At 41.9% G+C, this 72089-nt stretch overlaps 1 protein-coding gene across 1 annotated transcript; it reads right to left on the bottom strand.

Annotated features, from left to right (window-relative positions):
• Positions 1-22775: 22775 nt before the first annotated feature.
• Positions 22776-56943, bottom strand: LOC147604906 (GDT1-like protein 4). The gene is made up of 9 exons (XM_086794448.1): positions 56757-56943; positions 56522-56593; positions 56280-56432; positions 55927-56025; positions 55655-55727; positions 55288-55373; positions 31421-31507; positions 25172-25231; positions 22776-23427 (listed from the first exon to the last, which is right to left on the bottom strand). The coding sequence occupies exons 1-9, from the start codon at positions 56868-56870 to the stop codon at positions 23239-23241; spliced, it is 933 nt and encodes a 310-aa protein (XP_086650574.1). The 5' UTR covers positions 56871-56943; the 3' UTR covers positions 22776-23238.
• Positions 56944-72089: the final 15146 nt, after the last annotated feature.

The raw sequence follows: 72089 nt of genomic DNA, 5'->3' as shown, positions 1-72089 counted from the left end.
TGGCCGTGACTTCAAGGTTCTCTTCGAAGGCAAGTGCAACATCATAGAAGCTAGGCTAGCAGAACGTCATTGGGAAAGGAATCTAGCATAACAACTTTTATGAGCTATTAGCTCGAGCCGATGGGACAAGCAAGCTATGGCATGAGAGATTTGGGCATCTCAGCTTTCTAGTCTTGAAAGAGATACAAAGGTCTGTGATTGTGGCAAATTTACCAACATTTTTAGAGATGGCGAATGTGTGTGAAGCGTGTATGATGTGGGAAATTGAATAGGAAAGCAACAAGAATCGTGCAAAGGTTCCTCTAGATCTTGTACATGTAGATCTATGTGGTAAAATGCCAACCCTATATTGGGTGGTTCTTCCTGCTTTCTTGTTACTGATCAATGACTTTAGTAGGAACGTGTGGGTGTATTTTCTTAGAGATTAGGTTGAAGCTTTTGGAAAGTTCAAAATATGGCATAACTTGGTAGAGAATAAAACAAGAAAGAGGTTGAAGAAGTGTGCGCTTTTGCCGCACAGGTCGTAGCTAGGGACTTGCCAAACACCGTATGCGAGCCACGAATGGCTGCAAGCATACAACCAGGAAGGCAAGCTCAAAACAGAATGCAAAAGGTGTGTCACTCACCGCTTAACTGCCGCCTTGAAGGATTCCCGCGTCGCAGCCGTGAAGAAGGAGCCGCCGTCGCCGCTCTACCGCCTCTCCGCCGCCGTGCCGCTACACAGTGCTCGATCGCTCTCTCACTCTCTCTCTCTCTCTCTCTCTCTCTCTCTCTCACACACACACGCAGGAGAAGGAACCAAAGAGATAAGGCAAGAGCACTCTTGTATTCACAACACATGAGAATGAGGATTTTAGGGTTACATTTGACTCTTATAGGTGACTTGGCCGTTCACACTTGGGCGCCCATACATGGCCGGCTCATCCTAACCCTTACCCTGCTGATATTCAAGGTGCGCCTCTCATCGGCGATCACCCAATCCCTTTATCCTTAGCATATGGTGCCGACAAGCCCGGCCCATGACTCAGAATATTTAAATTAATGACGTAAAACATAGTACGTCTCAATGTCCGCCATGGGTTAACATGTCCCCCTTCCTGATGTAGATTCCGTCCTCGGAAGCTATGGTATGGTAAGCTCGAGAGGGTTGTTGTGGTAGACCGTCTGCAAAATAGGGAAGTAGAGTGAAGGTATGCTGGAATTCAAAAGATATAAAGTGTATAAATTCAAGCATGTTAGACCACAATGGATGTTGCTATGAGAACTTAGTTTAAGGGTCACATGAGTGAGCTAGTGTAGCAAATTAACAGGAGTTTAAAATTATTGAAAGTAAATCAAGAGTTAGCAAGGTGTCAAAGGTTAATCAAGGTTTATAACTGGCCTAAGTCAAGGAAAATAACCAAGCTTAATAAATAAACAGATGACCACACTGTGTCTACTCTAAGAACAAGTTAATACCACGAGCCTAGGGACACAAGAAACATCAGAGTTATAGGAGCTTTTTACCTTCTTCTTTTTTTGGTGCTAGACAATTTTTACACACAATGGCGACCTTCCTAAGGCAAAACTAACATCGATCCTGGTACCATGTTTAACACAAAGCATTCTCCAAGAATCTATTAGTTCACCTTAGGCAAGGCTACCCCCTACCAACCAAGGCATCGGTCTGGAGTAGAATACTCCTCGCCTACCAAGTATCAATAAGGCGATAGGCCAACATTAAAGCACATCATAGACTTGCATTGCCATTTATTGTAGGTTTTTTTTTTTAATTTAAATTTCTTTTGATCTTCGCTCCTCCTGAACTAAAATGTGTTCTTACATCCTTTCGACAAGGGGTAAAAGCTATGTCCTAGAGGTCAACACACACACAGCCAGGTGTCAAACATTAAGATGGTTTGATCCTAGACCTAAGACAATCGTATTCCAAGGTTAACTAAAGACGTCATGCATTCTCAGGAATATATCCAATAAGGTTAAGCTCATTAATGATTTACACTAGCACGTCAAGCAACTTCACAAACTAAGTATTACATTGACAATTTCCATGTGGTCATGCATTATAGTTCATGTAATTAATTGAACAGAAAAAACGGAAGAGAGTGGGTATGGAAGAATTACACCTGTATTTTGGAGATCTCCTTGATTTGACGAGACAGCTTGCAATTTGATGTAGATATATTTTGATGAACGTTGCGGCAGTCTCAAGACTTGAAAGCGAACCCACCTCAAACTTTTTAACCTGTACAATCAACTAACAAGCACTATACCTCGAGAGGCACATCAGTGTGAAAATTTCAAGACTCGTTTAAGGAATCTAAACTAGAAAAAACTTGAAAACACTAACCTACCTACCAGTCACCACACTACTACTGAGGATACAGTAAGAGGATGTTGTAGAGTCCTGGCTCTAGCCCTAAGGCTAAGCCTCTATCCGCATCATCCAAACAAATAAAGTCAACCTCAGTAGTGCCATGAGTTTCATCCGTCCATTCATCATTGTCAGATATTTCCGTTTCATTTTCCCATCCACATAAACTCATCAAGAATGTAACCATGCGAGGATAGTCATCTTGTGGAAAAGGAAAGCATTGGGCTATCGGGGATATGTCCTCTACGGAATAGGGGTCAGTCATGGTCAATAGGCGAATTAGCCATTCTAATTCCTCAACATTTTCCTCTCTGGCTAGTACATCTATATGATCCCATTCAGTTTCAATTACAGGATAGCACATGTGGAATATCTGAGAAAGGTACAGATGATACCTCTCACCAAAGGTAGGAGTGGATGAAGTGTATGATGATCGTGCATCTGCCATATCTGCAAACACAGATATAGCATCAGTAGGTTTGTGACAGGTCAATCTAGTTCTTGATTATATACGGATATTTATCCTCTTTTTGTGCTCTTGCTCTTTTTACTATTTTTTTATTTTCTTTTCTTTGTTTTGTTTTTTGTTTTTTGTTTTTAAATGTATGAAGCTATATATGTATTTTCTTTTCTTTGTTTTGTTTTTACTATTTTTTTATTTTCTTTTCTTTGTTTTGTTTTTTGTTTTTTGTTTTTAAATGTATGAAGCTATATATATACATCCCCTTGAATTTGGCAATTACATGGTCAGGGGAGAAGGTTAAGGAGAAAGCATTAGAATGTCGAGCGTGAGTACATGCTCCCCCTTTCCTTGGGTAGATCATATTATTTGCAATGATGTTGCAGCCTCTTGGAACCAATTTGTCCAGCGGGTCATCGGTTGTGATGTGGGCAGATAGCTTTTTATGACCCTTGTGGCCACATCCAATTGCAGAGGTGGTAGTGTACGCTCCCATTGACGAATGGAGAAAATGGTTTTCGACGATACTATTACAAGGGGAGACGTAGACTCATCGGTTTTTTGTTGGGTGTTGACAAGAGTAGGTGTAGAGCATGAAGAAACTTCTATATCAATGTGTGTTTGGCATGAAGAGCTAGAAGCTTCATGTGACTCCTCCCTTCCTGAGCTAGGTGATATTGATCGATATCGTTTGGGAATCCAAACTAGCTCTGGAAGAAGTGGTGCGGAGCACTCTGTTACCTTTTCCTTACCATGGTCTTGAATTGTCATTGGGGTGGCAACAATTGGTTTGCAAGGTTTTATAGGTGATGTAGAGGGATTCAACTTATGTTTAGGGACCCAAATCTGGTCATTCCCCTCGTAGTACCCTTGGGCTACTAATAATTTTTTAGGGATCCATCGCGATGTTACATTGCCCTTTCTCGAGTAGGTAGCTGCTTTCCTTTTACGAGGCTTCTTGGTGGCTGAACGAGATTGAGCAGGGGAAGTAGCTATTTAACGAAGCCTTTGGGACCCATTTGTATGTGTTTTTTGGCATAGTAAGCGGAGCTTTAGAGACCACCTTGCCTGTTTCCACTCTTGGCGTTGAAGCGTTAGAGGGGTGGAAAACAATCAAAGATGGTTTTGCCACTGGGCTTTGTGATTTTTCATTATCTAATATTTGAGTGGATGACTTAGGTGCGGGATTTTGAGCGGTCAGACCTAGTGTTGGTTCTTGCGTTGTGACTCGTCTAGTTGCCCAATCGATATTGCACTTGGTGGCCCATCATCCATTTGCGCCCTAAGTTTACAGTCCCTTCCATTGTACCCACAGGCATAACCAAAAAGCTTTGAATTATGGTTCCCTTGTCATAAGCAACCGGAGTGTGCAGAATTCCTGAGACAGGGGTTTTCTTCTTGTTGATTCCTTGAACTTGGATAGAACTCTTGGATATAGGTGGTTTTCCCAGTTGACACCACACGCCATATGATAGCAAATTGTGTTGAGCTCCTGTATCCAATAATGCATTATACAGCACCTCCCCGTAAGGACTCTGTAACTCAATTGGGTATCTTAGAGGCGGGTCGGATTCCAGTGAATCCTCCTCTGCCTCCTCGAAAAATACTTGCGTAATTCCCAAGTTGGCTTCTCGTTGTCGCCTAGCACGCTGTTGACGTTCTTTGGCTTCGACTCTCGCTTGTATCTTTTTAAGCTCAGCTTGTTCTTTAGCTACCTTCTTTTGATGGATTGCATGTAACTCCTCTTGGCTCAGGGGGTCATAGTATCTTTTGAATTTACTCTCATTAAGGAATCCAATGGTTTCAACTCCGTCGAGAGTCTCCACTCTGATGGTACCTTGCGGGGTAATTTCACATACTCTATACGATCCCTTACCAGCATATTTGAGCTTCTTCTTTTCATTTCGCACTCCATACATCAGGACTTTATCCCCAACCTTGATGTCCTTGTCCTTTAGGTGGCGATCAAACCATTTTTTCCTTCTATCCTTCTCCACAAGGGCATTGTACACAGCCAATTGTCTTTCTTCGTTTAGCCGCTCAAGGATATACAGACGCTCTGCTAAGGGATTACCATCCCAACCCTCTTGAGTAGCAACACGAAGACTAGGAATGACAAATTCCCACGGCATGACTGCTTCTTGGCCATATACCATTTTGAATGGTGTACAATTAATAGCCACTTTGTACGTAGTACGATAGGCCCATAAAGCTGTCGTGAGCTTTAGATCCCAATCCGTGCGATGAGCTTCAACTGTCTTTGTCAAAATAGAGATTAAAGTCTTGTTGGTACTCTCGGCTTGGCCATTCGCTTGCGGATAGTAAGGAGTAGACTTATGATGGGATATCATGAAATTTGTTGTGAGCTCCTTAATCACTTCGTTTATAAAATGCGTACCATTGTCGCTCACAAGTTCAAAAGGACAACTGAATCGTGTGATTATATTTTCAAAGAGGAACTTGGCTGTTGTCCTCGCATCTGCCTTACGTGTCGCTTTCGCTTCAGCCCATTTGGTCATATAGTCAGTGGCCACAATAATATAGCGAGATTGTGTGTTTCGGGCCACTGGGCTAATCGGACCTACAAAGTCTAAACCCCACTTTTCAAATGGTTGGTTTACTTTGATTGGATGTAGGGGCATCTGATCTTTCCTCTGGGGTTTCTTGTATCGTTGGCATTCATCGCAACCCTTCACAAAGAGTGATGCATCTTGGAACATAGTGGGCCACCAATACCCTGATTGTAAGATCTTTCGCGCAGTTAAGTCGCTTGAGAAGTGACCACCGGCTACGCCCATATGTGCCTCTTGCAAAATGTATAGATACTCATCCTCTCGGGCACAACGCCTAAGAACGTCATCCTTTCCTCGTTTATAAAGAGTCCCAGCTATCAGGCAATAGGGTTCGCATTCTTTGATTAGCTTTCGAGCTAGATCTTTACGAAGCTCCTTGGGTGGAAAGCCATTAACCAAAAAGTTAACAATCTTCTCACTCCATTCAGGCATTGTCTCTACCATGAATAGGGAAGTGTCCGGTAAGTCATCATCAACCCCCGTAGGAGCCTCACCATTAGGTATGCGAGACAAATGATCAGCCATAACATGTTTTTTGCCAGGTCTCACAACAACCGTGAAATCAAACTCAAGAAGAATCAATAGCCATCGTGTGATTCTTCCTGTGGAGCATGGTTTGTTTACCAGATACAACAATGCTTGATGATCCACAAAGAAAACAAACTTGGTGGCAAGGAGATAATAACGAAATTTCCTTACTGCATATATCATTGCCAACCCTTCTCGCTCCGTAGTGGTGTAGTTCATCTCAGCATCGTTCAACTGGCGACTGGCAAAGCTAATGGGGTAGTCTAGCTTGTGTTCTCCAGGTTGAGTTAACACACACCCAATAGCAAAGTTTGATGCATCAATATGCACATGGAAGAGTAAATCCCAGTTAGGCATTCTCAAGATTAGAGCACTCACCAAGGCCTTCTTTAATAGCTCATAGGGACGGTCACATTCTTCAGTCCAAATAAACTCGATAAGAAGCTTATACAATGGTCGAGCTATCTCGGCGAAGAATAGAATAAATCTTCGATAATAACCAACGTGGCCCATAAAGTGTTGGACTCCCTTATAGTTGGTGGGTGGTGGCAATTCCAGAATGACCTTGATTTTACTCTCGTCCGTGGAAATCCCATTTTTGGACACTATATGCCCTAAGATAACTCCGTGTTTAACCCAGAATTGGCATTTGAAAGGATTCAAGGAGATGCGATATAATCTACACCTTTCAAATATTTTTCGTAAACACATCAAGTGCTCGTCCCAAGAGGAATGAACACAAAGATCATCTAAGAAAGCTTCACAGAAGTCCCTTAGATATTCCTTAAAGGCCGTGTTTATCAATCGTTGGAATGTTGCAGGTGCATTGATCAAGCCAAAAGCCATGACGCGAAAGGCAAACACACCAAACTCCCTGATAAATGCTGTTTTAGCTTGGTCCTCGACTGCAATTGTGATCTGATTGTAACCCGAGTACCCATCTAAAAAGCTATATGCCTCCTTGCCTGCCACTCTTTCAAGCACATGTTCAGAATATGGCAGGTAATGATCTCTTCTGGTGGCTGCATTGACCTTTTTGAGATCAACGCACACTCTGAGTTTCCCATTCTTCTTTGGTACGATGACTATCGGAGAAACCCATTCTGAGTGCTCAATAGGGTATATGAATCCACATTTTACAAGCTTTTCAATTTCCTCTTGTACAATCTTTGCGTACTTAGGATTCATTGGGTAGGGACGTTGCTGGACTGGTTTAGCAGTGCTAATCATTGGGATCGTGTGTTGCACCACCGAGGGTGGAACACCCTTCATATCATGATATGTCCAAGCAAATATGTCCTTGAATACTTTAAGAAGCTTCGTAAGTGCAGCTTCTTCCGCCTTGGTGAGGTCTTGAGCAATAAAAACTGGTTTAGACTCCTCACCCGGATCTGCTAAGTCTATCTCCGCAGGGCCATCGTAGACACCGCTACTCCCATTGGTAGGCGTTCGTTGGGCTTTTGTGTAGACCACTTTACGTTCCCCTATGGTAAATGATTTGAAATGCTCGGGTGCGGGGTGTAAGTCTACTGGTTCTTGTTGTGCCATGCTTTTTTCTTTCAATTCCGCTTCCTTTTGTTGTTGAGCCAACTCTCAGTTTTGCCGCCTTCTTGCAGTACGACTTAGTTTCGGCTTCTCTTCGATTTCTAATTGGGCGACGTCATGAGGTTGCGGAATACACCACATGACACTTTGGAGGTATTGTCCCCGCTATCTTCCGATGAGCGTCAATGGCTCCTACATAACTAAGTCATTCTGCAGTGGATCTCTCCTTATTTATTGTAGTTCGTACATTAGCTCGATAGCGTTGGCGCTTATGTCTCGTTTTCTTCTTACCAAGTTTTTGATTTTTGTTTCTATCAGATTCGGACTCACTTGGTCGATCTTCACTTTCGGATGAGCTGCATGAGGTCACTGTCCTAGGCCTTGAGCACCTTGCTTCCACATTTGGGTGAATATTTGATTCATTCTCCCCATCAGGCTCAGAGTCAGTTTGTTCTTGAGATTCATAGTCAGAGTTACATTGGTCCGAGTCTTCGCTACTGTCAGTTGAGTTTACCACTTTCTTGCCATCAGGAGTCAAGTGCATAACACCTATCATGTTTATTGGCACTAACGGTGGCATATCTTGCCCCTCAGGTGTTACCCAACTTGTGCCTCTATTTCCCCATGTGTCTGGTTGCCGCTAGGTGTACCCAATCCACGTTATCCGACTCAGTCATACCCGGTAGGACATCCATATAAGGAGAATCTTTCCCATCATCAGTCTCTTTTTTGCATGTATAGCAATACCTTAATGGGGCAGAGTGAACAGTGGTATCCGATCGATTATCAATGATAACCTTGCTTCCTAAAGGATGTGCACGACCATTCTCAAGATCAACTCGAATGACAGAGTCCTGGAATTGTAGGTAGACATGGTTTTTCGACCAGTCATGCACCATTTGTGCTTCCCTCATGAAAGGATGTCCTAAGATCATTTGATATGACATAGGATGCTTGGAGAAATCCATTACAATGAAGGTATGTCTTACCTTATACCCCAAAACCTTGATCTTAAGGTCCCTTAACATTCCAATAGGTTTAGCAATAGTTCCGTTTGCCATCTTAACCACTATGTTTGTGACTTCGAGGTGAGGTCTTCCCATAGATTCCCAACAGTTTTTAGTCACAATGCTCACGCCAGCACCACCATCAAGGATTCCCTTTAGAGTTAATCCCTTGGTAGTAATAGGGAGGGTTGCATTAGATTCGTCCCCTTCAAAGTACTGTCCCGACTTGTTCATAGGTATTTCAACGACCGAGTCTTCATCTAGGTTGGGTTGTAGATCCCAATGTCCCCCTTCATCTTGAAGCGTGTCGGGTCTATCCATATTTGCAAATTGTGGTAGCCCCGCCTTTAGTTCTCCATTGAGAAATGCCCGAAGAGCTAAGAATAGCTCAGGATCTCCGTATAATTTGGATATGATCGTGGTTCTGATTTCAGAGGACATGAAATCCATTAGCTTGGACACATTCAACGGTACTTTTCGAGACATTGCCCCTTGACTAGGGACTGGTGAAGATGGAATCACTTCCTCTTCGATGGGGTCAGGCATTCTCTCACTAAACATTCTTTCAAGCAAAAAGGGTGTTTGCCCACTTCCTGATGTCCTATCCTCACTTTCTTCCCGAATGATACTAGGTATCGCTAACGGTTTATGGTTCCTGTGAGGCTGAACTTGTGTAGGAAACACTGTGTTTGGAATTTTGATTTTTCTCGGGTTTGGCTCCAGCTCTCTTTGTGTTTCTTCCACCAAACCCCTTAAGTGTTGCACTTGTTCAAACTCCTCAACTGGGTTTGGGTAAGTTCCAATCTTTTTCTTAAGGGTTTTTGGCCCACGTGGCTTGTCTTGGGGAGTCTCAGTCAGTTTGGGTGGTCGAGAGGGCATTAACTGACTTGGTTGTGGGGCCGAGGAAGTTTCCTTCTGTTTCCCCTTATTTATGTACTCGCTTGATTCTCCTTCATTGAGCTCCCGAGTGGGTTCCTCCCTTAAGGTAGTGGCTTTGGTCCCCATGGTTTCTATTGAATCAGAATCATCTTCAGGATCATTCATATACACGGGGTCGTCTCCTGTCCCTATGTTAGTCTTTGAACTGGGCTTGGAGCTCGTGGCATTAAGCGATCTCTTTCGTCGTGTTTTCTTTTTCTTTGCCTGAGCGATTGATGCAGTATCCCTCTCTTCAAGAATGTAGTTTTGATTTTGAAGCATTGACCGTGTAACTACATTCGCGGGTACAACAGGTGTGGTTCCTCGTGCTTGGTTGGTGACCTCAACCAAATTCAATGGCGTAATCTTGGGTGCATTAAGATTATGTGGACATTGAGCGATAAAATGATCTATGCCACAACGATTACATGTAAGTACCGGCATTCCCGATGTGCTCCCTTGATTTGGTTGCATATGAGTAGCGATCTTCTGTAGCCTATTAGGGCACTCCGCTACACGATGCGGTCCACCACACTCGTAGCATTGAAGAGGTGGTCTCCTCGCCAAAGTATTAAGGTTTTGCCCTCTTGTGGTGAGAGCAGCCGCTTGATAAACAGGCTTGACTTGCCCGAAATGATCCTCCATGTAGTACTGGGGAATCATTTCAAACGTATCAATCCCATATGGAGCAGTGGGGTCTATCTCCTCTTCATAATCCCCACCTGCACTATGTGACTCACAACCCATCTGGTTTATTGGGGTAATCCTTGGATGTGGAGGTTGTGGTCCTAGCACTGGCGGTGGTAACGGCACAGACTGGACTACATTCGGATTCCTTGGAACTATATGCTGTGACGGTTGCTCGACAGGTTGTGCAGGCATCAGCGGGGGTACTTGAGGTGCGTTTGACCAGGCTAGTAGTGCCTGATTTGCCAACATTCGCTTAAGTACTAGGCAATCCTTAGATTGATGGCCGTACTTACCACATGCATTGCAATTTCCATTGAATTTGACTCTGAATGTGGGACATTCACTCGTGCTATGTGGTCCTAAGCAAACCGAACACCATTGTTGCTCTCTCCTTGGGTACATATGGCTATTCTGAGGAGCTCAATTACCCCTAAAGTATTCTTGGAGAGCCTTAGTAAGGTCGGTCATCACAGACATTTCAGATATCTTGGGCTCCTTGGCAATAGGTTTCATCGTCATTGGCTCGTGCCCAGATACTTGCGAACTAACGGATTTTGTTTCCAAAGACACCTTTTTACCTGCAATCATCAAGTTGTCTTCTAACTGGATTGCATTGGCAGTGATGACTGCTTCCCACGTTGTAAGACCTCTAATGACTAGGCCATTGTAAATGTCCTCGTGGCGTAATCCGCGGATGAATCTATCGAGGAGTTGGTTGTTATTGAAGCGTTCATCGGGAGTGCAGCGAGAATTTAGATGCTTCAATCGACTTATAAAGTCTCTCACTGACTCCCCTTCCTCACGTTCAGCTTTTTGGAGTTGAGATGCTACTCCCCAAAGCACACCCTCACGTATGTATTCTTTCAAGAACAATCTCTTGAGAGTGGGGTAGTGAGTGCGCTCTTCAACCCTTAAGGTTCGATACCAATCTCCGGCCTTCCCACTCAAGGTTAAGCCTAAGGCTTTACACTTATGCAGCTCATTGTGCTCTTCCAAGGAATCACACACGTGTTCAAAGACTTCAATGTGCTTCCTAACGTCCTCGTTACCACTGAAGTTTTGAGTGAGCTTAGCCACTTGTAGTGCCTTGCTTCTAGGTTCTCTCTCAGGCATACCCCGCATGTTTTCCATAATAGATCGTCCGATCGTCTGAGCAAACGCTGCGAGATCACCTAGGTGAGCAGGCATAGCTGGTGGAGGCACTTCTGGGATAGCCTGGCTGATAGGAGTTGGCGTTGGTCTGAGTATGTTGGCAAATGACGTAGGATATGATATGTAGCTAGGCCTAGCTCCTCTTGGATAAGGGTGGTGATAAGGCGGTCATGGAGCATACGCCATTGGCATACTAAGAGGCGTAGGAGCTACATGAGCATGAGTAGAGATAGGTACATAGGGTCGATAGGCACTGGCATGCACTGTTGTAGGTACTGTTCCACTAGGTAGCGACGTCGTACTAACTACAGTGGTAACAGGTGCGCTTTCTGGCATGCTCATCATTGGGGTAGGCATTGTGGATTCCCTAATGGAAAGTTGAGCCAAGGTTGGAAAGCTAAAGTTACTGCTCGTGGGCTCAACCTGCATTGAGACTCCAGGCGAAACAACATACGAAGGGTCTATGGGACTCACCGAGGGAGTCTCCAATTGTGATAGGGTTGGTTGTTTGGCCTTGCCCGTATTCAAAAACCTCATAGGGCCAGTGGAAACTAGGTTCACTCTCCTATTTTGCCTCTCAATTTGGATAATTCTATGAATAACCTCACATATCATTTGCTGTTGCTCTTCTAGATTAGTGGCACTAGATGTAGATCGTAGGACTTCTAACCAACCTACATGGTATGTGTAGCCCGTGTATAGGTCAGTTAGAGTCTCTGTGTGTAGATCATATTCCCAATTTTCATTGAGAAATATCCCATCTAGACTTGGTGTGCCAAACGGTTCTCTTGAAGTGGACGCAATGTCACTTCTTATGGATTGGCTTCTAGGGACCTCTACTTTAGGAAGAGCATCGGAAGTTGGTAGCTCAGTAGGGCCCTCATTAAACGAAGTGGGTAGAATATCCACATGGACACTCTTTGGGAGGGTAGGGTCTACATAAGATGTGAATGGCGAATCTATTACCCCTCCTTCCTCATTTACTTCGCTTGTCGCATGTTCAGAGCGTGTAGCTCTACTAAAGGTCTCTATTAGACGACTAAACATGCTAGATCCGGGTTGTGGGACCCACACTGGCATGTTTTGGCTTATCTCCTCAGGGTTCTTGGTAGGGTGCCCTTCCATGGCTTCTGAGTCAGAGGACGAGTCACTATCCACTATTTGTGGATCTTGGGTTGCACTCCCTTGGGTTCCAGCCGAAGGCCAAGATGCTAACGTGGAGGGATGGTGCGAGCCTGCGTAAACTGAAATGCTTTCTAGTGGTTCAGGCTCTAGCACCCGACCAGAACATAGATGCATGTGACGTGGGTACCCTATGTGCGTTGGTAACTACCCTTGAAACTCACACAAGTGGTTTCTTAGGTGTTTCGCACCCCGTTTTTACTTGTTTTTAGATTGTTTTGAGATTGTTTTTAACTCGTTTTTGACCCCCCTTACTTACGGTCGAACTTGGACTAGGGCATGTGATAGCTCGAAACGAGCGTATCGTTTAAAGGGTCCTAGTGTGCTTTACAGCACCGTGTTCGCCTATCTAGAGCTCCTGTAGTCCTCAAAACAGTCCGTTTCCTTTGGGGGGAAGGGGCAAAAGCCTATTTGCTTGTGGAGGAAAGGGTGAGGGCTTTATCCCACATGCTCACTTTACTCCTTGGGGAGTGGGCTACATATAGGGCACGACTTCCCATAAGCTCTCACTTGAAAGAAAGCTATGGAGGCTCACTCTCCTATATATATATATATAAAAAGACCGAGACCGAGACCGAGGCCGGGGCCGGGGTCGTGGGTCGATTGGGATTCTTTCTTTTCAAAAAAAAATTCTCCAATTAGAAAATCTTTCCTCTCCACACGTTTGGTTCTTTCTTTAAAAATAAAATTTAATTTTTTATTTTTTATTTTTTATATTTTTTTTTAAAAAAATTAACATAAGTTTTCTAGGGTTTCTTTAGGATTCAGCCTTGGCCGCGGCGCAGTTCGCACACAGCACAGATCTGGGGATTCAGAAATCTCCCCTCACACGCAGAAAACCAGATAACAGAATGCACGCCCACACACGGAGCGGAAAAATAACAAAAGAAACAGAAATGCAGAAGACAAATTGCAGAAACAGAGATTGAAAACCACATAAACACCTCAACAGCAACACAGACGCCTTTCCTACAGTGTAAATTAAACTTCACGCAGCAGCCCGAGCTGCAAACTGGAGCTTGGTGCAGGGCAACTCACCGGCAGCGGCGCCAAAAATGTGCGCTTTTGCCGCACAGGTCGTAGCTGGGGACTTGCCAAACACCGTATGCGAGCCACGAATGGCTGCAAGCATACAACCAAGAAGGCAAGCTCAAAACAGAATGCAAAAGGTGTGTCACTCACCGCTTAACTGCCGCCTTGAAGGATTCCCGCGTCGCAGCCGTGAAGAAGGAGCCGCCGTCGCCGCTCTACCGCCTCTCCGCCGCCGCCGGGCCGCTACACAGTGCTTGATCGCTCTCTCACCCTCTCTCTCTCTCTCTCTCTCTCTCTCTCTCTCTCACACGCAGGAGAAGGAAACCAAAGAGATAAGGCAAGAGCACTCTTGTATTCACAACACATGAGAATGAGGATTTTAGGGTTACATTTGACTCTTATAGGTGACTTGGCCGTTCACACTTGGGCGCCCATACATGGCCGGCCGATCCTAACCCTTACCCTGCTGATATTCAAGGTGCGCCTCTCATCGGCGATCACCCAATCCCTTTATCCTTAACATATGGTGCCGACAAGCCCGGCCCATGACTCAGAATATTTAAATTAATGACGTAAAACATAGTACGTCTCAATGTCCGCCATGGGTTAACAAGAAGATTCGAACAGATCAAGGAGGAGAATTCACATTATGTGAGTTTAATGCTATTGTAGGATCAAAAGAGATTTGACAATTTCTCATACTTTGATAGAATGGTGTTACATAGTGCAAGAATTATATAGTGGTGGAGATGGTGCGGAGTATGCTCAAAGGAAAAGGATTACAGACATCTTTTTGGACCGAGGTAGTTAACATTGTAGTGCATATTCTCAACAGGTGTTACACAAAGGCAGTGAAGGGCATAACACCTCAAGAAGCTTATTCAGGTAAGAAACCCTCAGTTGGATATTTTAAGACATTTAGTTGTGACTATTTTGTGCATGTCCTAGACTTAAGGGTCCCCCACTCATTGGATGGAGCTTCCAAGTGTGCAAATGTTCACATTTAGCATTTGATCTTTTTTTCCAATGTACATGTGATCCATATTCCAATCATGGATCATTCTGGTTTCCCTCATGAAGGGCCATCCTAGGATGCAATCGTAGGAAAATGGCGACTGGCCAAAGTTCATCGTCATGACAAAGGTGTGTCAGAAATTGGTTTCGATAATTTTAATTTTCAAATTGAGCAGAAGACCCATGGGCTTCATGGTAGTATGGTGACCATCCGTAGCTTGATGGGTAGGTAGAGAGGGTCATTCAATTGCTAGAGGATATGCTTCGTACATCAAACAGGCAACCCAATTGGAAGTTCTTGCCATTTTTAGAATTTTCTTAGCGTGATTTGAAACAATCACAGCGACTCAATTTACTCCATTTATTTTGATGTATGGATTTTAGTCTAGATCTATTATAGTCGTAGAGCTATAGATGGTAGCGTAGCCTACAAACTTGAGTTTCCGAAGAGCTCTCTAGTGCATCCAGTTTTTCATGACAATGCAAAAAACAATGATCCATCAAGACAATGTATTTTGTCCTAAATTTTGGTTGAGCTCTTAGATTCATATTCAATTCCACATGAGCCACAGATGATTCTTGGATTTAGAGACCAGAACATGAAATATATTGCGTATCGATAAGCACTTGTTAAGTGGAAGGATAGGCTAGAGGAAGCCTCAACATGGAAGCAACTAAGAATGCTTACCAAATCTTTTCTCAGGTTTGTTTTGCAGACAAAAACTATTCTTAAGGGGGATTAATGACACGTAGCCTATAATGGCATGTGAGAGCTCGACCAGATGTGGAGCCCAAAAACCAGAGTGCAGACGACAAGTGCATCCAAGGTCTAGGGGTAAGGGCACCCAAGTCGGAGCACTTGGGCACTCAAGCAGGCATATGGGCGGGCAGGCCCCTATAAGTGCCCGAGAGTGTGGTGTTATCTACACTCCCCTCTATGGCTTGGTGGTGACGAGCTCCTGGCCCTTCTCAATTATGGTGGAGGCTATGGCGATGTGACACCACTCTTCATCCTTATTTAATGTGATAACAGGACCTCAAGTCAAGCTTTGTGAAGAACATTGTCTCTTTTAACTCATCCAAGAGATGTTCTATCCTTGGAATTGGATAACAATTATTGATAGAGATCGTATTCAAGTTTCTATATCCAAAAGAAACTTTCCTTCTTCTTCACCAAAAGCACGAGAGATGTAAAAAGACATAGACTTGGCTCCACCCAACCCATGCCCATTAATTCTTGGACTTGCTTTGCCACCTCATCTTTCTCCACCTTTGACAATCTATATGGAGGCTTGTTAATGGGCCTTTTTAGGTGGCAAACACTTGGGCATTTGAAATATATCCTCGTATTCCTTCAACAACTTATCCATTCCCTTGTGTCACTTTTCTCTCTTTTACATTGTTCTCATCCTTGCAAAGCTATAATACAGACATACCCCATTTTCTAGAGTTCTCTATTGAGTGCCATTGATCAAACTCCATTTTGACACAGGGTTTCCTTGTAATGTTACCACCTTTTTACCATGCATAAAATCCATATAACCTTGGTCAAAATCCATGGTAATAGCACCAAGTGTAGAGAGCCAATCGCACCCCATAATGATGTCAATAGGGCCCATGTTAAGTATAATAAATCAAATTTGCATGTGTACTCTTGTGAGAGCTCCAAGTCACATCATTGTGCAATTTATTCTAACCCCATTTACCTCTTGAACCTCATGCAAATTTGCCAAAGAAATTGCCCGGGGGGGGCTGTAATTTGAAACTGCACAGATTTCTAATTAAAAAAACTATTTGTACTCCCACTATCAACCAATACATGAACCGCTCTTCCATTAATGAATGTCTGAAGTGCACCCTTGCCCACCAGCATACAAATCATGAGATAAGCTAAATAAAGTGAGCTCTATGTATGGATCATCCAAAGTACACAGGTGTGGGTAAACCATCGTCGTAATCACATAGCCTAACCAAGTTACCACTAGGATCAAATAGAAACTCCTTATCCGGCTCATGATCATGATCATCTTCCACAAAGTCTTGGAAATCATCAAAGAGCTCCCCTTCCTTTTCAACGTCCTCCTCAATGACTTTGGAAAGCACCATATTAAGAGTTGCATTCCATGCCTTACAATACGTGGCATGATCTTTGTGCCATTTTTCACCATAGTTATAGCATAGTTTAATGTGGTCCTCTTTAACAAATTTTCTCTTGTTAGCACCATTAAGAGGCTCATCATCACTACTAGAAGGCTTATGAGAAGCACTACCATATCTGAAATTCGATTTCCCACCACTGCCATAGACCATAGGAAACTTGGGTATGGTAGGAGTAGAGATTGCATTGCTTATAGAGTTCCCATTATAAGTATTAGAGGGCAAATCACTATGCTAAGTACCCAATGGTCAATCTGAGCCCTTTTATGTACTTAACAATCTTGAAATTCTCACTAAACCCATCCACATGTAGCATGAGTTTCAAAAATTCATGTGTGTAATCCTTGACACTACTTTGTTCCAAATCATCCCAATCACACACCAACTTGTCCTTATGCAATTGAGATATAAAAGCTTCTCTCATTTCATTCTTGAAAGCATTCCAAGTTGTAATGTCATAACCTTGATTTAATCTTTGAAATCATTCCAAGTTGTAATGTTATAACCTTGAGATTGTAGCTTCCTCCAGAGCAAGCATGGGCATATCCTTCCAAATGCAAGGTGGCAAAGCAAATCTTTGCTTTCTCACTTCTTGGATTCATTTCAAAATAGAAGTCCAATTTATTCACCCACACTTCAAATTCCTCATTTGAGGTGGTTTCTCCTTTGAACTTTCCCCCAAAACAACTTTGTCCTTTACTCCTTTGAACTCATCCCTCCTATTATGTGCATTACCCTCATGCAATAATATATCGTTATGTACACCATCCTCATGCAACCTTGTGAAACACCTTTCGTGATTCCAATTGCTATCATACTTACATAGCCTAGAGATGAAAAATGCATTTGTTGGTGATGCGAATTTCCCTTGGATGACAATCCATGTAACTTTCCTTGTTACCATAATCAACCTCGTTCGTGCCTCCAAACACAGCTTTTTTTGATGGCCTAGCATAATCTCCCATGTTTTACTTGGGTAGGTGCATCCTAGATTCATGAGAAACTCTCTCCTTATATGAGCCTCACAAAGGAGTAGCAACTTGGTGTGTTAGCAACCTAGGGTCTTGACTTGGTTGTGGCATACCTTCATTCTTGAATTTACTCCCCAAAGCCGACATCTCACTCTTGATGCTAAGAAGTTGCACTTGAAGTTGGAATTGTTGTTGATTGAAATTTCCCATCATGGATCTCATCATTAGCATGACTATTTGTACATCCTTGGTATAATCGAAGGACCACCACTTGCATTTTGCAACCCTTTAGCATTCCCATCATTTGAATGCCTTACATTGCCCGCATTAGTATGCATGTGCTGACCTATTCCAACAAGGTCATAAGTACTGGAATGAATTCTTGCCATCCTGCTCCTCACGCTGCCATGTGGACATGTCAAATGCTTGCAACTTTGGTTCAATTCTTGCATGTATTTTGGCAAGAAGACACATACCAAGATCATTACACTCCCAATGCAACAAATTGCTTGCCCAACAACTTCAAAGCTTACCCAAGGCTTGCAAGAAACATGTTATTGCTATGGATCGTTAAAGTTTTCAAGAAATCATCACAAAGCATCAAATACAATGCTAATCAAGCCATTGGTGCTTAAACTTACAAGATTATCACCCTTAATCACCGTTATGAGCATAATAGCCAATAATCTTACAAAAGCCCTTTGATTAAACAAGATTTTGATGATTTGGTTGATGATTTGGCAAGAAGTCCTTCTTAATGCTTGCATTCACACTCCCTGTCTATGGTTTATGCAAGGAGCTTTCTGAGAATAAGCAATAATAATAATAATAATAATAAGATAAAAGCTTTCGACACTCATCATACTGAGATACCTTCGATTCTTACCCTTAACGGAACCAAATCCTATAATGGATATCTATAAACCCTTGAGGTCCATACCTCAACAAGTGCAAACTCCAATCACATTGGCCACCCACTTTGTACCTCAAATTATGCCACTAGGGTTCATACCCTTGGTAACCCCATTTCTCACAATGACTAGTCCTCTACCTAGCACAACAACGAGTCCCGACCTTTTCCAAATGCTTGGACTTAGCACTTAACCACTCTTGCTGTAGCCCCTAGATGCCCAAACCATTTGCTCAAGGAATAAATGGTGCTCTTAAACAAGGAGGAGTTACACATATCCTAAGCGAGTCATCTAGAACCATGGGCATAAGATCTCCAAGCTCATGGACAAATATGATGGATCCGTCGACCATGTTCAATGCATGCAATTGTTTGAATAGAGATGTGAAGCTTTTGGAAATCTGGATTACCCCACTAAGGTATATGCATTGAACCTATGCTTAGTGGGAAAGGTCAGTTGATCGTTCATAACATTAAAACCCGTGATTAAGGAAACATTCATAACTCTAAAGACAGTTTTCATCTTCAGATTCTCAAGGCAAGGTCCTAGATGGAGTTTAACAACATAACTCTACAAGATAGAGTGAAAATCTAAGGAATTGTACGAGACTACATCTTATGTACGAAAACCCTAAATTCACAATGTGAGCCTAGGAGAAACTCAGTGATGCACAAATGAAAAGATGTTTCCTCATGAGATTAAAGAAAAACACTTTGCACAATTTGATTATAGTCTCAATCCCGATTCTTTATAGAACGATGGAGGATAATTGTGAAATGAGATCTTCCACGTCTAAACCAAGAGAAGAAAGGGCTAAAGATCTTTGTGTGTGGGCTATAAATGAATGCCCATTTTTATAGGGATTAGATTGTTGAACCTTACAAAATCAAGTCCCATAAAAAGAAAGTCTTCCTAGTTCATTCCTCCCATCGTGCCTCCTCCTCTTCCCTCTCCTACTCTACAGACGTGCATCCCCATCGTAAGGTGGCCGTGTAGCATTCACAGTATACAGCTAGCAGCATGCCACTCTTCTACTCCAGCATGTTGCCCACCTCCGCTTGCTCTTCAGAGAGCACTTGGTGTTGCCCAACTTGCCAGCCTTAGAGAGAGGAAGAGACCGAGAGAGAACATTAGATTGGTGGGGCAGTGTTGTTCTCATGACAACCAAGAACGCACACTTGCACGAAGAGAGGTGGATGTGGGAAGAGAGAAAGAGAGAGTGTGTGTTCGTTCGCAAGCAACAACTCTTCATACTCAACATGGTTACACACACGCACAAGGGGGTTCTGGTTTTTGCTGCTTGTTGTGCAACATGCAATAAAATTACCAGAAATAGAAGATTCATACAGATAAGATTATTTACAAACTCATTTTACGTAGTATGGAATATCCTAAACTAGCAAAAGCTGACGTACCGCATTAAGCTCACCAGCCAAGGTAGGGGCTCAAATACTAAAATATAAATTTTTGAATCTCCCGTGCAGCACCCTAGTCCCTCCATCCATGCCCTCGCTTGGCAATGACGTGTTGCCCACCACCCTCGGTCGTGGCCAGACCGAATCTCATCCCGGCCACCTTACTCTTCCTCTCCCCGCCTTTCTATGCCTCAGTGTGTTCGAGAAATATTTATGAGTGAACCTGCCATCCTCCTCCAAGCACTAGGCAGCGGAGTGCAAACGGGATGGGAGGCGTCTCTCTCTATTGACCCTCCATCATAGCGTCTCAATAGAGACGAATGTGTGCAAGAAACATGCATCCCACCCCATCTCTCTATTTGTAATATGCAGTGCAAGCTTTTGTTTCGCAAGAACAAAGCCGGCCTTATTCACAGATTTTATTCGAGTTCCTTTCAAACCTTCGGATTTTTTATTTTTTTTTTAAATTAAGGCACATTCGACTTTCCTCCTATGGTTCACACGCACGCAATTATAAATTAATAGGAAAAAAGCACTTTGGGTGCTTATTAAGCTCAAACCATTTTAAGCTCGTGTATTAAGGTTTGCGTATTAATACGAAAAAACCATTGCCTAGGCACTTAAACCAATAAAAAGGCTTGAATATACATCCAAACATTTTAAGCTGGTGTATTAATCCATTGCCTAGCCAGTAAAGTAAAATATGTGTTCTTACACACTAGCACGCATGCTCAAAATTACAACAAAGTTTCCTTGCAATAAACAATGTGAAGGCGAAGCAACTTATGAAATCTTTGAGGTTAACTTCAGACTCATGCAGTCACAAAATCCTGATTCTGCCTATCCAAATGTCAAATGGAAATCGCAAACGAAGAAAGATCAAAGGGAAGACCCCAAAAATGTAGAAAATGAAAACGGGTAGAATGGTCTAAGGCGAGGGCCCTTGAATCTTTCACTACTGCCTTTGAAACGTGGCAAGAGTTCAAGATAAACCGACAAATCTCCCACAAAAAGTTTTTTTTTCCTTTTTTTTTAAAAAAATGTGTGTGTGTGTGTGTGTGTGTGTGTGTGTGTGTGTGTGTGTGTGGGCAGTTGTAAAATGGATTAGGCCGTTAAAGATTAGATAAGTGGGCATATCTTATCTTTCTATATATCATCTACCTTGAAGAGGTATATATTCAGCATTGTATTGCTTTTCTTATACTTAAAAACCTTAATTGTTCTCATGTTTAAGAAGACCCATGCATCTCACCGTCCACTAGTATCCATAATTATACATCCAAAGTTCTTGAAATCAACCACTTGGGTGGGCATGGAGAATTGAACTTCAAGTAAGTAGCATTTTATTACCTTGAAGTGAGTTGAACCTTGAGTAAGTATCCTTTTGAGAATGGCTGCTTGTGTGTAAATCAAATATTTTCCGTTCCCTAGAATTATAACCAAAGTGGGAAGAGAAACCCACATGACAATCAAAAATGTGACTTGATAATTGCCTCTATTGAGGCATAATAAAAGAAAGAAGAAGAGATAAGGGTAGAGGGAATCGAGCTCACCTTTGGGCCTAACTAAACTACTCGTACTCAATAACTAAACCATGAAACTCTCTCGTAACATCTAGATATTCAATAGTTGAGTCTTTGATAAAGTGAAATATAGGTTAAAGTATAGCACATTATTTCTACATACATGGTCACTAAACAGTCATCCACTTCACGTCTTTCTAGTATCTATTTGTGAATGTTCATTTACGTTAACAGTCTTCCAGTTTATCAAAAACTCAACATACTTCAATATGAAAAACTTATCCATTATTAAGCGGCAACGTGAAATTCAAGTTTCGACCATATAATGGTCTTCACGAAGTCTAGCGACCTGGAAGGTTAGAGCTAATCTTTTAGCTGCATGATTATCACATAACTGGTGGATAATGTGTTTACTTACATTTTTAAGAGAGTGAAGGATTGCGTGTTTTGCATGAAGGGTTGACGTTACCAGAATGAAGAATTGCGTGTTATGAATGAATTCATGTTTACAAGAGCGACGAATTGAAAGTGTAGCATGCTCTACTGGTGTCCTAGTCCAAGTGCAAGTTTTGCTTCGTTCCTTGTTTAAATGTATACTCATCATTTGCTGTAAAGTGGTACTGGAAGATATGCTCTTCTTGTGTCAAAAATTGGCACACGGTGTGGCCTGTCATAAGCCTCCTTGCACAAGGGCACTCCAACTATGTTTTCACATCCTATCGTCACTAAAGCATGAATCCATGCAGGGTCGAGCCTCATTGCACAAGAGAACTATGTTTGTGCAAAGTAAAAGAATAAATCCACTAAGGCTATGGACCTCCATGAGTTTTATTTTGAAGTGAAACGGCAGAATACTTCATGCTTTTGAAGGTCATTATCAATAGATCGGAAGATTAATGTTCTGCCCACTATTTTTATTGCTTTTCGTATGTACTAACTTTATTCTCTTTTCGCATTTAAGAGTTGGTCATGTGTAGACTCTGCACGATGCATGAATCGCACAAAAGCATCCACTGGTGATTTATAAAAAGGTGACTTGATTGATTCATATAGACTTCCACGTGTTCAAATCAATCATGGATGTTGAACTCCACAAAAATATCCATCAGTGAACCGTGATTTATAAGGAAGTGTGGCTTGACAAAAATTGATTGATTCACACTGACTTCCACGGTAAATCATGGATGTTGAACTTCACCCCTCTTTTACTAGACTTATCTATAAGCATATAAAAAGATTAATGAAAGAGCAAACATGCTGGCTCCTCAGATCATAAAATGTCTCCTCGGATCACTAATTAAAAGCTCTTTGACAACACTCGAATAATTTCTTCAAGAATTTACGAATACTGTATATTTTTATAAGACTCAAACTCTGCAAAAAACTTTAACCCATATAGCCCCGTCAGAGACAGTAGTGAAGGATCTTGGTAAAATGAATGTCCATGTGTTCAATATCAATCAGCTAAATTCATGAGATACCCCGAGCTGTGAACTACCTTTGTGTCAGCAGTTGATTACAAGCAGCTTACGAGCCACCAAAAGGAATCAAAAAAGTAACAAAGCATTTCATACATAATGAAAAGTGGTTTTAAAATTGCTAGCCCTTTGAATCAGTTTTGTTTCAGGCACCAAACCTGTATGCCACGTCCGCCAACATGAACAAACATCGACAACTTGAGAGCTATCATAGCCCTTGCCTTCCAAGGTCTCAAATACCATCGCTTTTCCTCTTCTGCAACTCCTCTCAAGCCATAACATGACTGAAGCATGAGATCTCAACAGTTCTGTTATAATGGAGGGTAAAAGTAAGAGCTCAAGGCAAATCCCAAAAACAGAAGTCCACCAACAGTTGCAACCGTTCTTTGCGAAATCTTCAAGGCTAATAGGCGCCCACCAACTACTGCAAGGGAAGTACATATAGTGTGGCCCGCAGTAGCACCAATTGTAACCCCAAAGGCATTTTTGTGTGTTGCCAGCTGCAAAAAGCGCACAGATCATTCCTTACAAAACCCAAAAGTAGTTGTATCACAAAAAGAGAAATCAATAAGTGCAATTGGGCTTTCTTAAAAGAGAACCAAAAAAGAACACTTGTAAAGAACCCCAGATAATCTCATAGACTCGTTTGCAATATACAAACGTAAGCAGTCAGTCTTAACTTCCATATAAGAGGATATGAGAAACCGTAACCTTCCATACCATATGAATACCAGCAGCAAAAGAGACGGGTGGCCCAGCTGTCATAGCTAAGCCATTTAAGGTTTGGCAAGGGCAAGTAAAAAACGACCAATTGTTTCTACTATGCTATCTACTTATAAATGAGCACAATTAGGAAGTATAGGCGGAGGCCCTTTTGCTGATTAATACACTGCAATGGAGGCACATTAGCTATAAGCATGCATCAGCTCTGCAGAAGTCTCTGCTCACCTTCAGAAAGGTCACTTTGACCCAATGCAAGTGCATGTAGGGTTTGTGCAGCCCAACTCTCAGAGAATGACTACCGGGACCGCAATCTATTGACGCTTCAAAAAAATCAAAGGAACTCCGAGGCATAAGGTGAAGAAGCTTACTACTGGCATAACGGACGTATATTGTTGACCATGGGATAGTTTTGAAAACACTCGATATTTTCTTGTCCTACCCACCAGCAATTCCTGTATGCTGCAGCTGGAACTTGTTTCCAACCTAAATGCCAATTGATTTGATTTCCTTCCCACAGACCCACAGCAAGCCCCTATGGCATAGGCATTGACAAAGAACCTGTCACCTAGTGTACGTTCCTTGATGATTTTGGGGCTTCATTTGTAACACGCGGAAGCTCTGGGGGTCTTCTTTCAGCCCTAAACACTCCTGGAAACATGCTGATGCAAAACACAGATATGAAGAGAGTGGAGAGACAGAGATATGCTGGAAAATTCAGTATATTAATATGGTACAAAAAGGTACTCAGTCCACAGCCCTAGGCTGTCTTCATAAAAGGTGAAACATCACCAAAATCTGGTCCCTACTTGGACCCTAAGGACCCAACTCCTAGAGAGTTGAATGAGTACAATGATGAGCAACCTTGCCTATTTATAGACCTTTTGACTCCTTGGAGAACTGGCCGACCAGCAGTCGGCCAGCAATCTTGGCATTTAATCAATAAAAAGCAGCGCCCCTCTGATCTGAACCAGCCGCCTTTGTTCTGGTCTAGTCGACCACTTCTGTGATCAGCCGACAGCTCATGTGTTCCTACCTGGCTCAGCCGACAGCGCATCATCCATGCCCTGGCTCCAAGTCCAAGCTACTACCTCATCTGCACCCTGATGCTCCTAAATTCTGGTTCTAACTGTCTTTTTCTGGCCGTCTCTTCTGGATAATCTCTGAGAATGTCCATGGCATATTCATGCACATGACATCATTTGTGGCTGGCCGCTTTTGAGGGGCCATGCATCAGTTGAGGAAGGCAGATGTGTGTGGAGACCATAAATTTCAGGCTTGCAAAATTTGGTCACGAGGGATGAAAGAGCTATGGCTTCAAAATTTGACACGTTCCCAAAAAAATTCAAACCTTCAAGAAACCAAAAAACTTCAGAGACCCCTCTCTACTATTTGTGTCGATATCTTTGCTTCAATTATGACTTCTGGTGTAGATAACTCAATGATCATTAGCAAATAATTGAGCTTACAAGTTTAAAAGCATTTCAAACACGAACATATCACAACATAAAAATCTGCACATACCGCAATCGTTGCAATCTGACTTCTGTCTCCCCATTCTGCTAGGAATGTCAAAATGAACGACTGCCACGAAAATCACTCAACTTTTACTTGTGTATCATTCTCATTTTGCTGTTTTTTATGCCAAATACACTCAAATTTACCAAACCCCAAGCTACACATTTCCAAGGACATAACTCACTTACTATCAAGAAACATTCTATTGATCATTTGGAAACACACATACTAACTTGGCATTGAAAATTTTGATAAAGCTACCAAAAGCAGAAAATCTTTAATCTACGAAGACGGCTTTAACCAAAACTTCAAACAACACATATTTTTCCAAAAACTTCAAAAACTCCCTAGTATGACTTGTGGCTTTTTAAGGTTTGTCTCAATACTTGCTTCCATAATTGAGCATTAAAGCTTACCAATTGCAAGTAGAGTCGATGTCAACAGACGTCTTCGCGATGGAAGCGTCTTGAGAGTTGAAATCTTCTATTTGTCGCGATCCTTCACGACAAAAGTCTTCAAGTGGTCGCAGGGAACCTTGCTCTATGGTTAAACTTGAGAAAGGAAGGCTGAAATTAGGTTTTCAGCCAAAACACCAGAAATTACAGCAAAGTAGTAAGTCAAAGTCACAAGTCCAAAAGGAAGAATGACAATGTCCACCCCGTCATCAAGTTTAGCACGTGCACGCCCGTACCATGGCATAAACCTCAACATGAATAGCATAATCCTTGTTTAGGACAGCATCATCAGCAGCCTGGAGAGCATGGGTATCCAGTCAATAGCCACAGAGACTCTCCTATAGCAGTCGGCAGCTAGTAGGGCACCCAGGCAAGCAGTCGGCTAGTCATCATTCAATTGGCCAACATTCAATTGGCCAACATTCAATTGGCCAACAATTGGGGCAAGCAAGGAAATAAGCTCAGCACTTAAAAGAGAAATTTATGAAATTATCCTTGTCCAACAAAGAGGCTAACAGTAGCAACATGGACCGACTTACGTACGATACCGTACGATACGATACCATACGGGAAAATGCGGTACAATATAAATTTTTTTCTTATCGTACAATAAAATACGATGTTTTAAAAAAATACTTATAAATTAGGTATTTCCAATTTCGAGATATGGAGTATTTTAAAAAGGGGAGAAGCATCATATTACAAAGGAAGCTCAAACAACCATAGACAAGCAAAAACAAGACCATTACCCCCCTTCTTTGGGAAAAAAAATTTCAAAAAAATGAGCCCATACGGTGTCGTATCGTACGATATTCGCTACGATATGGCATCATGCGCCGTATGAAAACAACTATGATCCGAGCCAAAGGCCAAAGTGGGTAAGCACATCAATGATACGCAGGTCGTGTAGATGATGCGAGAGCTCTATGGCCTGCCCTTGAATAGTGGTGGATCCTGACTCCATGCTCCAATCTATTCCCTGTCCTGCACTCAGTGGGAAGGACAAGATCATCATGCCACTCTCTGGGGTGGACAGTCTGGAGTGATATAGCACCACACATGCGAATGGGAGCCACCATCTCCTCGAACATGCCAGTGCCTTCAAAGGGGAGACACAGGAAGAAACTATAATCAACTGGCTTCCCCAGCACCCTGGGGGGACCGCCTCGCGACTCAAGAGGGAGAGCCTACACCGGAGAGGAAGCGATAGTCATCTCTACCGGCTCCGAAAAATGATGGATCAAATGGCGTACCATGTTTTCCTTGCTTTATTTCCAAAACTGGAAATGTAAGAGGGAAAGTATGCTACATACCTAATGCTAATCCTCAAGATTAGTGGCCTAATCTGGCAAGGTTAGGGGAGCCCTAGGAATAGGGGAAGCAGGCTGATACTGGCAGCTAAGGACTAATACCAAAGTATACTGGCTATTTATGACAGACAGTTATTTATGGTAGCACTAGCCACTATATAAGTGAGACTTGGGATATTATTGTTCACAAAGAGTTATTCACCCTGTAATCTATGATGGACCACGATTACCGTCGAGGACATGATTGGATTTGATTATGCCTTCACCTGCTGATACCCGCCACATACACATGATGTATTGAGGTGGTGCGAAATATTTCATATATCGAAAACACAATTGTGTCTAGATTTATATTTTTTCTCATTGGTATCTAATAAAAGCTTTATGATGAAGCTTTGGTATTACAGTTCGCTCTTGGCCAATATCTAGTATATTCTCTTTGGTGATACAATTGGCTCTTGTGCTTGTATATGGTTTATTGATATCAGTGAGTATATGGCAACGACAATTGGAAGTAAGGATAATTTTTATAGACTTTCTTTAAGAAGGATTCTACATTGGTCAGTTTCAGCCTGACCATTGTACTCTCCATTATGGATCCATCTATAGGTTTATGGATTTGGATTTATTTTCTGGAAAAATAGGTCTAGCTTGCATAGGTATAATATTGCTTTGGTCACTTTCTGTCATGTGCATGGCAACATGGACATGCTAACCCAGATTTGCAGCCAAAATTCAGGACTTTGTTAGGGCTGGTTTAGGCTCCGTCGAAGACTCTAAAGGCAGTCGGCAGCAAAGGGGCACAGTCAGCTGATCATTGAGACCCACACATGAGATGAGCGCCTGCATTAAATGCATATTTATGGAGGACTGATCTGGCCAACCAGGCTGACTACGCCGACCTGCATACTTGGGGCCTATATAAGCCAAGGCATAATATTGTGTTGATCATCTCATTCCTATCTTGGGGGTTTGATCATAGACTAGGACTTTTTAAGACAACCTTTTGGGTGTGCTTCAGTCCACCAAGACTTTTATCTATTGTTTTGATATTTATGAATATACAGTAGGATTTAGGAAAACTCTTGCACTCTTCTCTCCATCTGTCTTCCGCATGATTGCATCAGTATTCCTGTGAAAGCATTTAGGACTGAAAGAACAGACCCATCAGAGCTTCCGTGTGACATTGGTATCAGAGCCGTTTCAACAATGCTAAGTGCTGAAGTGTCCCAAATGAAGGTGCACAATCCAGGTAGAGTAACACAAGGCATGGAAGAAGTTCCCAAGAGGTTGGTTGGTGATGTTCCACAAGACCCAAGGGGAATGGCAGCCCTGTGACTCAGAAGCCACTTAGGGAATACCAAGAAAGGCTTTCAGGAAAATGGTACCAAGGGATGATGATCATCCAAGGGGTGGAGTGAGAAGGGGTGGAGTGAGGATGCCAGACTCAATACTCACGAAAAGACGACCAAAGAAAGTGTTCAAGAACAAGGCATGAAGGGCCAGGGGACAAGACAGAATAGAAGGGCCAAGGCATAGATCTACACCAGACTTTTGGAGTGGAATCAGCGTATGGCAAGGTTTTTAATAGAAAGGTTGCAAGGCATAGCAGGATGACAATGGGAATCCATGAGGAGACAAAGGGATGATGACAATCATCCATGATCAGAAGTTGGAAGCCCGTCATCAAGTTTAGCAGCAGGGGATGTCATGTGCATGGCAACATGGACATGCTAACCCAGATTTGCAGCCAAGATTTAGGATTTTCTTAGGGCTAGTTTAGGCTCAATGGAAGACTCAAAAGGCAGTCAACAGCAAAGGGGCACCATCGGCTGATCCTTGAGACTACATTAAACGCATATTTATGGAGGACTGATCTGGTCGACAACCGCCTGGTTGGCCAACCTGTCACCAGCCTGGACATTTCCGAGTATGAAACGGGTCTGGTGGACTCCAGGATGTCTAAATATTTGGAAAGTACAAGCTTTGGGAATGGGAGATTATTCTGGAATACAAGGACCACACTCCTAAAATTTAGGAGAGTTGCTATTTTTGACCCGACTCCAATGGAAATTCTGTTCGCGTCATTGCATCTGGAATTGAGCAGATACCAAGAGTTAGCAAAGTACCTATGACAGAATGTCTACCAGTTGGGATATTTTTAGAGGTAAGGTTTATGGAAAGACCCATCTCTTAGATTGGGACATGTGGCAAGAAAGTGGACCAAAGTGAGACAAGTGGCCTGACACTTGTTAGAAAGTGGATCAAAGTGAGACAAGTGGCCTCACACTTCTCACTTCAGCTTTTGTGTGGCTCTCCACTTGTCATCATAGCCTTCTCTTTCCATTTTCACTCATGGGAGCCCCAAATCTATAAATTCGAGTCCTCTCTCTTCATTAATAGAGGCTCTCTTGCTGCACACTAGCCTCTACCACCGTTACAGGCTGCCCTAATGATGGCTACTCTCTTTCTCTGTCTCTTGAAGGTTGCCCATAAAGAATACTCGCTATTGGGGACTGTTTTGGAGGCTTCCATTGCGAAGAAATACTGAAGGCAACGGTATTTAATCATTCTATTATGATTTCTAGCCACTGTACTTGTTGTACCAATCCTTGTACTTGCTGTACTTTTTGTACCAACCATTATACCGACTGTACCAACCCTTGTACTTGCTGTACCAACCATTGTACCAACTGTACCAACCCTTGTACATGTTGTACCAACCCTTGTACTTGATGTACAAGCTGTCCCAACCACTGTAGTAGTTGTACCAACCATTGTACCTGCTATACTAGCCATTGTACTTGTTGTACCAGCTGAATGGAGAGTTGTACTAGCTGTAACAGCTCTATTGCATGAAGACCTGTGGTTTTTGGAAAAGAATAAGTATCCACACCGAGGTATATGGATTATATTGTTGGCTCGGCATCTCTACAGCATTTCTACAGCCTGTGTTCCGGCTTGGTTGCCTCGTGTTGGGCTGTGTTATGGCATTTGTATATGGATAATCCGGCATCTCCCCTGGGAAGAGTAAGGCCCTCAAAGCTTGTGCATGATATTATTCTCCTTGGGTAATAAAATACTCCAAGGAGGGGGTGGGGGCGCGCCGGGGGGGGGGGGGGGGGGGGGGGGGGCGGGCGGGGTGGGTCGGCCCATTCCGGCCTCTATGCGGTGTCACATGTGCAAGCTCCATTTTCAGCATTTGTGGATGTTTTGTCCAGCTTTTATGTTTTATGCAAAGTGATGATGGATATGTGTTAAGGCTGTGGCCATGTTTTAATGTTTTAATATGCATTGATGTTATCAACAAGTGTGTCAAAGGCCCTAGTCTCCCAGGGACCGCGAGTTACACAACCTGCATACTTGGGGCCTATATAAGAGAAATAGAGTGATACTTGAGAATTTGTTGTGTGCATAACAGATCATACTTATATTGTTTCTAATGGACACTAGAATTCCATCCTCCCTTGGAAAATTGGGAGTTGGTTTCACCCCCATCACTGACCTAGCCATGATTTGCGCGAAGACGACCAATACCAAAAAATCACGGGGAGCCACAAGTCATTTTCCAAGAGGAGAATGGGTGACCATCAGCATCCATTCTCTCACATCATGGACAGCCAGGAGGAGCAGCAGCTGAAAATGGCATACTGACAAGTCAGAAATAGTCTGAACTGCCAGGTACTTGCCAAATGGAAATTTTTACAACCCACAATACGTCGGAACAAAATCCAGGCTGGTTGTGTCAGAATTGTGTCTACAGCAACAATTTTGCTCCGCTGACCAGCAACCATGACAACAGCATGCAATGGATATGGATAAGCATAAGCAAGCTACATAGGGGAGAAACTGTGCTTACATAGACAAATATACTTATAAATATGTCAGCCTTGAGATGTACATGACCACAAATTCCAAACATACATGTAAAGAGATTTTGCACATGAATTATTACTGGCCTAACCTAGTTACGGGCAGTACTTTGCTAACAAGTTGACTTCCTCAAGATGGTGTAATACATAGTAGCTTAGCTTAACTGTTGCACCCACAGCTAAAGCTGTGGGTTGAATCACCTTTCCACCTACAGCATCTCTTTGCATGTGGACTTTTCATATGCATATCAATGGCCTTCAATACACAAAAGCATTCCATTGAGAAACAAAATAATACAATGTTCATAACAAGGACTGTAAAGGACGCTACAAAGCTGAAAATAATCCGAATTCCATGAGCCAAACATTTGCACAAGCATGCTTCTGTGTACAATAATGGCTCACACATGCCTTTCTAATATAGAAATCAAACATCTTTACATATCGAGAATCCAAGAGACAAAGCAACCGTAAGCATTGTTAAAGTAAGAAAATCATGGTCGTTTTATTCCAAAAAATAGGATTCAGATAGATAGAAAATCATGGTCGTTTTATTCCAAAAAATAGGATTCAGATAGATGAACTTCAGTTACATCCTTAACTCGTGGAAATCGTTACCTCCAAAAAAATAGGAGTACAAAAGCGTGATAATACCCTCCGCCAAATTGTCTTTCCTTGCGGGGCACCTTCAAGCTTTTCTTCCACCTGGACAACCAGCAACAAAATTACAACCAAAATACTGAATTAAAGGGTGAGACGACAAGATTGCAAATCAAGAAATTTATTCACGGTGTGTATAATGGGACAGGGCACTAAGGAGATGTAGTGGACAGAAATTCCAACAATTTTACTTAGTTTAAGAAGAAAGAAATAAAAAAAGAAAGAATATTGCATTCCTGTTACTTAACAATGTAGCCTGCCAGGAAATGGCATGTGAAAGCATAAATGGAAACTTACATGGCTAAAGAAGAAAGAAAAAAACATAGTTATAAGACTGAAGCCATACAAAGAAATGTAGCCCACCTAGCATGGAAAAACAACAACGGCAAACTATACACTGTATGATATTTAAGAGAAAAACAGCTCATGCAAACACCAATGACTATGTGGCAGAGTGGGAGAACCTAGAAGCTGAGAGTCAACATTTCTCACCATGATGTAGTAGCATGCTGCATAATATCATCGTATGTCGCTAGCCTTGCATTGCTTGGTGAATCAATTGACATATGGCCTGTATTCTCATTACCACCCCAAAGGTCGTAACATGGCTTAGGTGTAGTTTGAGGCTAGACTTATACCTCGGGCAGCCCAAGATGAGACCCATGCAGAATAAGTGACTTATAAGTTATGGGTGCTTTATTGGTAAGGGTTAATGTGAGAAGCTACGTTTAGCTATATATATTGATCAGTGTGCTTCCTTGTTTTACCTAAAGCCAAGGCCTATATAAGTAAGTAATTGGCTCACAAGTGTAAATCCCCTCTAGGGAGGACTCCCCAGTCCCTAGGGGATCAAAGTGAGAAATGGCTCCAGCCACACACCTACATGGATGGGCTCCGATGTGGAACATCGAGGTTTGGGGCGTAGCGTGGAGTTGGTCTAGCTCATACATAGCTCAAGGGTGCTAAGAACCGAGCTATGGTTCACATTGGAAAGCCTGGATGGTATGCCTTTTTCCAAAACAGTGAACGGCTTCAAGATGAGGAAAATACATGGACCAACCGGTGGAAATTACACCGGAAGAATAAAGAGAATGTGGAGGAGAAAGAGAGCTTGAGTTCCTTGCAAGCAAACACACACACAAGAGAGTGCAAGACACAAGAGAGAGATGGATGGCTGAATTTCTTCACTCAAGCACTTCATGCGTGCAAACTTCATCCTCATATGTGAGGCTTTTTTGCTAGAAGAAGACTATTTGATTCATGCATTAAGTTAGGCACTTTTGTGTTCTTGAGAAATTGTGTTTTGAATTGCTTCTCTGGTTTTTTTAAGAAAAAGCAAGGTCCTTCAATGCAATGACATGACAGAATTAGTATTGTGTAGGCAGGTGAAACCAATACGGATCCCGCAGCAATAAACAGACACTTCAGATGCCAAATAGCGGTATGAAAACACAGCAAGAATAACCGTAGACAATCTCAAAACACAACACTGAGCCGGAACGTCCGGCCCCCCATAGGAACTGCTTTATTCCAATGAATAAAAGGTTACAAACAAACCAAGGTGCGGGTACAATACTACATCGGATTTTCCACAAATATCAAGGCACCAATCAGCACCATAAACCTGTGCAAATCAGTCTCGAAAACCAGCCCAGTCCGGTGTCCAATCCAACGCCGAACTCTGTGCCAAAACAGCCCCGAAAAGGCTCTCAAAAACAATACCAGATTTCTCCAAAACAGCCCCAGAAAAAGCTCTCAAAACAGTCCCTGATACCCTCAAACACAATCCCTGAATCAATGGTCAGGAGGGAGTGATGAAGAGAAAAGAATCTGCCTGGCTGCTGCTGTACGGCCTGCTAAAGAGAGAGAAAGCCAAAACCGGCTGTTGTCCACTGTACAACCAGCGGAAGGGAGAGGAGAAGAGCTACCCAGCCTGCTGTAAGAAAAGCTGCCGCCTACCACCTGCTGTACAGTTGCGCCCAGAGAAAGAGGGAAAACTACCGCCTACTATCTGCTGTATGGCCAGCAAACAAACAACAAGAGGGTAAACTGGAAGGTCGACCTGTAGAGAGAGAAAGCTCCAAATCTGCTGAAGAGGGATGCGCATGCTCAAAAGAGAAACCAACGTCCTTATTTAATGAAATCGACCAGCTATTTGTCGGGTGCTTTTTTCCTTCCTCTGCCCAAAAATACTAGTTTTATGCTTTTTCCCAACTTGTTGTCCAAGTTTTGCTATAGGCACCTCCTTCTGTCCACATATACATGCCCAAATTAATAATAAGCCCGGCCACCCTTAAATGGTGTGTGAACCTATTGACTCATAAACCTTATAAGTTTGCTATAGGCGCCTCCTTCTATCCACATATACATGCCCAAATTAATAATAAGCCCGGGCCACACTTAAATGGTGTGTGAACCTATTGACCCATAAACCTAATAAGTCACTTTATATGGTAAAAATCCCGTATTGCTCAAGTTTTGTAGCCATCTTTCAAGCCAAACTTTGCCAGCAAATGCTTCAGCTTTCTTATGTGGAAAACCCCCGTTCACACCTTGGTTTCAAACAGTGTGTGAAACACCGTTCAAGACTAGTGAGGGGACCAAATTGGTGACATCCCCTCCGTCTTATAAGACAATTGTCCGCAACTGTATAAGCATGATACCCCTGAAATATCCTTTGAATATAACAGATCCACTGCCCATCAGTAGTGTTACATAACTCCAACATTAAAGCCATAATTCCAGATCCACAATCCAAAGTCAAATACGGGCAAAAGAGCCAACCGTATCAAGAAAGAAACTGTATGAATATCTTGAGTCAACAACTCTGATAATAATGAGATATAGGCACAAGAGCCAACTGTGTCCCAAATATCCATAAATCGCTCTTCTGAATGTTCAGGGGTGTTGAATCCTAATTCCTTCCCAAAACATAAGTACGAAGTGAGCACTAGGGTTACTAGTCCTAAAAAAAATCACACCATGTCTAGCTGCATCTGCCATACATGTATTGTAAGAAAAACACACCATGTCAGGATGTACAAGTCACACATGTTCTATCATGTCAAACCTCAGAAGCTACACATGTCCTGTCATGTCAAGCCTCACAAGCCACACATGTCCTGTCATGTCAAGATTCACAAGCCACATGTCCTGTCATGTCGAGCCTTAGAAGCCATGTGTCCTGTCATGTCAAGCTTCACAAGCCACACATGTCCTATCATGTCAAGCCTCAAAAGCCACACATGTCGCGTCATGTCAAGCCACTGAAGCCACACATGTCCAGTCATGTCAAGCCTCATAAGCCACACATGTCCTGTCATGTCAAGCCTCAAAAGCCATGCATGTCAAGCCTCATAAGGCACACATGCTCTGTCATGTCAAGCTTCATAAGGCACACATGTTCTGTCATTTCAAGCTTCACAAGCCACACACATTCTCTTGCCATGTCAACTCTTGTTACAAAGTTTGGGCAGATAGACTGAAAGGGTTCCAATGAGGAGCAACTTGCTTCTCCCAGGATTGATCTACAGGATCTGATCTTGGTTGGTTTTGAGGTTTTTTATACCTTCTCCGGCTGGAAACACGACATACGACTTCGGGGAGTGTTCTTACACTTGGGAGTGGAACCATTATTTGGAGCAGCACGTCGCAACCTACTTGGTTGTTTTCTTCCAGAGAAGCGGTGTACTTGGCAGCTTGTTCTGTTGCTTTTGTAGCTGAGTTGCTGAGGAGATTGCTTGTGGAGCTTTCCACGTACCTGTTTCTGTAGTCTTTCATCTTTGGTCGAGGACGTCTCTGGCTTCTTGGAGTTCACTTAGCATCCAACGCTAAGAGGGGGTGTTAGACATCATCCCCTTGCTACTTACTTCCTGTGTGGTGTCCTATTTTAGTCTTTAGGGCTGACCATGTTAGCTAGAGGACCTGGTCACCCATCACATCTACCCAATGGTATGACAGAAAAAACATCTATTTTCCGACTAGTACTTCCGTTGCTCCTCTGGAGGAAGATAGCCTCCAGTGATGCCTGCTTTAGCCTTTTGCTCAGGTGTTTTCTTAAGGTTGGATTACTTATCCTTCTTACCCCCCTAAACTAGAGCTAGAACTAATGTCCTTCTTAGCATCTTTAGAAGACGCATGACCTTTCCCCAGCTACGAAGCAAGCTGCTGCTGATAGGGTTTGGTACTAGACTGTGGTTGCTTAGGCTTGCCTCCGTTCATCTCCATTTCTTCATTTTGAGCCAGAGTCAAAGCCCGGTCATAAACTTACGAACTGTGAACCAGATGTTAGGATCTAATCCACGAATGAATTGATCCATCTTAGCCTGCTCAAATAACCCTAACTGTTGTGCTAAAGTGATAACCTTTCCGGAAAATTGAAGCACAGGTGACCCTTTCTGTCCGAGCCCATAGAACTCATCTGCCAAGTTGGTCAAATATTGCGGAGGAAGAAACCTGGTCTTAAGGTCATGTACAAAGGTATCCTAGCGAAAAGCTGACACCTATGGTCAGGTCTGTATGAAGACTAGACCAATGCTGCCACCAAGTGACTGCCTCCCCCGTAAGGTGGTGAGCCACTACGTGGACTCTATCTTGAGAATCTATGATCCTAGTTTAAGCAAAATGAGCATTAAATTGTAACATGCAACGGAAGTATTCGTAATTTGAGGATCCTGTCACACAAATGCTCACACCGTCTTCTGTATCATGAGTTTCGCGAGTTTAGCAATCCACTCTAAGACTTCAAACTTTAAGAGATTTGAGAGAGAGAGAGAGAGAGAGAGAGAGAGAGATAGAAATTGTACACCATATGGAGTCCCAAATTACCCACTGAAGGGCCCCCTATCCCATTACTGGAATAGTATTTGCTTTATTTCATTAAAGAGACTGACGGTGGACTGACAATGAGCCAAACGCAAGATCTCGAAGGACCAAGAGTCGGGCTAAACTGTACACGGCTGTAGAAGCACCAATGATGACCAATCTCGAGCCTGCACTCTTCCCAATGGATGTAGGAAGGCTGCAAATCTAAGGCTGAGAGAAGGGGTTGATTGGGACTGTTCTAGGCTATGTATGAATGCTGAAAATGAGTATGAATGCTGAGTTTTACCTTCACCAAGTGGCTGTAGAAAAACGATGCATATGAGGATGCTGAAAACTGTATGAATGCTGAAAAGGCAAGGGGTTCTGTAGGGTGAATGCTGTAGATGCTGTGTTTAATTGAAGGAAGGCTCATATGCTCAAGCGTTGATGCGCCTATATGCTGATGAGGAACACGTTGAAGGCTGATGTGCTGAATTCTACAACCGCTTATGCTCCTTGTGCTGAAGGCTCTAAGCGTTGAGTTCTTCAATGCTGAATATGATATGAATGGTGAATGGATTATATGCTCAGCTATTTATATGGACAAAGGATGCTGGTCGACTAGCTATAGAGCTTGCCGATTGCATCTGTCCTAGATAAAATATATAAATGATATAAAAATGCCCAATAAATGCTGTAAATTATGGGAATAATTCTTGATGAATTCTAATAAATACTAGATGGTATCTGAAGGCTTTTCCATGGTTTAAATGGAGTGGATGAATTCTATGCCTTATGCAGAGTGCTTTCTAATGCAAACCCTAAGGCTTCTACTAACTCTACATGCATGAATGCATCTCTTCAAGTGGGTTAAGAGACTTGGACTAACTGACTGACTGTCTAAGGCTAAGAATGAACTATGTAGCTCGTGCCTAACTTATCCTGGACTAAGGATTACAATGGGGTCCAACGTACGACAAATATCATCCTAAAAGGTACTAATAATGAGCCATCTTGTCACCATGCACTACAATGCAGAGTGCATGTGACATTCCCTCCTGCTTAGCTTGGCGGCAGGTTCATGGCTTCCAAGTAGTCTGCTAACAACTGGGGATACTCTTGAAAGAACTCCTCGTCTAGCCAAACAGCTTCGTGGGTACCTCGATCTCGGAACTTTGTATAGAACTGACGTATCCGGTCGACTAGAACCATGCTTCCAACGATGAAGAAGGATCTGCTTAGGCTCGATGACTTCTGCTTTGTCTACCACGTCTAGCTGCTGTTCATCTGAAACATCAAACACTTATGGTCCAACATATGGTTTTAGCCAAGAAACATGAAAAACATCATGCATCATCCAACTGTTAGGCAACTTTAACTTCATGGAGACATCACTTATCTTTTTAGCTATCGGGAAAGGTACAAAACTATGGAATGAAAGCTTGGGACAACGTTTGCCCACTTGTTTCAATCTATGTTGCATGATGCGCAAATAGACCCAATCTCCTTCCTTGAAATGGACATCTCGTCTAGACTTATTTGCCTGTCTGCTATAAGCTTCCTGTGCTTTGGTCAAGCCGTCCTTAACTGACTCAATGATTTCAGAAAATGCTTCCGTCGTTTTATTAGCCTCGAGAGATGGAGACGGTCTCCAATCTTGTCAAAAGAAGAGAAACGGCGACCAAAGACTGCTTCATATGGAGTCCATACGACACTAGATCAATGTGTACCGTTCAAGATGACCAATGGAAGATAATGTTCCCATTTGAACTGCTGATCATTACAATATGACTTGAGAACATCAAACGCCAACTGGTTATAGATTTCTGTCTGGCCATCTGTCTGTGGATGGAATGCACTAGACAACTGTAACTTAGTTCCAAAGTTTTTGAATAATGCCCTCCAAAAATGGGAGGTAAACTTGGAATCTCTGTCTGAGGTGATGGTGCTAGGCAAACCACAAATGGGGTACCAATGTTTGAGAAAAAGACGGGCTACGTTCTCAACTCTGGCCGTATGCTTGCATGGGATGAGCATGCAGAACTTACTGAAACAATCCACAATGGTGAAACACTGAGTGTTACGGGATTCCGTGGATGCTGGTGGAGGCCCTACAAAGTCCATAGATATGTCGATGAAAGGTCCGTCGGGGATAGGCAAAGGTTAAAGTAAACCAGTCTTCTTTGTATGTGGAACCTTAACTTTTGGACAAATCTTACAGGCTTGGACATGTGAATATACATCACGCCTCATTTTTGGCCAATAAAAGGACCGTTCTAATTTCTCAAGGGTACCGTTGATATCTCTATGTCCTCCAACTAAGGAGTCATGGGCTTCATGGAGAAGATTTGATCGCTTTTTCCGAATGACACAGAGACGGTTTTTTAAGAATAACCAACCGTTCTGCACTGAATAATGGCCAGGCTCAGAAGTGAGAGCCAAATTATACTGAGTACCAAACTCAAGGGAGTCAACATACTGGTCTTTCCTGCTATCTAAGTCCTTCCCCGTGATTTCGAGAATGGTAGACTCCTGAACTGCCTGGATGCTAGCCTTTCGACTAAGAGCATCTACAACTGGGTTATGCTTACCAGGGATGTACTCAATCATTCCTCCAAATTGTTGGAAGAGTTGACTCCACCTCGCTTGCCAATCACTCCACTAGGCACTTCACATGGTTTGAAGCCACTTAAGTGCTTGGTGGTCTGTTTTGACTGTGAAGACCTATCCATAAAGGAAAGGCTTCCAATGTTTGAGCGCTATGATCACACCCAAAAGCTCTTTGTCATAAATCAAATAATTCTTTTTGGCGGCATCCAACTTTCGACTGTAGTAGGCCACTGGTCTATTGTCCTGCTGGAGAACTGCACCTATGGCTTCATTAATTGCATCGGTAATGACCTCAAAAGATTCATCCCAAGATGCTAACTTCAAAATAGGCGCTTCTGAGGCAGCTTTCTGGAGTGCACAGAATGCAACAAGCGCCTTGCCTGTGACTCAGACTTTTTGTCTACGAGTCTTCACCCCCTTGAGCAAGTCGGTGAGAGGAGCTACAAGGTTGGAAAACTGGTGAACATGGGTGCTGTAGGCTTCACAAAGACCTACAAAAGAACGGATCTCTTGGGCGGTCTGAGGGATGTCTCAATCCAAGATCTCTTGAACCTTTGAGGGGTCCAATCGAATCCCATCGGAACCGATGATATAGCCCAAGTATTGAACCTTTTTAACGCCGACGATAGACTTTTTGGTGTTTATGTAGAGCCCATTATCTCGCAAAAGTTGCAAGACTTTCTCCACATCTTTCTCATGCTACTCCGCAATGGCTGAGAATACAAGTATGTGATCAAGAAAGATGAAGACACACTTACCAATGAGGACTGCGAAAATCCTAGACGTCATTTTATTGAAGGTTGCGGGTGCATTTGTAAGCCCAAAAGGCATGACTACGAACTAGTAGTGACCACGCTCTGTCCAGAAAGCTGTTTTTGGAATGTCAGCTTCCAAAATACGAACCTAATGGTAACCACTCTTGAGATCGATCTTAGTGAAAAATTGTGCATCGTCTAAACGCTCCAAAACGTACTCAATCCTTGGCATAGGAAACTTATTCTTAATGGTGAGTTTATTCAATGTCCTGTAGTCTACACAAAGTCGTGCAGACTTGTCCTTCTTTTGGACAAATAGAATGGGTGCAACAAATGGTGAGGAAGAAGGCCAAACGAATCTGGTTCGGAGGAGCTTAGATAACTATCTTTCTAGCTCGCCCGCTAAAGTCTTGGAAAGGCGATAGGGGAACCTGCTACGAGGTTCTGATCCAGGGACCAAATCGATATGATGGTTCTCAGGACGTGATGGAGGGAGATTGGGCGGAAGATCGTCCCTAAGCATAATGGCCTGCTAACTGTGGGACTGAAGATGAAATAGGTGCTACCGATGAGGTAGAGGCTATCTCAGCACAAACATTAAGTAGTGCTCCTTCCGCTCCCTTGCGGATAGCTCGTCGGGCCTGTAGATACGAAATCAATGGGATGCCAAGAATGCTTCTATCCCCACGAATCATGACGGGCTTAGGAAAACCTTTACAAATAGTAAAAGTGTCCTGCCTCCAATCGGGAATAGGCTCATATTGATGAAACCACTGGATTCCTAAGATCATGTCACATCCCAAAAGAGGCAAGACAATGAAATCTCGTTGAAATGAGGCCTTCTAAACTTCAAAGGCAAACTGTTGTGCCTTCTAAGATATGTGGGTGCGGAGACCAAGTGTGAACCCGCCCACATCCAAATGATATGGTACTAATGTGCAGCTCATCTTGTTAGCCAACTGGGGAGAGATGGCGTTCTAAGAACTACCCATGTCAAACAGGACTACAAACTGCCGGCCCTTGGCAGAGCCATAAGCTCGGATGAGGCTTTTTTGTGCAGCGTCACTCTCACCCTCTTGCTTAGCATCAAATACCACGGATGGCATAGGATGCATAGAAGGTAAAAGCTAAATTGCATTGGTGGTAGTAGGTGGGGCTGGAGGAGCTGGAGATGCTGGCAACTGTGGCAGAAGGTGCTTTGGAGGCTTGCTCTGCTTACCATTTGTGGCAATCCTTCTTACCATGCCCTATGGTATGACAGAAAAAGCATCTGTTTTCTGACTAGTATTTCCTTTGCTCCTCTGGAGGAAGATAACCTCAAGTGATGCCTGCTTTAGTCTTTTCCTCCAAGGTTTTCTTAGGCTTAGATTCTTTATCCTTCTTACCCCCTGAACTAGAGCTATTACTGCCGTTCTTCTTAGCATCTTTAGAAGATGCATTACCCTTCCCTAGCTACGCAGCAGATTGCTACTGCTGGGGTTTGGTATTGGATTGTGATGACTGCTTGGGCTTACCTCCGTTCATCTTCATTTCTTCATTTTGAGCAAGAGTCAAATGTACTGGGTTCAAAGTTGAGAACTGTGAACCGAATGTTGGAATCTAATCCACGAATGAATTGTTCCATCTTGGCCTGCTCAGATAGCCCTAATTGTTGTGCTAAAGTGATAACCTTTCCGGAAAACTGAAGCACTGGTGACCCGTTCTGTTTGAGTCCATAAAACTCATCTGCCAGGCTTGTCATATACTAAGGCAGGAGAAATCTGGTCTTAAGGTCATGAACAAATGTATCCCAGCTAAAAGCTGTGACACCTCTGGTCTGGTCTGTATAAAGACTAGACCAATGTTGCCACCAAGTGACTGCCTCACTCGTAAGGTGGGGAGCCGCTACATGGACTCTTATCATGAGGATCTCTGATCCTAGCTAATGGAAAATGAGCAGTAAATTGATGAATAAACTGATTAACTGCTAAATGATCACACTTACCATCATACTTACTAAAATTCGGTTAACTTTGAATGACCGTAGTTGCGAGCTGCTGGCTGCTGGCACCTGAGGCTAGGGAAATTGAAGAGAGGTGCTGGTATCTAAGATGTATGGCCTCCTTTTCCCTTTGGTGCTCGAGTAACATACGTTCTCGATCGAGCTCTCGTTAGTGCTCCTCAGCGGCGAGTTCAGCCTGACGCCAGTCTTCTTCGATCCTGCATTGGGCTTCCTCATAGTCCCGTCTATCTGCTTTTTCTTGCTACTTTCTTGCTTCAACTTTGGCTTTTTCTTCCCTCCGTCTAGTCTCGTCTTCTCTTCTTTGTTGTTCCATCTAAAAGAAGAGGGAGATATAGTCGAGGGTTGCTGGAGGCGGAGGAGGACGTGCTACTATTGCCTCCAAGAGTTGGAGGTGCTCCATGAGAAGCTGGTTCTGAGCTCCGAGTAGAGCTATGGTGTCTGTTGTGGTCGAAAGAGGAAGGTCTCCTTCAAGGGAGACGTCTTCCGGCTGATGGGTACCCTCCTCTGTAGACATGATGCTGAAGTCGGTGGTCGGGACGGAACGCAATCTGTCCATCCAAGAATGCCCTCACGCTAGGATACAGTGTGTGTGTGGACAAGCTGAATCTAATACCAATGTAACATGCAACGGAAGTATTCGTAATTTGAGGATCCTGTCACACAAATGCTCACACCGTCTTTTGTATACTGAGTTTCGCAAGTTTAGCAATCCACTTTAAGACTTCAAACTTTAAGAGATTTGAGAGAGAGAGAGAGAGAGAGAGAGAGAGAGAGAGAGAGAGAAACTGTACACCGTATGGGGTCTCGAATTACCCACTGAAGGGCCCCCTATCCCGTTACCGGAATAGTATTTGCTTTATTTCTTTGAAGAGACTGACGATGGACTGACGATAAGCCAAACGCAAGATCTCAGAGGACCAAGAGTCGGACTAAACTGTACACGGCTGTAGAAGCACCAATGATGACCAATCTCGAGCCTATGCACTCTTCCCAATGGATGTAGGAAGGCTGCAAATCTGAGGCTGAGAGAAGGGGCTGATTGGGACTGTTCTAGGCTATGTATGAATGCTGAATATAAGTATGAATGCTCAGTTTTACCTTCACCAAGTGGCTGTAGAAAAACGATGCATATGAGGATGCTGAAAACTATATGAATGCTGAAAAGGCAAGGGGTTCTGTAGGCTGAATGTTGTAGATGCTGTGTTTAATTGAAGGAAGGCTGATATGCTCAAGCGTTGATGCACCTATATGCTAATGAGGAAAACGTTGAAGGCTGATGTGCTGAATTCTACAATCGCTTATGCTCCTTGTGCTGAAGGCTCTAAGCATTGAGTTCTTCAATGCTGAATATGATATGAATGGTGAATGGACTATATGCTCAGCTATTTATATGGACAAAGGATGCTGGTCGGCTAGCTATAGAGCTTGCCGATTGCATCTGTCCTAGATAAAATATATAAATGATATAAAAATGCCCAATAAATGCTGTAAATTATGGGAATAATACTTGATAAATTCTAATAAATACTAGATGGTATCTGAAGGCTTCTGCCATGGTTTAAATGGAGTGGATGAATGCTATGCCTTATGCAAAGTGCTTTCTAATGCAAACCCTAAGGCTTCTACTGACTCTACATGCATGAATGCATCTCTTCAAGTGGGTTAAGGGACTTGGATTGACTGACTGACTGTCTAAGACTAACAATGACCTACGTAGCTCATGCTTGACTTATCCTGGACTGAGGATTACAATGGGGTCACGACGTACAACAAATATCATCCTAAAAGGTACTAATAATGTACAATGTTGCACTGATGATGATGAGCCATCTTGTCACCATGCACTACCATGCAGAGTGCATGTGACATAAATTGATGAATAAACTGATTAACATCTAAATGATCACACTTACCATCATACTTACTAAAATTCGGTTGAGTTCGGATGACGGTAGTTTATGTCGCGGGATTCTGGCTGGTGGCACCTATCAGTGGAGAAACTGAAGAGAGGTGCTGATACTTCAGATGTATGGCCTCCTTTTCCCTTTGGTGTTCGAGTAGCATGCACTCTCGATCGAGCTCTCATTGGTGCTCCCAGGCGGCGAGTTTAGCCTGACGCTGGTCTTCGTCGATCCTACGTTTGGCTTCCTCATAGTCCCGTCTATCTGCTTTTTGTTCCCACCGTCTGGCTTCATCCTCTCGTCTTTGTTGTTTCATCTGAAAGAAGAGGGTGACAAAGTCAAGGGTAATTGGAGAAGTGGGTTTTGTTGTTGTTGCCTCCAAGAGTTGGAGATGCTCCATAAAAAGGTGGTGTTGTGCTCGGAGTAGAGCTATGGTTTCCGTAGTACGCAGAAGGGCAAGGCCTCCTTCGGGAGAGATGTCTTCTTGCAGATGTGTACTCTCCTATGTAGACATGTTACTGAAGTCAGTGGTCATGGCGGAGCGAAGTTTGACCATCCAAGGATGCTCTCACGCTAGGATGCGGTGTGTGTGGGCAAGTTGAATCTGATACCAATGTAACATGAAACAAAATTATGCATAATGAAGGATCCTGTCACACAAGTCTGACACCGCCTTCTTTATCCTGAGTTTCACAAGTCTTTAGCAATCCACTTTTATCACTTCAAACTTTAAGAGATGAGAGAGAGAGAGAGAGAGAGAGAGACAGAGAGAGAGAGATGTACACCTTATTGGGTCCCAAATTACCCACTGAAGGGCCTCCTCCTATGGCTAGGAGTATTTGCTTTATTATCTTTGAAGAGAATACTGAGGGACTAACTTTGGATTGTAGATAAGCCATACGCAAGATCTTTAAAAGACCAAGAGTCGGGCTGAACTGCACACGGCTGTAGAAGCACCAATGATGACCAATCTCAAGCCTATGCATTCTTCCAATGGAATGTAGGAAGGCTGCAAATCTAAGGCTGAGAGAAGAGGTTGATTGGGACTGTTCTAGGCTGTGTGTATATGCTGAAAATGAATGAATGAATGAATGCGTTTTACCTTCACCAATAGGGCTGTAGCAAAACGATGATATGTATGGATGCTGAAAACTGTTTGTATGCTGAAAACTGTTTGTATGCTGATGTGCTTCTACTGACTGAATGCTATGGATGCTACGTTTTGTTGATGTAGGGCTGAATGCTTCATGCGTAGATGCTCCTTGTGCTAAAGGGAAACGCTCAACTCCAATGATCATGAGATGAATGAGTGAATGCAATGATTGCTATTTATATGCACATGTTGCTGGTCAACTCGCTAAAAGCTGGCCGACTGCATCATGTCTTGCATAAAATAGATAATGTTGATAATAATATGGTTAAAAATGCCAGATAAATGTTATAAAATGTGGAAAAAATGCTGGATGATATTCTGAGTGTTTTGCTATGATCTAGATGGTCTATATGCATATGGGATGAATGATATGCAAAATGCAAACATGTTCTCATGCAAACCCTAAGGCTTCTATGACTTCTATATGCATAAATCATTTTCTCCAAGTGGGTTAAGGAACTGACTAATTGACTGACTCTCTTTAAGACTCCTACGTAGCTCATGCTTGACATATCCTCGTCGACTGAGGATTACAATGGGGTCACCGCGTACGATAAATATCAAATCCTAAAGGATTCTCTAATATTGTACAATGTTGCACTGATGATGAGCCATCTTGTCACCATGCACTACAGTGCAGAGTGCATGTGACACACGCGCACACACACAACTCCCCACGCGCACGCACACACATAAGAGCATACATTCATACAAAGGCCTGTGTACTGAGTTTCTGTCAAAGTTCCGGAGATGCAAGGTAGACTCAACCATAATGAAGCTTAGCACTTAGGGATCATAACAAATAGAAAAAGCTTAAATTTTTAAATTTCACCACAATCCAACGAATCAGCGTTCAGCGCGATTGGGTGAAGAAATGAAGAAACGAAAGGAAAAAAAAAATTGCCGCCCCCTCCGTTCTCTTGAGATTGCCGTGTTGCAGTCTGCCGCCGTCGTTCTAAGGAAGAAGGTGAAGGGGCATTAATTTTTTTAAAAAAATAAAGATATATATATATATATATAATTTTAAGCTTGCTCATAAGCTTTTTGTAGAAGATATTAGTGCTTAGCACTCAACTGAGGAGAGAAAAGAGAAAGCCAAAAGTAATTTTGAAAAAAAGAAGTCTCAGCACAATTCTCATCCCTCCATGATGGATTTCCTAATGTTGCAGCGGTTTAGCAATCTGGCTATGGCTCTCCATGCTCCTTCCCTTGCTGATTCAATCCGTATATGGATGGATTATGAAGAGGATTAGTGTGAATTATTACAACAAAAAGGTAGTTGATAGGGCATATGCACCACTAAAGATAGAAAGAATTAACACATTATCAACTGGCCGCAACTTGGACGATAACAGCCAGAAAAGCAAAGCACCAAAAGTTGAGTAATATTTTATTAATAAAAGTAAAAGAAACAAAAGCAAAGGCAAAAAGAGAAAAGCAGAGCATAAAAAGGCAAAGCAAAAGCATGAAGGCTTTTTGGCAAAAAGCAAGGTCTCCTACAAGTATAAAAAGGATTGGACTTCTTTTGTAGTACCATGAACAAGATCATTGAAGATTAAAGATCGTAGAGTGTGTGGGCATCATTATGATCATGGAGAGCTTCTTCATCGCCATCAACACCTTCTCCAACTTGCTTTTCAGATGTACGGTCAGCCCTAGACTTGTATGGGTATATGCATGGGCGATACGGAGCTGTACGGACAGAAATTTCAAAAACCGTAAAAAATTCAAAAATCCTAAAACCTGCTTTTTGGAGGTTTTTATCACCCAAAAACCATTAAAACAGGTTTTATATCAGTTTTCTTGCCAAAAAGATCTTTTCCATGGTTTTCTTCATCAAGAAGGTTGTAGGAGTTGTGGAGATTACTCATGGGAACTTCGACTGCTTGAACTTGGATTTGAACTTGAATATGAACTTAGACATAGAGCTTGGACATGAAGAACTTGGGCATAGAGCTTGGACATGGAACATGAAGCTTGGACATAAACATGGAACTTGGACATATAGCTTAGGCATGAAGCTTAGACATGAACATGGAACTTGGTTATGGAACTTCGACTTGGATTTGGACTTGGACTTGGACTTGGATTCATTGGGTTTGGATTTCGATATTAGATTTGATATTAGCCCAATGAGAGATACTTATGGGTCATCCCCGTGGTGTGCCTGGCATCAAAGATCTCGTGCCTCGACATCGACATCGACATCGACATTGAATTGGATATCCTACATCGGCATATCTGTTTGTTTTGTATTCATTGATTGTATTGATCCTTGCCAACGTGCTCATGGATTGTTCCTAAATAAATTCCTAAAAGAAAGCGGGGCATGTTCCCCGCTCAATGTGGTGTACTGTGCAAGATCACTATTCCCTTCTATCTCTCTCCTCTCTCTATATATCTTTATCTCTTGGACACATGGTTGAGTCCGTCACTGCACGCCCCGCTGGGCTTTGCATGTCCGCTAATACGGCATAAAGATATACCTAGATGAATCCACGAATATGCCCAAATTCACCTTATAAGAAAGTGCAATTTATAACCTCATGGTAGTCATCCACAAGACAATAAACCATCAACTCTGTCATGCATAGTATGGACTAGATACTACGACATCCCCACTAACATCATCAGTGCCTAATAGTGGGTGTTGGACTTGGTATCAATATATGCTCCCACACACTCCCCCCCACGCACACACATAAGAGCATACATTCATACAAAGATCTGTGCACTGAGTTTCTGTCAAAGCTCCAGAGATGCAGGGTAGCCTCAGCCATAATGAAGCCTAGCACTTAGGGATCATAACAAATAGAAAGAATTATTACAACAAAAAGGTAGTTGATAGGGCATATGCACCACTAAGAATAGAAAGAATTAACACAATATTAACTGGCCGCAACTTGGACAAAAACTTCACAATGTGAAATTTACATGTCTGCTAATACAGCATAAAGATATACCTACATGAATCCAGGAACATGCCCAAAATAGTGTATAAGTTTCCTCCGAAACCTCGTTCTTTTCATGGCAAGAACATTGTCTCCCAAAACAATCGAGCTTGGAACAATCCGTTGGTCCATCTTCCACCAGAGAAACTTGCATCTTCTATTCGTTGTGCTCCTTCCAAGACATCTTCCGAGCCATCACCTCCCTAAAAGAACGCATGTTCCCACCTTAAACAATAGGCAATTCCAAAACAGGAGCCATCTTTCTCTTTCTGAAAGAATACCTAGAAGCTTCCTCAAAAACCAATGACTGATGAGGTTCAACCAACCCTAGATCCGGTTTCCCTTGATACTTACCATGTGCATCAAGGACATTATCCCCTTCCTGAAGAAGATAGTGAAAAGCCAACTTCCTGGGATTCATTTCCAACATTGATGCCAGGTCTAGAAAAACATCTATAGCATTGGTCTCCATAACCCTTTTGCTTTCCATAACTGTCGTCACATGAGGATCTTCCCGATACATCATTCATACATATAGAAGTCATAGAAGCCTTAGAGTTTGCATCAAGACATGTTTTGCATTTTTGCATAGCATTCATATGCATATAGACCATCTAGATCATTGTAGAACACTCAAAATATTATCTAGTATTTTTTCCTATGTTTTATATCATTTATCTGGCATTTTTTCACATTATTATTACCGTTATTCATTTAATGCAAGACATGAAGCAGTCGGCCAGCTTTCAACCAACCGACCTGCTCATGAAGAGCATATAAATAGCATCACTTGCTCATCCCATCATTCATTCATATCATTCAGCCATCAAGCCTTCAACCGCTTCATCCTTCAGCACAAGGAGCATTAACGCTTGAGCGTTCAGCATATCATCAACAAAACACAGCATCAATCACCATTCAGCCCATACAGCACCTTGCGTTTTCACATCCACACAGTTTTCAGAATTCATACACTCATCGTTTTGCTACAGCCCATCTAGTGAAGGTAAAACGCATTCATACATTCATTTTCAGCATTCATTCATCACAGCCTAGAAACAATCCAAATCAGCCCATATCTCAGCCTCAGATTTGCAGCCTTCCTAAATTCCATTGGAGGAGTGCATAGGCTTGAGATCGGTCATCATTGGTGCTTCTACAACCGTGTACAGTTCAGCCCGACTCTTGGTCTTTCAAAGATCTTGTGTTTGGCTTATCTACAGTCCCAAAGTCATTCTCTTCAAAGATAATAAAGAAAATACTCCTAGCAATAGGAGGGGGCCCCTTCAGTGGGTAATTCCAGACCCAATAAGGTGTACATATCTCTCTCTCTCTCTCTCTCTCTCTCTCTCTCATGTGCATGAAAGATGCCATGGACATTCTCAAGTGCTGGTCCAGAAGAGGCAGCCAGATAAAGAGTATGAACCAGATAGAGCTAGGACTTGAGCACAAGGAGGCAGTGTTGGACTGGAGAATGGACTTCGATCCCTATCGGCTGTACCAAAAACAGAAGAAGAGCTGTTGGCTGAGACCAGAAGGGGCTGTCGGCTGAATCAAAAAAGGGGCAACTACATGCGCATCATTTATATGATTTTATGTCCAATCCGCTGGCCAACTGCTGTCGGCCATCTCTCCATTAAAGTTAAGAGACTATAAATAGCAAAGTGTGCTCATAGTTCTAACCATTCAGCCCTTTAGGGATTGGATCAGTAGGATCCAGATTTAGGACCAGATTTTGGTGTTCATCACCCTTTTTATGAAGACAGCCTAGGGCTGTAGAAGAGTACCTTTTTGTACTATATTAATATACTGATTTTCCAGCTATCTCTCTCTCTCTCTACTCTCTGCGTTTTGCATCAGCATGTTTCCAAGAGTGTTTAGGGCTGAAAGAAGACTCCCACAGCTTCCGCGTGTTACATTGGTATCAGAGCATCAAGCTCAGCAAAGCTAAACACTGATTCAGTCCCATATGATGGTGTACAGGTCCAAGGTACAGGAAAGTACACGGATACGAAGCCCAAGGCAAGGAGAACAGAATTAGGAAGAGCTCCCAGGAGGTTTGTTGGTGGTGTTCCACAGAGCCAGAGGGGATGGCAGTCCTGTGAGCCAGATAGGTTCTCGGGCAATAGTCCCAAGGGAGATTTATCCTCCAGGGGTGATGTGAGAGTGCCAGACTCATTTCTCAGGAATGAAGACCAAGACTGTGTTCAGAGTCAGGGCAGGAATGGATTGTGGACTAGAGGGAATCAGATCCATAGATCTTAGTCTGTGACAGAGTGGTTTGGAGACCGGGCCGGGCTTTCAGAGAAAAGGGTTGCCAGGGATGGATGGATGACAGAGGGACTTGGGAAAAGATTTGGGATGATGACAGTCATCCAAGAACAGGTTGGAATCCCGTCATCAAGTTTAACAGAGGGGGATGTCATGTGCATGAAAGATGCCATGGACATTCTCAGGTGCTGGTCCAAACGAGGCAGCCAGATAAAGAGTGAACCAGATAGAGCTAGGACTTGGAGCACAAGGAGGCAGTGTTGGACTGGAGAATGGACTTGGATCCCTATCGGCTGTACCAGAAACAGAAGAAGAGCTGTCGGCTGAGACCAGAAGGGCTGTTGGCTGAATCACAAAAGGGGCAGCTACATGCGCATCATTTATATGATTTTATGTCCAATCAGCTGGCCAACTGTTGTCGGCCATCTCTCCATTAAAGTTAAGAGACTATAAATAGCAAAGTGTGCTCATAGTTCTAACCATTCAGTCCTTTAGGGATTGGATCAGTAGGATCCAAATTTAGGACAAGACTTTGGTGTTTATCACCCTTTTTATGAAGAGAGCCTAGGGCTGTAGAAGAGTACCTTTTTGTACTATATTAATATACTGATTTTCCAGCTCTCTCTCTCTCTCTCTACTCTCTCTCCATATCTGCGTTTTGCATCAGCATGTTTCCAGGAGTGTTTAGGGCTGAAAGAAGACTCCTAGAGCTTCCGCGCCGGGCTTTCAGCGAAAGGGGTTGCCAGGGATGGATGGATGACAGAGGGACTTTGGAAAAAGATTTGGGATGATGACAGTCATCCAAGAACACGTTGGAGTCCCGTCATCAAGTTTAGCAGAGGGGGATGTCATGTGCATGAAAGATGCCATGGACATTCTCAGGTGCTGGTCCAAAAGAGGCAGCCAAATAAAGAGTATGAACCAGATAGAGCTAGGACTTGGAGCACAAGGAGGCAGTGTTGGACTGGAGAATGGAATTGGATAGCTGTCGGCGGCTGTACCAGAAACAGAAGAAGAGCTGTTGGCTGAGACCAAAAGGGGCTGTCGGCTAAATCAGAAAAGGGGCAGCTACATGCGCATCATTTATATGATTTTATGTCCAATCCGCTGGCCGACTGCTGTCGGCCAGCTCTCCATTAAAGTTAAGAGACTATAAATAGCAAAGTGTGCTCATAGTTCTAACCATTCAGCCCTTTAGGGATTGGATCAGTAGGATCCAGATTTAGGACCAGATTTTGGTATTCATCACCCTTTTTATGAAGACAGCCTAGGGCTATAGAAGAGTACCTTTTTGTACTATATTAATATACTAATTTTCCAGCTATCTCTCTCTCTCTCTACTCTCTCTCCATATCTGCGTTTTGCATCAGCATGTTTCCAAGAGTGTTTAGGGCTGAAAGAAGACTCCCACAGCTTCCGCGTGTTACATTGGTACCAGAGCATCAAGCTCAGCAAAGCTAAACACTGATTCAGTCCCATATGATGGTGTACAGGTCCAAGGTACAGGAAAGTACACGGATACAAAGCCCAAGGCAAGGAGCACAGAATCAGGAAGAGCTCCGAGGAGGTTTGTTGGTGGTGTTCCACAGAGCCAGAGGAGATGGCAGTCCTGTGAGCCAGATAGGTTCTCGGGCAACAGTCCCAAGGGAGATTTATCCTCCAAGGGTGATGTGAGAGTGCCAGACTCATTTCTCAGGAATGAAGACCAAGACTGTGTTCAAAGTCAGGGCAAGAATGGATTGTGGACTAAAGGGAATCAGATCCATAGATCTTAGTCTGTGACAGAGTGGTTTGGAGACCGGGCCGGGCTTTCAGAGAAAAGGGTTGCCAGGGATGGATGGATGACAGAGGGACTTGGGAAAAGATTTGGGATGATGACAGTCATCCAAGAACAGGTTGGAGTCCCGTCATCAAGTTTAACAGAGGGGAATGTCATGTGCATGAAAGATGCCATGGACATTCTCAGGTGCTGGTCCAAACGAGGCAGCCAGATAAAGAGTGAACCAGATAGAGCTAGGACTTGGAGCACAAGGAGGCAGTGTTGGACTGGAGAATGGACTTGGATCCCTATTGGCTGTACCAGAAACAGAAGAAGAGCTGTCGGCTGAGACCAAAAGGGGCTGTTGGCTGAATCAGAAGGGGCTGTTGGCTGAATCAGAAAAGAGGCAGCTACATGCGCATCATTTATATGATTTTATGTCCAATCAGAACAGTTGCCCAGCTCTCCATTAAAGTTAAGAGACTATAAATAGCAAAGTGTGCTCATAGTTCTAACCATTCAGTCCTTTAGGGATTGGATCAGTAGGATCCAGATTTTGGTGTTTATCACCCTTTTTATGAAGACAACCTAGGGCTGTAGCAGAGTATCTTTTTGTACTATATTAATATACTGATTTTGCAGCTCTCTCTCTCTCTCTCTACTCTCTCTTCATATCTGCATTTTGCATCAGCATGTTTCCAGGAGTGTTTAGGGCTGAAAGAAGACTCCCAGAGCTTCCGCGCCGGGCTTTCAAAGAAAAGGGTTGCTAGGGATGGATGGATGACAGAGGGGCTTCGGGAAAAGATTTGGGATGATGACAGTCATCCAAGAACAGGTTGGAATCCCGTCATCAAGTTTAGCAGAGGGGGATGTCATGTGCATGAAAGATGCCATGGACATTCTCAAGTGCTAGTCCAGAAGAGGCAGCTAGATAAAGAGTATGAACCAGATAGAGCAAGAAGGCAGTGTTGGACTCGAGAATGGACTTGGATCCCTGTCGGCTGTACCAGAAACAGAAGAAGAGCTGTCAGCTCAGACCACAAGGGGCTGTCGGCTGAATCAGAAAAGGGGCAGCTACATGCGCATCATTTATATGATTTTATGTCCAATCAACTGGCCGACAGCAGTCGGCCAGCTCTCCATTAAAGTTAAGAGACTATAAATAGCAAAGTGTGCTCATAGTTCTAACCATTCAATCCTTTAGGGATTGGATCAGTAGGATCCAGTGTTAGGACCAGATTTTGGTGTTTATCACCCTTTTTATGAAGACAGCCTAGGGCTGTAGAAGAGTACCTTTTTGTACTATATTAATATACTGATTTTCCAGCTATATCTCTCTCTCTACTCTCTCTCCATATCTGCGTTTTGCATCAGCATGTTTCCAGGAGTGTTTAGGGCTGAAAGAAGACTCCGAGAGCTTCCGCGTGTTACACTCTCTCTCTCTCATCTCTTAGAAGTTTGAAGTGATAAAAGTGGATTGCTAAAGACTCGCGAAACTCAGGATAAAGAAGGCAATGTCAAACTTGTGTGGCTGGATACTTCATTACACATAATTCCGTTGCATGTTACATCAAGGCACCAATCAGCACCATAAACCTGTGCAAATCAGTCTCGAAAACAACAGCCCGGTCCGGTGTTAAATCCAACGCCGAACTCTATGCCAAAACAGCCCCGAAAAGGCTCTCAAAAAACAGTACCAGATTTCTCCAAAACAGCCCCGGAAAAGGCTCTCAAAACAATCCCTAATACCCTCAAAACACAGTCCCTGAATCAATGGTCAAGAGGGAGTGGAAAGAATATGCCTAACTGTTGTACCACTGTATGGCCTGCTGAAGAGAGAGAAAGCTAAAACCGACTGTACAACCAACGCAAGGGAGAGAGGAAGAGCTACCCGACCTGTTGTACCACTGTACGGCCGACTGTACCTGCTGTACAGCCAGAAAAAAGATCAGCCTGCTGCCCCTTCTGTACGGCCAACGAACTAAAAAGAGAGTGGAAAAGCTGCCACCTGCTGTACAACTGCGCCAGGAGAGAGAGAGAGAGAGAGAGAGAGGGGGGGGGGGGAACTACCGCTACTACCTATTGTATGGCCAGGGTAAACTGGAACAGGTCGACCTGTAGAGAGAGAAAGCTCCAAATCTACTGAGGAGGGATGCTCATGCTCAAAGAGAAGCCCCCATCCTTATTTAAAGAAATCAACCAGCTATTTGTGGGGTGCTTTTAACTTCCTCTGCCCAAAAATAGTGGATGTGCCCAAAAATACTAGTTTTATGCTTTTTCCCTAACTTGTTGCCCAAGTTTGCTATAGGCGCCTCCTTCTATCCACATATACATGCCCAAATTAATAATAAGCCCGGCCACACTTAAATGGTGTATGAACCTATTGATTCATAATCCTTATAAGCCACTTTATATGGTAAAAATCCCGTATTGCTCAAGTTCTGTAGCTTTCTTTCAGGCCAAACTTTGCTAGCAAATGCTTCAGCTTTCTTCAATGGAAAACCCCCATTCACACCTTGGTTTTAGACAGTGTGTGAAATAATGTTCAAGATTGGTGAGGGGACCAAATTGGTGACAGCAAGGGGATGGGTTGTGGGGTGTTAGTTGCTCGGGAGAATGTCACCAGCCTAGACATTTCCTAATGTTGCAAGATACGGGCACCATGAAGCCTACCAATACTTCAAAAGTGGATGGAAGTAGCAATTTGAAAAATCTGCTGCAACTTCCCATGTTTAGCAGCTCTTCCAAAGCTTCAAAATCTGATGCTGTTCTTTCCACTCCTTGTCTACTTTGGGTGCTCAAGCATCACAGTTAGCAATGCATATTGTTAGCAAAGTCTGCAAACAAGTAATATGGAGTGACCTTACAAGTTTGTGGTTGATCTATACAAGCCTCTCTATACCTTAAGGTCTGTGCAGTAACTCAGCAAGAAGTGGGCCCAAAGACAAGATTGTGTAGTTCAGATCAAACAATTCTTCAAGCCACAAAGCTTAAAAGGCCACTACATAAACTGTGTAAAGTATTGCATGGCCTTCTTACCCAAACTATACTTGAATATATGGCCAACTACCTTTTTCCCTCTTCATTATCCCACACCAAATCTACTAGCTACTATTCATACACCAACATTAATGGAGATCCAATCTACTTCAGGAGTAGAGATACAGAAAATCTGTAGTGCATCGGTCACTGCTCTTTTAACTCCAGCTTCATGGTCACATAGTTGAGGACTTTTCAGATGCTTAGTGCTTGTAACTTCTGCGTCACCAATTCTCTGTTTCTGCCTGCTCTAAGTTCTCACACCCAATCACCATAAAGGCACGCTCTGGGGCACCCCTAGCATTCATGTTGCTAAACATCCAACGCCTCACTACTCTTACTATGCCCTTATGCCTCCCTTTCATCTTCAAACATGTAATTTGGACATCCACACTCTTTAGAAACAAGGCTATACACACTTGATCAGAGTATATACTACGGTAGGTAAACAGTGCATCCGATAGCACTAGGCTGGAGAACCTGAAAGAATGTACCAAGAAACAAAGGCAGAAAAACAATGCATCAAATTAATTATTACAATATGCAGAAAGTGAAATTATAAATCGCAGTGTAGATCATACCTCCTCAAACTCCTTTTGTTGTGTATTCTTGGAATCTGACCTCCACGCAATGTAAAGTAGGCGTAGCCCAAAGAAAGTGTACAGGACTGCACAGAAGCTTAGTATGTTGAGCCTAAGCAACATATGCGGTTCTTTCCCAAACTTAATCAAAAACAAAGTGCAATTTAAACTCCATGAGAGTCAACTCACAAAGCTTTAAATCATCAACTCCATCATGCATAGAATAGACAACTTGCTTTGCCATCTCTACCCAAGAGTAGGGCAGGTTCATGCATAAACCATACTGAGTTTCTATCACCTGATGAAGGGCAGACTCAGCCATGATAAGGGGACAAGCAGCACATGTACACATTGAAAATATCCTCACCAGTAGCTGCACTGTTTGTGTGTTTTCTGGATATTAAGTTAGGTACTATCCTTCCAAGACCTGTGGAAAGCACCTGTAACAATACACCGTTTGACAGGTCATGCCAGAAAAGCAACGTATAGGAGCTGAACTTATTCGGGCATCTGCGCACAGACTAAATTAATGTAATGGAAAGGTTTGCAGAGTTTCTTCTTTTAATCACTAGCAGTTGACACTATGATCTATGATGAGCCACATATATTTTGATCATAGAAGTCACTTCCAGAACTTACTGTCATGATGACGAGAGCACTCAGGGCACCAGACAGCACAATTGAGCGGGGGTGACGCATTGCCAACAGTGCTGCAATGATAAATGTCTCATCACCAATCTGCACAAAAGTCATAAAGTTGAATGCAAGCACAGATGTACTCGTGAAGTGAGATGCATATCCATTTGTCAAAACACAGGCACTTTAAGCTTCCCTCTTTGTATCCTTCCATGCTTTTCCGGCTCTCCATGTAAATGCATACCAGATGGTTTTTTTAATCTTGCAGAAGTCTTTTCTTTTTCCAAGGGTTTTGCTTCATAGCACAGACGAAACAAGTCAACTGTAAGCACCAAAAGACAAGCCAAAAACCTTACCTCGCTCACTAGGATCATGGAGAAACTTGTAAAAAGTGCATCAAACAGGCCCCCTGCTCTTGCCATGTCACTGTTGGCATTTAAAAGCCACTCATCGTCGCGCTCGTTACCATCCTCTTTTTGGTCACTTCCAGAGTTAGTATCATGGAAAAGCTGCTCAGCAAAGAACACCGCCACAAGATTCAGGCGATCCGCCACTAAAAAACGTTCAAAAGGTGAAAGAGAAGGCGAGTTAACAATACCTTGGTGCGCAGGGATGCGTTTTCTCCGAGGCCGTTGACATGATCTACACCTTCGTCGGCCAATTCTGTCGACTACATAACAGTCTACAGGGTGAGTCCTTTTGCTTTACAAATCAGGCAAGATCTGTCAACAAGAACTTTTAAAAACCTCTGATCTCATCATGCAAGGAGAACCTGCGGCAACAACAGGCTTGTATGCATCTGGATTGGCACTGTAATTGGTGCTTTTTGTTACCTGTGCAGACGCGGGTAGAAGCGAGACGAAGATGAGGACCACCAAGATGATGATACTGGCAAGGGCCTGCATTGAACTACCTCTAGCGCGCTGCCGGGCACGCGAAGCTGCCATGTCTGCTGCTGGACAGGCGCAAGAGGCTACCCGGTTGTTGCTGTATCAAAAGTTTTTAAAAGATGTCTGCCTACTCATATTCATATTCATATACTCATATTCATATTCATATATTCATCCCAATAAAACGACGGCAATGAGAAAATTTTGCTTCCAAGTTACTTGCTCTCTTTCCACGAGGAAAGTAATTTTTGTTGTTTTGTGGGCATTTAAGATCGCCTGCTACTTAGTGGGTCGCAGCAAGGGAGGCGACGCCATAAGGGTTGTCTTTTTCTTGCAAACCCATGAGACATTGTGGTTCAGCTGAGCTTTCTTTGAGTTCAAACGAAGGCAAGGAGGCATGGGCGTTGGAGGTCGCCTTTCAACTCGACAACAACAGGAGGACAGATGTGCCTCTGGTGGTTGTCCTGCAGCCTCTTGCCCTAGTGGACCAAGTTGCCTAAGTGGACTGTTCTCTATCTGAGGGGCTAGTGTGGAGGCTCTTTGAGGGTAAGTTCCATCAACATCATATGTTTATCAATGTTTAGGGTTTCCATAGGTGCAAACAAGAGCATGCAAGCTCCCTCTCAGAGGTAAATTTCACCCCTCACATTACACATTCTTTCTGTTTTGTTTATGGCTGGCAAAAACTCAAATGGCTAACCACCCTTATTTGCTCCTGCTCTAGCCTCTTATTTGGCTTCGATTTTTAAGGCAATGGACGAGCTATGTCCACTCCTACTCAGAATCTGCATAAAGTCGTGAGCTCAATTCTGAGGCAGGAATGGACGCAACTCATCCATTCCTGCACATCATGGGCAGTTGAAAGAGGGGAGGGAGTGCAAGCCATGAGGAGGTGAAAATCTCAGCATTTTGATCAAATTTGTTGTGTGTAGATTTGTTGCACTTTTTGGTTCAAAAAGTGACTGATTAAATAGGAGTGATTTGTCCTCCGCCTGACTAGCAATCATGCCATGTAAGGGTAAGTTTACCAAGCAAATGGGTCAAACTGAAATCCTAGAAACACTATAGTCTATCAATTGCTGAAAGCGTTTCATGAATAGGAAGCAAGTTTGGACAATGTTGCTGGAAAGCTCAAGAGGTAGATTTAATATTTGAGTTGATGGAAAATCCTAACAAACTTTGTCATTCTTGGAGATGCAAAGTAACCTTCGCCATTGGAGGAGTTGAGTGTGAAGTTTCTTGGATAACATAATATCAATTCAAGAATGACTATCCTCCCTTGAACGAGCCCCAACCATGTTACATTTAGGAAGTTCATTTACCAAGCTAGGAAACCTATGCCCTTCTTGGGTTTTATAAGATTTTTCTTTGAACAGCTCTATTTACAGCAATTCACTCCCTGCTCTAGGTTCGACATGGCATCTCTTTGTACCTTTTTTTTTCAATATCTATACAGGATTAAGGAGAACCCCACCTCCCTCCACGTGGGCAAAAGAGGTGGGGCTATTTCAAAATACCCCGTCCTCCTGCAAGCGTGACGTTCACGCTTGCATTTGATACCCACTCCTCCAGCACGTCCGGGTCCAATCAGTTCCAGTCGCCTGCTGTTCCACGCTTCCATCACTGCTGTTCCACGCCTGCTGTTCCACGCTTCTGAGTCGCCTCAAGCTCCACACAATGCAGGTACATTTCGAAGGTTCCCATCCGTGTCCATTGTAAGCGAAGAGCCAAAATGAACGTTAGTCTGCTTTTATACTCGCCCGCGTGCTTGAGATGTGCCAAAGTAGATGTAGCAAGGCAATGAGTGGCTTTCATGAGTCCAGCATGCTGCGAGATAAGATGGACTGACATTGGTAGGTGGTCATGTGACGGGGGCGGAGGAAGGGCAGAATCGTAGATGAGGTGGACGGGCTGTGGGAGGAGGCGGTACTCGATGCCCAAATTGGAGAAGAATCTCTTGAGTTCTAAGAGAAGATCAGATCTGCGGCTCATCCTCTCCCCAAGACGGCGAACTCCAAGACGTCTTTCATGTCGGGACTGCGATACAGAGAAACATAGGTGGTGTTAGTGAGGATGGAGAGTACAGTAGTTCCACATACGCTGCGATCTTCTCCTTGAGGGCTGTGATTTTTTCGGTGGGCGTGGAGATGTGGACGGCGAACTCCAAGACATCTTTCATGTCGGGACTACGATACAGATTGCTAATGGGCTTTACGGCCAGCCCTGAATTTGGATAAAACACCTTCTCATTGTCAGCTCGCAAGAAGACCGTGGACAGAATCTTCATCTCCTCCACCACCATCTGCAAATCATGGCCACAAATCGTTACCATGGCAACGCGGTTGCCAAATCTGAAAAGCTCACTGGCATATTGGCACCGTGTTTGCTCTACCTGGACCCCGTCGATGATACACCTGTCGCCCACACGTAAGGGTGCATCACAAACAAGAATATGATAGCCTCAAACACCTACTTCACCGTGTTGCCAAACATGAAGCCCAGCAGAGCAGCATGCAACACACACACACACACACAACAACAACAACGAGAGAGCATGCAACACAGAGAGAGAGAGAGGAAAGAGAGCATGCAACATAGAGAGAGATCTCAAGAGCTGCTTGGTCACCAGGTATGTGGAGCGTGAAGGAGAGCTAGATTTCAAACTGCGAAGGAGATGTGGACGGCGAACTCCAAGAAGACTGCGATACAGATTGCTGATGGGCTTTACGGCCAGCACTGAATTTGGATAGAACACCTTCTCATTATCAGCTCGCAAGAAGACCGTGGACAGAATCTTCATCTCCTCCACCACCATCTGCAAATACGGCGGTGGCATATAGACAGCATGCCAGACTGACACGACTGCGTGGAGAGGCGATGCATGGAGAGAGTACATGTAAACATTTTGCCACATGGCAGAGGAGAGGATTCCCTATTATACTATAAATAGATAAATAGATAAATAGATGTGTGAATGTTGCATTCTTTCTTGAAAACACGTGCAAATGTATCATACGCTAGGTTGCATTATTCCAATTCGAAATTTGAATTATACGTTTTATTCAGGAGAATTGTATGTTTTCAGTAAAAATTTAATCGAATAATTTGGAGATATGTCATCAATTTGAAGAAATTTATTGTACGATAGAATGTTACTAATATATAAGCCAGCCAAATTTGACATTTTTGTTGTTATGGAACTTTATTGAACTTTTCCTCTTTGTAGAGTAAGAATGTAAAACTTAAAAATGGATATTTAAATATTAAAATTATATATTTTCTTAAGCATAATTTTTCATTTATAAGTGAATAGTCTATTAAATATTTTTAATATTCTAGATTACATTTTTGAAGTGTCGCTTTTACATTTATTAGATGGCGAAGATGAAAGAGTGGCTGTTGAAAGCCCAGAACACGCGCACGCCCACCTTCTGTTGCACGGCAACGTGGACAGAGGGGCGGGAGGGGAGGCCATTGGAGGCAGGTCGTAGTATGTGGTGGTGTAATTGAGAGGCGGCTGAAGCTAGATGTTTCCAAGTTGACGAGGACGATGGGGTAAGAGAGGAGCTCAACTGTAAGAAGGAAGTTCTTTGCAGCCTATAGTTGGGGAGAAAGAGAGAGAGAGAGAGGCTAGAGAGAGTTTTTTTCCTTTTGCCGCCTACCGACGAAGAATTTTGAGCTTTCGGCGAAGTAGGGTTTGCTTGCCACAGCCAGGCGTCCAAATAGGGGAAACGCAGGACCATGGCTATGGAGGGAAGCTCTATAATTGTGCTAACAGCTCTGGATTACGGCTATGGTGATGGAGAATAGGTCGCTATTTCTAACTATTTTGCGCAGAAAATCGTGAACAAGAAAGCTTGACCAGGAAGATGATTAAGATTGATCAGAAAATATAAAGCTTGACCAGGAAGATGATTAAGATTGATCAGAAAATATAAAACGTTAAATTATATATATTTATATATAACACAAATATATATTTCACCACCAGCAGCTTGCTCACCTTGCAAGTACGTAAAATTTGAGAAACCCGCCAACCTCTGCAATCTCTACACGGCGTAATTTCTTTATAGCCTTTGCAATGCAGCCACGTAAATTCTTTGCAACCTTGCAAAGAAAAAGCAGAGGGCAGGGGCATAAACTCAAAAGCTTTTCGCACATAATGGAGAGACATTGCCAGACTGATGCAGATGGTGGTCCAACTCTGTTTTGACATGACGGGCCGCCATAAAGCTTCCACGTGTAAAAGCAATGTTGGGCACGCTTTTTCTTCTTCTTTTTTTGGACAACCCCACCTCCCTCCACATGGGCAAAGGACATATTCCTCAGACTTATTTTCATCCATCTTTTTAAATTAGTTTCCTAAGAGTTCTAAAAGTGTATTTTGTAAAATGATTTTGGACTTTTTAAATAAAAAATGATTTGTTTTGTTATATATATATATATATATATATATATATATATATATATATAGAGAGAGAGAGAGAGAGAGAGAGAGAGAGAGAGAGAGAGAGAGAAAGTGTAGAATAATTTAGGTTTTTTAATTAAAAAATGATTGAGAAAAAGTGGTTGCATTTTGGTTAGCCTTCAGATTTTTAAAAATTTTGGTTATTCTATGTATGCCAGGCACCTCAGTCTGCCAGCTTTGAGCTCCACGTGGTCGTGCCTTCGCCTCCTCGAGCTCCTCAATCGCCTTTGCCTCCTCCAAGTGCTTCATTGCTCAAGGTCTTTTATTTTGCTCAAGGTCATTTTATATATACAAAATGTATTATATAAACAAAAAAGTGTATACAAGATAAAGGGAGAGCGTAGAATGATTCGTTTTGTTTTAAATTTGCGCATCAATTAAAAAGTATTATCATATCTAACGACCTATAATTACTAATTAAGGTCCAATTGTATACATGAGTGTTGTAATGAATTGTTTTATAATTAATGATTTAACCTAATATAAACATTAATGACTTTTGATTAATGTTTGATAAAGTTAAGGGCATGATTAATTCGGACAAAGTGTATACAAGATAAAGGGTGAGTGTAGAATGATTCGTTTTGTTTTAAATAAAAGATTTATTTATATATAATATACATATTCCTATTCTAGAAGATGAAGGGAGAGTGTAGAATGATTTGTTTATGTATATGTAAATATATATGTATCTCTCTCTCTGTATATATATATATATATATAGAGAGAGAGAGAGAGAGAGAGAGAAAGTGTAGAATAATTTGGGTTTTTTAATTAAAAAATGATTGAGAAAAAGTGGTTGCATTTTGGCTAGCCTTCAGATTTTTAAAAATTTTGGTTATTCTATGTTTGCCAGGCACCTCAGTCTGCCAGCTTTGAGCTCCACGTGGTCATGCCTTCGCCTTCTCGAGCTCCTCGACCGCCTTTGCCTCCTCCAAGTGCTTCATTGCTCAAGGTCTTTTATTTTGCTCAAGGTCTTTTATTTTGCTTAAGGTCATTTTATATATACAAAATGTATTATATAAACAAAGTGTATACAAGATAAAGGGAGAGTGTAGAATGATTCGGCTTGTTTTAAATTTGCGCATCAATAAAAAAGCATTATCATATCTCGCGACCTATAATTACTAATTAAGGTCCAATTGCATACATGAGTGTTGTAATGAATTGTTTTATAATTAATGATTCAACCTAATATAAACATCAATTCAAAACCTTCCTAAAAAGTCAAAGACTGATGACTTTTGATTAATGTTTGATAAAGATTTGGATTGTTTTGTTTTAAATAAAAGATTTATTTATATAGAATATATATATATATATATAGAGGACTACCTAAAGATTTCAAACAAAATGTATTATATATATTTATCTATATCTATACAAGATTAACCACAACTCCCCCTCCCTCCACATGGCCAGCCAAAAGCGGGGTTAATTCAAAAGGAGGGTTAATTTGATAAGCAAGCAATGCCATGTTCGGCTTGGTTTTATAATTTGACAGTAGGAGGCAGAAGAAGGTTTTAAAACGCACACAAAAATGCGATGCAAACCAGAACTGGTACTGCGCTGTTACCCTGAACTCGATGCATTCATGGATGGGAGAGGAGGCTATCATGAACGACTTAATGTCAACGGTGCGGCCAACGGTAGCCCCTTCACCATTGCCTGAAGGAAACGATCGATCACTGTCTTGGTTTTTGTTGTGATACCTGAGAAGCCCATGGGACCAAATCCCTTCTGCATTGACGGCTATTGCCTTGCAATTGATCCCGCGACGTGCATGATGATCGGCGTGTATGTCGAAAGGCTTCTTGGTGTTGGTGACCCAGAGAGCATTGCCCCTCATACCTCTTATGCTCGAATTATTGACATGAACGCCTTCAAGAACAGATTTCTTTACGATAAGTGTAAGGGAGTTCACTAAAGGAGTAGTTTAAAACTCTTTGATCTATGAAGCTTGATGTTTTAAATATACCCATTTTGTTAACTTCAAGGTAATAAACTACGATTAAACTCACAACTTTTTTCATTCTTTGTATTTAAAAAATCGAGGATGTATGTAAAACTTTATTTAAGTCGATGAAATTGTAAGCTCCTTTTGTTTAACTCACATGATATTTTACATATTCCTAGGTGAATCCCTTGGGCCCGCACTCTCATCCATCTTTTTAAATGAGTTTCCTAAAAGCTAAAATTAGGTGAACCGCCTTCAGACATGTATAGATATATATACAAATACATATACATATATATATATGTATGTATATGCATATACATATATATATATACATATACAAATACGTATACATACATATATGTATGTATATGCATATGCATATACATATACATATAGATACATATACATATACATCATGTGGATACCTTTTTACCATTCATTCACTTGAGCGTAGTTGGGTCTTAATCTATTCTACGTACGTGTGATTTAGTTTGTGATTCACCGTTTGGATTATTTTCATAATCCATAATTTCTTCTAGATTAAATAAAATTTAAAAAATATTTCATTAATATATTTCTTAATGATGTACAGTATGGATAACGAGGGGGAAATTGTGAGGTGTTCGATGGACGTTGAGGATAGAAGCCATCGTGCAGAGTATTCAAGACCTCAACAATCTGAGGTAAGAGAAGATAATGAGAAGACTCAACGAATAATGCATGCTTTTAAGCAATGCCAGAGGAAACTAAAAACCTCTACTAAGTGGGTGCGACGTAACCATGGTAAGAAGACTCGAAATGGAAAGAAGACAATAAATGTAACATCAGAGAATATACTCCATTTGGTCAACGACACAAACTCCCATGTGTTAAATGTGGAGAGCTTGATTGCTGGTCTTGGTCAGTGCATAAGAAATCATGGAAGTGGGGAGAGCAGTTCAACTCGAGAATCAGTTTCTGCCATTATAAGTGGTAATCACGAGATCAAGGATATTGTCGAAGATACCTACCTCCGCATAATGGATACATGTGGTGCTTTCGGAGAAGCACACCTTTGTGATATTGGTTGTCGAAAGACAATTGATGCTATAAAAGAGCAACAAGACAAGTTAAGTGCCCATGTTGATAGGCTTGGAATGGAAGTATCAAGCCTTAAAGTAACATTGAATAGGTTTGGGGCATTACTTACTAAAATGAGTCGTAGATTGCAAACACGTGGAATGTAATTACTCAATTGGTTCACCAATTAGGAGTTGATCTTATGATCCTTTTGTAATGCTTATGACACTATTATCTTTTTGTAACTTTGGGCTCTAAGTACTCTAATGATAATGATAGTCCTTTACTTACCAAAATGAGTTATAGATTGCAAACACGTGGAATGTAATTATTCATTTGGTTCACCGATTAGGAGTTGATGTTATGATCCTTTTGTAATGCTTATGACAGTATTATCTTTTTGTAACTTTGGGCTCTAAGTACTCGAATGATAATGATGGTTCTTTTTGTCTCTCAGATATCATTGCGAGAGAGAGAGAGAGAGAGAGAGAGAGAGAGAGAGAGAGAGAGAGAGAGAGATTTATATATGTGGATATAATCTCTTAGTATTTATATGGAGATTATAGAGAATGTCTCTTTTAATGGTTTTTTATAGAAAATTCTCTTTTTATGGCTTTTTGTCTCTTATATGTACATGGGGGGAAGAGAGAGAGAGAGAGAGAGAGAGAGAGAGAGAGAGAGATTTCTAAGCTTGGTTTGGTCATTGGAAGACATTGGATGTTGATTTTATAATGTTTTTGTAATATTTGTGACATTGTTATTATCTTTTTATAAGTATATATGTAATGGTTTAGGATTATAGATTTTGTCTGTTATTTTTATATATGTAAGTTTTAAGGAAAAATGTGAAATGAAGTTAAGGTGATGGAAAGAGCTCTCATCTATTCTGCTTTGTGGATCAATGTAGGTACATTAGCTTTTCATAGGGCTGCCATATTGTTGATTTGTCATATAGTTTGGGTCTTTCTTAGTCTTTTGAGGTAAGCTACCAAAACTTTGCTTTATTTTTGTTTTTCTTCTTAATTGTATGTTTATTTTTAGAATTTATGATTTTTAAATACGAATAGTTCGATATAGTTTGATAAGACTATAAGGATTTTAATGCTCATGAGAAAAGATGAAACTTGGCAAAGATCAAATAAGTTTATGACATTTACTTACCTACATATAAGCACAATCTAGCTTGAGTCAATATATATATACATATATATATATATATATACATGTATATATATATACATGTATATATATATATATATATATATACATGTATATATATATATACATGTATATATATATATATATATATATATACATGTATATATATATATATATATATATATACATGTATATATATATATATATATATATACATATACATGTATATATATATATATATATATATACATATACATGTATATATATATATATATATATACATGTATATATATACATGTATATATATATATACATGTATATATATATATATACATGTATATATATATACATGTATATATATATATATATATATATATATATATTCATGCATATACATGTATACATGTATATATATATGTATATACATGAATATATATATGTATATACATGAATATATATATATATATATATATATATATATATATATATATTCATGTATATACATATATATATACATGTATATATATATGTGTGTGTGTGTGTGTGTGTGTGTGTGTGTGTGTGTGTGTGTGTATATACATATACATGTGTATATACCCACTTGAGACTAGACCGCTTAACGTCGACTTAGAGGGTTATTTCTACCCAATCGATGGGGAGACTTGAACCCAGGTGGGTAAATGTCATGCCGAGAGAGAGAGAGAGAGAGAGAGAGAGAGAGAGAGAGAGAGAGAGAGAGAGAGAGAGAGAGCTTTATAATCTTTTAGTATGTATGTGAAGATTGGAGAAAATCTCATGAGGGATTGTATATTATGTGTATACACAAATATTATAGAAAAAATATTGTTATTTTTATTCAATGTTTACTATTTTATAAAGAAAATGACTTTACTATTTTATGATGGAATTAGGTTTATAGCAAGAATGGTAGAGACACGTAGTTTGAGGTGTCCTCTTCAAACCATTTCCTTGAATGCTCCAAGGAAAAGAAGAAGAAATGAAAAAATAAAATGTGCACAGGAGTCAAGGGATAGTGAACCTCATTGTTGTGATGTAAGGATGCATAATGTTACCTGTAATACCAGTGATGTATTGATGCAAGAGACTCATAGGATTCTTGCAGAAAACGATACCTTTTGTGCACAAAAACAAGTAGCAAAAGAAACTTTGATGTATTTACCTCAATCTAGTACTAAGAGGTCTCAAATTGCCCTGGGTGGAGATAAAAGGATATCTAACAAGAGTGCTAGGAGTGTTCGCCGTGAAATTGCTAGGAATAGGACTCTTTTGAAAGAAATAACAAGGAAAATGGCAAGTGGAGTTTATTCATGGATGTCATTGGTTCAAAGTTTGAGACTTACAAGAAGGTACCGTCGTTGCTTCATCGCTAGAAATAGGACATCTTATAATGCAGCTAGAAGAGTAAATGAGGGTAATGCAATTACAATGTCTTCCTTTTTTGCCCATGAAGAGAGAGAAGTGCCATTTGCTAATACAATAAGAAGGGAGAGTATCGGAGAAATTCCCTCTTATGTATTTGAAAAAAGAAAGGGAGGGATTTTGTCTATCCTCCATGAAAGGTACACATGCAGCTACTTGGCCTTTGGTATATTCATGCACTTTAAGTCACTCATTAGGAGGGATGACACATGAGTGTCGGTTTTGTGGAGCACAGTTATGGGCAAGTGAAAAGAAGATGAGTTGTGGACAGGTTCTTGGCAAATATTGTTGTAAACATGGGCGTGTGTCTGTTCCTTCACTTGCTGAACCACCTGAGCCATTAAGGTCTCTTTTGATTGGGAGTGACACTACAAGTAAAAAATTTCGAGAAAACATCAGGGCTTATAATAGTGTGTTGGCTTTTTCATCATTGGGTGCATAAATAGATGACTCTCTCTTTCACAATAGTAGTGTCTATACTTTCAAGGTGCATGGGACTGTTTATCATCGGATTGGGTCCTTGGTCCCCAATAATATGTACAATCCTAATCCACAGTTTGCACAGTTGTATGTGTTTGATACTGAGCACGAATTACACAATCGACTAGGTGTCATGAATGGATTGGAATCCACAACCCTAGAAGCACTTCAATCCATGATGCACACTTCTAATCCATTTGCACAAGCTTTTAAGTATGTGGGAAGAATGTTGAGTGACAATCCAAGTTTGGATTTGAAAATGACTATATGTGAGACGAAATCCACATCTAGGTAGTACTCAATGCCAACAGCTTCCGAGATTACTGGTATCATGATTGGTCAAGGTGATGATCATAATGTTGGTCGTCGTGATATTTTATTGCATACTCGAGAAGGCACATGCAAACACATCTCTAATTTGCATAGGTGCTATATGCCTCTTTTGTACGTCATGTTATTTCCAAGAGGGGAGGATGGATGGCACTTGAGAATCCCTTATGCTGATGCACAAGTGAGTGCATTGAGAAATGGTCATTGTGTGACTCAATGACAATACTATGCTTATCGATTGTAAATTCGCCCAGATACAAATGCATGCTTACTACGTGGTGGAAGGTTGTTGCAACAGTTTATGGTTGATGCCTATTGCAGTGTTGAAGAGTCACGATTATCTTGGCTACGACATAATAAAAAAAGTTTGCGTTCAGAGGTTTATAGTGGTTTAGCAGACATGCTTCATTTGGAAGGAAGTGGAAGTGGTATTGCAGGAAGGACAGTGGGAAGTAGAATGGTGTTACCTTCCAGTTTTACTGGTGGGCCACGACAAATGTATCAACTTTATCAGGATGCCATGGCAATTGTTCGTTCAAAGGGCAAGCCCGATTTATTCATTACTTTCACCTGTAACCCAAAGTGGCCAGAGTTATTAGATGCTTTACTCCCAGGGCAAAGTGCATGTGACCAGCCTGATTTGACTACTAGAGTGTTTCACCAAAAACATTAAGATATGATGAAAAATATCGTGAAGAAGGAGCTCTTTGGTAAGGTGATTGGATATGTGAGTGTCATTGAGTTCCAAAAAAGAGGATTACCTCATTCACACACGTTATTGATCTTGGATAGTGCCCATAAACCTAAGACTCTCCAAGACTATGACAGATTAGTATGTGCCGAATTGCCTGACAAGCAAATATTTCCTGCTCTGCATGATGTCGTGTTGCATTGCAATATCCATGGGCTTTGTGGGCCATTCAATCCAAGTGCAATTTGTATGGATAAAGGGAAATGCACAAGGAACTATCCACGAGCTTTTGTACAAGAGACTACTGTGGATGAGAGTGGTTACCCCGTGTATATGCATCGAAATGATGGAAGAACTGTGGCATTGAAAAAGTGTAATGTTGATAATAGATGGGTTGTGCCATATAACCCTCATCTTTCAGTCACATATAATGCTCATGTAAATGTGGAAATATGATCAACAATAGCAGCAGTGAAATATCTTTACAAGTACATATACAAGGAGCATGACAAAGAATAATAAGATTTAGCACTGTACAAGGTGGGGATGTTAATGCTGCTTGCGTAGTCGATGAGATTCAAAGGTATTTGGATGCACGTTACGTCTTTGCATCAGAGGCATGTTAGAGACTCTTTGAGTATGATTTACACAATGAGAAGCCTGATGTGCAACGGTTGCAGGTACACTTAGATGGGGGTCATAATGTTATCTTCAGAGATGATGATAATATTGCAGATGTTTTTCAGAGGGAAAATGTAGGCAAGACTACTATGACTGAATGGTTTACCTGTAATCAACAACATCCCGAAGCAAACAATACATTGTATAGTGATTTCCCTCAATAATGGGTTTGGAACTCCAGGTTGAAGAAATGGACCAAAAGAAAGATTGGAACACTAGGCGCATGTACTTTGTAGCTCCTTTAGCAGGTGAGGCATACTATGTTCGCCTACTTCTTACAATATGTAAAGGATCTAAGTCATTTGAAGATTTGTGTTCGTTCAATTGTCACATCTATCCTTCTTTCAAGGCAGCTTGCATTGCCAGAGGGATACTGGAAGATGATTCTGAATGGGTTGCATGTATGGAGGAAGCATCATCCATGCAAAATGCCTTGCAATTGAGATGTCTTTTTGGTACTATATTGCTATTTTGTGAGCCTTCCTGTCTAGGAATATTGTAGAAGAGATTTCGAGAAAAGAAATGATAGAAGATTTTCTATACTAGTTATCGAGAAGCAGGGGTCAGTTTATTGGTATTGAACAATTAGCTGAACCTCATGCACTACTACATTTAGAAGAAATTCTTCGTGCTCAGAGACGGACATTGGCGGATTTTGAAGGAATGCCTGAACTAAACAGACTGATTTGGAAGTCTTGGGTGAAAATAGATTGCTTTTGGAAGAGAGATCTTTTGATACTGTCGAACAATCTAACCTGTCAAGTGCTATGGAGTCAACATTAACAGATAGCCAGCGTGTTGCTTTCGATGCTGTAATGCATGCAATTGTGACAGATGTAGGTGACATTTTTTTCCTGGATGGTTCGGGGGGGTCGGGCAAGACCTATTTGTATAATTGCTTGCTTGCGCGAGTACGTGGACAAGGGTATGTTGCTTTGGCCACTGCATCGTCAGGTATTGCTTCTCTACTCTTGGCGAATGGACGTACTGCACATTCTAGATTCAAGATACCTCTGGAGCTAAACAATTCTTCAACTTGCAAAATCCCTGTACATGGACAACTTGCTGAGGTTTTGAGAGTTTGTAAGCTCATTATTTGGGATGAGGCTCCAATGATTCATCGTTATGCTTTTGAAGCATTGGATAAGAGCTTACAAGATGTATTATTCTCAGATAAGCCATTTGGTGGAAAGGTTGTATTAATGGGGGGAGATTTTAGACAAATCTTGCCTGTTATTATGAAGGGAAGACGTGAGGATATTGTTAATGTAGCATTGTGTCGTTCCTTTCTATGAAACTCTATCAAAGTTCTAAAGTTAACTGGAAATATGCGTATTCAATCAAGCAATACTAATGGATGCAATGAGTTTAAACAGTGGGTCATGAATATTGGGAATGGAGTGGATTGTAGCGATGATAATACGATGGTGACACTACCAAGTAATATGGTCTTGCAAAGATCGACTCTTAAAGACTTGGTACATTGGGTATACTCTAAATTGGCTATCACTACGACATATGCTTCATACTTTAGTGAGCGTGCTATTCTTGCTTCAATAAATAGTCAAGTGGATATTGTGAATAAGACAGCTTTGGATGCAATGCCTGGTGAGCCTTAGTAATATTTCAGTGCAGATTCAATTCTTGAAAATGATGAAAATTCATTCCTATATTCCACAGAATTTTTGAACACAATCGACCTTCGGGGCGGATATCCACCTCATTGCTTGGTTTTAAAGTTAGAAGCTCTTGTTATTTTGCTTCGTAACTTGGATCCAAGACGTGGACTCTGTAATGGTACACGGATGATATGTAAGGCCTTTCACTCTAAAGTCTTGGAGACTGAAATCATCACTGGTACTAAAGTTGGTGAAAGAGTATTTATTCCACGGATTACCTTTATATGCAGCGAGGCCCAACTACCATTCACCATGAGGCGGAGACAGTTTCCCGTGCGGCTGGCATTTGGCATGTCAATAAACAAACACAAGGTCAAACCCTAAATGTCTTGGGGTTGTATTTGGTGACTCCAGTGTTTACTCATGGGCAATTGTATGTTGCGTTGTCACGAGCACGGTCTCCTCATGCTGTGAAGGTGTTACTTGAGGATAACACTAATGTGGAGTGTTCATTTGATGATCTTCAAAGTTATACACCTACAACAAACAATACTGTTTATAAGGAGATCTTGACGACTTCAGAGTGACAAGTCAGGTTTCTTATTTAAGTTCTGTAATTTGATTAATTTTGTTGTGATTTCTTTTTTTATACATATTTGTCCATGGTAAAAGTACCTATTTTTGTTGTTTATGTTTTGACAGACATGTCTAAGATTACCTTTACATTGGACATGCCTTTGTCGAGGATAGTAGGTGAGTTATTCTCTATATTTGCATAACTTTTCTTGATTACAAAGTATGGAACATGACATTCTATACTGATGTCTATCTGTACAGAGCCACTGCTATGGTCAGCTCCTATTACTGCAGGTCATGTAGCAGGGATTATGATTGATGCTTATAGGGATGGGTAAGTATAAGTGTAATTGTTAGGCATTGTATGAATATTTTTTGAACCTATATATAAATAATTGTATAACCTATTTGTTATGCTTTGATTTTAGGATATTGCATGACATTGATACGTTTATGGTAAGAGTTGTCGACGAAGGCATCGAGATGTACGAGATCGGTGTTCCTAATGAGGAGCGGGGTGTCTATTTGTTTTGGAGAGAGATGGACAGATGCTTTGCATCATTTGAGGGGTATTCAGTACCCGATGAGTGGTTGTTTCTTACATCCATCATGACCATTAGTATTCGTTATGGGTTTTATATTAGAGCTCCTCATGTACCATCCACTCGATGTTCTATTGTACGAGGTAATTTTGATTATCTTTTTCTATTATAAGATTTTTTTGAGATTTTATTTATCGATGTGTCGTTATGTGCAGGTCCTTTTGAGATTTGATTTATCATTGTTTCGTTTGTGTAGGTCCTTTGCATTCATC

Source organism: Cibotium barometz, chromosome 60 (genome assembly GCF_041138505.1).
Source record: "Cibotium barometz isolate CiBa-2024 chromosome 60, ASM4113850v1, whole genome shotgun sequence".
Classification (NCBI taxonomy): domain Eukaryota; kingdom Viridiplantae; phylum Streptophyta; class Polypodiopsida; order Cyatheales; family Cibotiaceae; genus Cibotium; species Cibotium barometz.
The sequence above is the reverse complement of the archived record's forward strand: the minus strand, read 5'-3'. Positions and strand labels throughout refer to the sequence as shown.

Excerpts from the sequence above, each read along its gene's own strand:
- LOC147604906 (XM_086794448.1), bottom strand. The coding sequence starts at position 56,870 with ATGGCAGCTTCGCGTGCCCGGCAGCGCGCTAGAGGTAGTTCAATGCAG. Across the intron at positions 56,594-56,756 it reads TTCTACCCGCGTCTGCACAG|TCGACAGAATTGGCCGACGA; the intron begins GTAACAAAAAGC and ends ACTGTTATGTAG. Across the intron at positions 55,374-55,654 it reads CACAAACAGTGCAGCTACTG|TCCTGTACACTTTCTTTGGG; the intron begins GTGAGGATATTT and ends GCTTCTGTGCAG.